A 72,089-nucleotide genomic window follows, 5' to 3' on the forward strand; every position below is an offset into this window, starting at 1 on the left:
GCTGATGTACACCCAGGATTTTTCTTAGAGAATGTTTCAGGCAGCAGCTGGATCAGAAAGACGACCTCTTTTTGTCCACCATGTATGTAATCTGATTCAATAACGGGGATTTTACTGCATAATAAACCCCTCTGTTTCAGGTATTTTCTTACTTTTCTGCTTTTATAACATAAGTGAAGGACTACAAAAAACCATTTTCAGGCTGAAGCTGAATTAGGTAAATAGTTTTTGCCCCTTATGTTTACTACCTTTGCTTTTGTACATAGAAGTTATAAATATCAAACATTGATCCATTTTACAAAAAAAAAAAATATAATGCTTTGTTCTATTTCCCTTTAGAAAGAAACTTTTTTGGGTTTTTGTCACTGAATAAAAAGGAAGTCAATATTAACAATAGTAAAATAATTTTATTTCAAGGTCAACTGTTTGCCTCTGCGCCACCTTAAAAGTAGTGGTCAATCATGTGCACTGACATTCATGCTAGAATTTGGAGGATAGTAGCAAAATCTCAGACAGGAAAACTTCTTGTCTTCCATTAAATGAAACAGTAGTACAGGACACTGCATAACAAACTGGGCACTTCAGGGCTTTTTTCTCTCTCCTCTCTTGCTGCCATCCCTCCTTCTGGTCATATCTTTGTTCATACCCAGCTCTTTCAAGATAGGCAGTTGGTGAAAAAATCTTCCACATTTCACATGAAAACATGAGAAGTTATGCTGTCATGTTAAATAACATACACTCTTAAAAAAAGAAAAGGCAAGATGAAGACTAATTTATCTGTGTTACTGAGATGTAACTTAATGGGACACATGCAAAATGTTATTTTAAAACAAGATACATCAAATCCCAAAACTGTGAGTACATATGTTTGCCACTTCACATGCCAGTATTGCATTCTTGAGGACAATGAATATATTATTTAAAACCATTTTTTCCTTAGAGTTTTTTGTATATATTTCTGTGCTGTACATATATTCCTATGCATAAGCTGTCTCTTCTACAGGGGTAAAAAAATCATACTGACAAAATCAGTCAGCAACAGTCATAAAAGAAAAAAAAAAAAACAAAGAAAAAAAAGGTATAGGATTGCTTTTGCCTTAAAACTAATTGCAAGTGTAAAAAGAGTAATCACACTTAGAGATGCAAACACTCTGCTGTGTAGCTGAGTCGATGGGGTGCTTGCAATCAGAAAACAAATCAGAAATCTTTGTGTGTCAGCTGGTTTTTCATAGGCAGAGGGAATCGTCTGCAATTTTTCTGCAGCAGTGACAGTCTGTGGGGTCCTACACAGCACTGCCAGGGAGGAAGGCAAAGCCTGCTCTCATATCTTTGGTATTTCAGAGTAGTACAGGAAAGTGAATAACAAACTGGGAATTTCAGGACAGTTTTCTCTGTCCTTTCTTGCTGCCACTTCTTCTCCTGGTTATGTCTTTGTTCATACCCAGATAACTCCAAAAAACAAGGGAAAAGAAAGAAAAAAAGCCCCAAACCCCACTTATCCAATCTATGCTTGCATTCAACATTTTATAAAACTCTATCCACATGGCTCAGTATCTGATTGAGCTTGTGTTTCAGATGGTGCCTCCTATTGTTTCAGATATCTTACTCCAAAAGGGGCTTAATTGCTTCTTCTGTTTATTTGAACAAAAATAGCATCCCATCTGCATACCAGATGCAACAGGACTGAACCCAACTTTTCAACAGTATTTTAAATGAAGTGCTTGTTTGCTGGTAGCTGACAGCCTGAGCAGCAGACTCAGATTCAGGGAAGATAAATGAAATAACTCAATTGCCCCCTGCCAATTACCCTCTGCAAAAGGGCACACAAAAAGGAGAACTAGCCCAATCCATCCTTAAACTGCATGCAAATTCAAGATCTAATTAAGTGCATCAGTTTCCTGGTGTGGGTGTTTCCTTCATGTTCTTAGTTTGATTCTAAGCTAAACAACATTTCTAAATAGTCATTGCAACTCCATTGGTTTGTTATTGCAGAAGATCATTTTGGAATAGCTATTCTTAGGAAAGTTGTCTGTGTTTTCCTCTATATTTGTGTGCAAAGATTGTTTCATTACATAGACTGGCCAGTCTTTTGGGAGTGAATCTGAGCAGAAGAAATATCTCCCTCCTGCAGCTTGATCATAAAGTATGCATTTTCTGTGTCAATTTATAATCAAAAACAAATACATTAGTGAAATGTACCCAGTCACCTTGGCACATGAGGCTTTTCCCTGTGAAAAACTCAAATCTGAAAACAGGATTCTAGTGGAGCAACTGATTCTTATCTAGCAGAGAAAAATCCAGAGTCTTCCAGATTAAAAATATAATAAACCCCAGGAGGTTATGATGCCATTTTCAATCATAGACAGTTGTTTTCTATAGAAAATTTCATCTTAACACTTTCTATTTGAGGTTTCATGGCTCTTACAGCTCAAACTACAAGGTTACTTGCTATGAAACTGAACTCACAATGTATACTCAGAAATGTGTGGGGAGAGGATGTTCCATGAATATAATCACTCTGATGGCTATAAATAATAAGAACATTAGGGGTTGACCTTTCTTCCAAAACAAGAAAAAAACCCCACCCTAACTCTCCCAATAGATAGACTTGTGTATCATTTAGAATACTATTTCAGGACTCAGTTACAACAAATAACATTAGTATATGCTTTGTAAAGCAATTTCTGTTTTAATAAGCTAACCAGACCAACCTCTCCTAAGAGGCATGAAAGTCAAGGTTTTGAGTAGTCCAGGATACTAATGGAAACACACATTGAAATCTTTTTATGCTTTGACAACAAAAAAGAATATTAAAGAAAAGGAAATATGAATGAAGCTTCATCTCAAACACTCAGGACAACTACAGCAAGCCAAAATCACATTAGTCTTGCCACATGAATAAAATCTACCCCAATTCCACATTAGTGCTGCTAGGTAAACTCTGCAGGGTTTGTACATACCTTCTAAATGCAAGTCCTGCTACTCAGGTGGTAGGAATGTTTTTAATCAAATTTAACTCTTTAATTAGAATGTGCAGAAGTGACCATTTTTTGAGGAAGAATTCTGCCCCATTCAGGAACACTTCAGGAGGAAGATGTAAGCAATTCAGTTAGGGGCAGAAGATGGTCAAAAGGCCCCATCTCCCAACTCCCTCACAATCTCATGGAAGAGATCTATTCTTTAATTGGTTGCTCCAGAACCCACAGCCTCACCCAAGGTACACTTTGACTCATGTTCTATGCCAGCAGTTTCAAGGCTGCTGCAAATATGCCACAGCACTGTCCCCGAAGTTTCAGCCCAGAATTTTCAGCCCTGCTTTCCCACACACTGAACACCATAACCATTGTGGTGTTTGCTGTTTTAACAGCACAAAATAAAATAAGAATCAGTAGGAATTTCTCATGCTAGCAAGAAGTCAGCGGTCTGTCTGCATTTTACTTACTTTCCAGCTTCAGGTCTGATGCTTTCAAGGAACAGAGATACACAGGAAAGTTGTGTTGTCTGAAATACTAGGGACTCTCTGAAGCTTGGTTTTGAGCCAGTATCCTCATTGCCTTTACAAAATATGGACTTGCTTATTGCCACAGCACACATCAGAGTTCTTGTTTCAATTTTAGGGAAGCAAATTTCCTCCACTCCAATCCTGAAGGATACCAAAAGCAGCAGAAAGGTAGGATATTCAGTCTAGCAGTGACTGTTACTCACTGAATGCTGACACATACTCTTAAAGAAGTGCTCACAGTGATGGGAAAAGGCTGTGTGAGGAGGACCTCATCACTGCTCCTGGACACAATGTTCTTTCTCCTCTTCCCACCCCAATTAAGACTCCTTTCCAAACAGCAGGTGCTCAGGCCCATTGCTGGTTTTAAAATATGAATGCTTCCAAGGCCACAGAGGTGCAAAATATTTGGAAAAGGAGGCAAATGGAGATTAGATTAACACCTGTATGTAAATTAAGGGACAGGCTTGCGACATGAAGCAACATCTGCTGGGTGAACTATTTATTTTTGCTGTGTAACAGCATTAGATCTGTCTTTACAAGCACAGAACCTCTCTTGTCACTGTGACCAGATTGCACTGTTGGTTGTACCCAAACTGGAAAAATAATTGTTAATTAAATTACAGAGAACACATGGCATCAGATAATGTGGTGCACTCATTCATCATGCAAACTCTGGACAAAGGTGCTCCAAATTGTCACAAAACTTTTTGTAAACCAGTGATTCTCCCATGTCAGGACCTTAGGAGAGGTTTCCTGAACACCTGATCCTGAGGCAGCAGCAATCATCTGTTGGAGGTTTAAATCCTGTCCTGAGCCTCCCTGGAAGGTGTATTAAAATTTTATTTCTAAAATAAAGAATATTTCGTTATTATTTACTTAAAAAAAAAAAAAAAAAAGAAAAAGAAAACCCAAACAAACCATAAATCTACATGCAGCAGTATGGGTTACTGCTTTGTTTGCCAGCAGTGTTCAGCAGGGCTCTGCAAGTTTCATTACATGTTCTGAACAGTCATATTTCGCTATCTGATTGCATGCTCTGAATAAGTAATGGCTACAAAGTAATTTTTCACTGAAATACTAAATTCATCAAGAACTCAATCACCAGCTAGATGGGATGTCTTAGGCACATAGAGAGGAAAATGCAGATTTGCAACTTCATTTAAGAAGTGTTAACAGAGAAAGTACAAAAAAACCATGTAGTGACCTCTATGCTAGCAGTAATTAGTCAGTGAAAAATACCAGGGACGTAGAAGACATTCCATTTCCATATGACTTTATCACCTTGTAAATCTCATTTTGCAGTGCCAGGACAGAGGCAGCTTGTAGCTTGCTTTTGTACAACAGCTCCAATACTTCTTTATTAAGGTTCCATCATTTTGAATACAATTATAGAAGAAGGGAAACAGACATAGAAGCTCCATTAATTCTTCTCCCACTTCTCTGAGCTCAGATGTATTTTGCTTTTTATTTGCCCTTCCCCACTTAACGTTGGCTTCAAAGACAACCCCCACAAACCTTCATGGTGGGAAAAAAAAAAACAACTAAAAAATTGGTATTTTTTTCCTTTAACTGATACACTTTCTGTTACAAGTGTCCCGAACACAGTGCCTGAATTACAATAAAATCATATCATGGTAAATGATAGCTAAATGCTGCCTGTTATTAATAATAAAATTTATCAAGCTCTTCTGAAGACACATATTCTGAAGATGTGGAACAAGGAAAAGTAAAGACTTCACTGAGTATCTTGAATATATTTACTAAATCTAACAGGATTTAGCTAAATGACCTCAAATATACAATCACAACAAAAATACAGCAACTAGATAAAGTTTTAAAAGTAGAAAATACTACACAGCAATAAAATATTAGTATTTATATTGTGAGCCGTTGATGGACACAATAATAAGAAATAAAAGACTGATTTCTTAACCATCAAGTTAATTCTGAAGAAAGTTCTAATCCATAGTCTCATATTTGGGTTACTAACAGGACTTTATAAAATGCATGTAAGTGCCAAAGTTTATTTAAATTTCTCTGTGTGAAAATATTTTAAAACTTCAGGTTATGTTATTACACTTTTTTTTTTTACAGCCCAAAAATTATACTAATTTACAGACCAACTTTTAAATCCAACTGAATAAACATATGTGCAATGCACCATTAAAGTATACTCCATCACATAATAGCATAATCCAGTTTTTGAAATGGATCTGTAGAAAAGATTCATTAAGATAAAGTCCCAGCATTCCACCTGAGGCCAATAAAAATTCTGTGCAAACCTCTTCAAATTAAATTTTCTTCTTGAACATATCCTGTCTAATTATGTTTAGTATTATCCTCCTTTAGGAATTCTGATTCATCAGTGCCATTAAGAGAGGGAAAAGGAAAACCAGATGCTGTGGACCGGATACCCAGCTGGTAAGAAATCACTATAGTTCCACAGAAGCCAAAAGAGCTACAGTGATTTATATCAGCTATGGGTTTGGTGTATACATAGGAACACACATATGGATAGATGCACAGAGAATTATATTTATAGCTGAAGTTACACCAGCAGAAAGTAAGTCTGTGGAGTTGCACCACCAGAGGATCTGACCCAGAAGCTCTAATAAGCTGAAGTTTATAAAAGAGCCACAGCTGTGTTGAGATTTCTTGTCTTTCACTCTCTAGAACTGAAAATAAATGTAAGAAACAGAAGTGCTCTAATTAGACATTTGGCTTTAGAAATCAGGAAGATAGCCAGCTAATGTCTAAGCACTTTTTTGTTCTGGGGACTTAGACTAACAAAGATATCATAATTACAATCATACTACATACAGATGAAGTGCACAGAATATATTGGTAAACCAAGTTGAAGGACTGAATTAGATTCCAGCTAAGTTGCTTCAGTTTTAGTCATTAATGAATACCATTTTTGTTGTTCTTGTAGTCCATACAGTAAGCACAAATTTAGAGCGAGCTTTCCAAGTGCATCTAAGCATGCTGCAACCTGAAAAAACAAAATTTCTGGCTAGCACCTGTGTTCTTCTATTCCACAGACATTTCTACATTGTTATCACCCATCTACAGCTCCAGACCTGCCTGCACCATGGACCAAAAAGGTACTGCTTAAGGACACTTAGTGCCTGCCTCAGTTTCCATGAGCCACACAAGTCATCCTGCCAGCTCTTGCTATACCTGTGGCTTTCCTCACCCTGATATTTGCACCCCAAACACCCCTGCACCCCCTCATTTGTGAGAACCTTCTGACTTAAAAGCTGGAAGAGTAGAAAGAGAAGTGCCCACTTTTTTGCTTTTACCAAATAATGTTATATGTGAAAGTCTAGCATAAAATTTACTTTACACCTATTCTGTGTTTGAAGAGGGCTTCATCCTTCTCCAGACTTTTAATCTGGGACTACAGTCAGCCTTTGAAAGATGAACAGATAATCTTCAAGGAGTAATTCTTGGACATCATAGCCTGAGCTCTACTCTGTTGGAGGGCACCTTAAAAGCAAACTCAGTCAGAACAGGGTTGTTTCCTCTTTCAGTTTTCCTATATTTTATCCAGCAGCCCAGTACTGGATGACACAGACTTGGGAGACAGCAAATCCAGTCTGTATTTGCATCCCTTGGAGGGAAAGCATTTAGCTGTCCCAGTGCTGTCTCTGTGCTGCTGACTGTGACTCCCCTGCACAGAGCATCCCAAGGCTTGCTAGGCTTGTGGAGAGAAACAGCCCCAAGCCAGCACAACCACTTTACCAGGAGGCACATGCCTGCACTTCCATTCCTCTCCAGGATTGCTTTCCTTACAGGAATCAATCCTTGAGTGAAAGAGCTAATTAAGCCTCAGGACAAGGACCTCAGGCTGCTCAAATCTTTCACACTTAGAAGCACATAACAGCAGGAATGGCAACTCTCTCTATTTCACTGAACTTTTTAGCCAAAAAATTGTGCCATTTATTACAAGATATACAGATTTGACCTTCTGCTGCACAAGTGCCAAAACTTAGTTCCCATGTTCTGGATATGTGCTCGAAATACTGTATTTTCAGATAGGCAGAGAAGGCAGCAACATCAGCTCCTATAATCAGGGTTTGAAATGAGACAGATAGATGCCAAAACTCTGAGAGCTCACTACAGTGGAAGCATCCAGAAATCATTCATTACACTGAACTGATCCCACAAAACAGCCCATTTTGTGGATTCCTGCAGTGCCTAATGCTGAATTATATTTATGCCTCCCAGAAGCAGGAAACTTCCTTGGTGACTGAAAGAGAATGTAATGTACCTCAAATTTCTGTTGACACAATCTTCCTTCTGATCCAGCTCATTGTAGAGTTAAATGTCAGCTGAGAAAATTTTGAGGTTTCAATTTCAGATGCCTGACTCCTCCTCATTCCAGCTGCTTTCACATCTTATGCTGCACCTTCACATGTACTATTATTTTCTAGGTGCATTTCACATGTGCAATAGAAATTTGAACCTATAAATGACTTCACATTCAGATCCAAATTCCCCTCAAGAGTTCTAATTGCTCTGCAGATAGCTTTTAACCTCCAATATACTTATAATTATTATCATAAAAGTAAAAATAATTTGAAAAGAAAGGCCCAAAGCAAATAGTGCTCACTTTCCAAGAAACATAATTTTACTTGGAGGTAGCAATTGGAATGATTTGATAAAGGCATTAAAACATAACTATAATTCTTCTCCTTGGCTCTGAGAGACTCCCATAGCTACTACTAAAGCTTTATTGGCAGGTCACAGACAGCATCTTTAGAGATCTCATAGGATTTACTCTTGAAGGATAATTTATGCTCCCTTTCTGGTGGCAAAAGCATTTATTTGCATTGTAGGATGTACGACTTTCTATTTAAGTCCACTACACTAATATTCTAGAAATATGTCTCCAAATACAGGTGTAATTTGCTGTAACATGTCTACAGGGACGATGCATGCCATACCTTACAATAAATTACATTGATTGAGGTACAAAAACATATTAGGTCTCTTTCAGTTGTTCATTCATCCTTAAAATAAGTCCATCCACAACTGTGTCCCTGGATCATGCTGAAAACACAGGGTATGTCTGAAGGATAATAGCAGCAGTCTTAATGAACATTAAAGTGGAGATGTTCTTGGGTATTTTGGAGGAAGATAATACTGCAGTGCCTTCAAAGGGAAAGCATACAGCAGGAGACCCAGGGAGTCAAATGTGAACACTTTATAAAGCAATTCTGCCACCTCTATGTTTTCCTTTGCCCTCATATGTTTCCTCACCAGACTGGAAAACTGCTCCCAACAGGACTTGTCCTTTTCTCTAACACCCTGGAGTGTTTAACTTTGGGCATTAAAGGTTTAGGGATCAGATGGTCTTTTCTCACCCCTGCCCCCATAGCCATGGATGCCTGAAATGGAGCACTCATGGCAGGACCCATACAACTGATGCCTCACATGCCCCTGGCAGAGAAGATTTAATTTAAGAGTTTTTTCCAGAACAGCTTGTACAACAAATAGCTTTTAGCATATACAATTTGCAAAGTTGCCAGTTTATCATGAATAGAGCTATTTGTAGTCTAGTCATATCATAAAATCTTGTTAAAAGAAACAACACAAAGAGGCTGCTCACTTTTCAGTTATGGCGCTTTTGAATTAATTTGAATCCAGATTGCCTCATGAGTATTGTTTGTTCCAATATGAAACAGTTTATGGTGATAAATTGCAGCAGCATCACTTGAGAGCTGCCTGGTACAGTGTACTGCAGAACAAGTTGAGTCAGCTTTCTTACTGAGTATACACTGTAGCTACAGCACACTCAGATTTTGTGGTTTGGAGGAAACCTAACTGAGAAAGTCAGCAAAACCAGAGTATTTTATGGCATGTGCTACACTGGGCAAGGGCAGGGGTTGTAGGGGCACAACCAACCAAAGCAAGCAGTGAAAACTAGTGACTTACCTTTCATCTGAGCCCTCCTGTCCCACTCAACCAGGTATGAACCCAACACTCAGAAGTAACATCTAAAGAAACTGACACTGGGCTTTTTTTAGCCATACTTTCAGTGCTAAGCCATTTAATGCATATGAATTTTTCATCTCACTCTAAATTTATTATTACAGCAGATGTTAGAGTCAAATCTCATTAGCTAAGATTTCAGTAATCTGCAGAGTAATGACAAAACATTTCTGCATCCTCTCACTTATAATTAATTAAGACTAGGCAGGGTGTGTTGTGTGACATACTGCCCTATGAGCGCACATTCTCATGTAAGCCATCAGAGGGAGCAAGTATTGTCCTTCCCACCAAAATCATCATTGATTCAAGAACTCTGTGCTCTTCCATTGGACCAGCTCCTTACTACTGCGTGATTCAGTATCCGAAAGATTTTCTGCAGCCACTGAGAGGAAGAGACAGCAGTTCCCTAACTCAGCCAAACATACTGGTATCTATAGCCTTCATACTGATATCTATAGACTTATGACAAGTATTTAAGGTCTTGTGCAGTGCTGCTAGATCCTGTCATAGGGCAGAAGAGTCACAGCTGTCACCTCACACTTCAAATATTTTTTCACATTTAATGAAATTAATGAATTTGATGAGGCAGTATGCCAAATTAATCTCTAGTGCCCTTCCATCACATGCAACTGAGTTAAACAGGGATTAATTGAAGCCCATGCAATTACCTCTTAATTAACCCTGAAGGGTTGGGATTAACCCTGCTGTTCAGGGTTAGATATGAGTGTGTTTGTCATGGGAACTCCTACACCATGGGTATCACAAAGTTAACAACATTGACCAAAATGACTGTGCCAGAACACATTTGGGGAATGAAGCAGATTGTTCTTGCTCTCCTGCCCTCAGCATGTTGCAGGATTCTGGGGGCTGCTCCTACTAGAAGAAAAAAATCAAGCGTGCAACCAGTTCCTCCAAACTCATCTATTAACATAAAACCCTGAATACATGCACAGCAGGAAGGCAGACAGCAGGAAATAGTCCCTTTTCTTCCACTTTGCAGCATTTTTTCAAACACTGTCCTACTCAGAATCTTGCTGTAGGCTTTTCTTAAAAGTTTCAAAAATGTTTTTTACTCCTGAGCTTGGTTTCCTTGCTGCATTTTCTCTGTTATTTTAGTATGCCTACATTGCAATCTGGAGTGGGAAGCAGAAGAGCTGGAATTAGCTAGGATAGTGAGCTGAAGCAGCATTCAGCAGACCCTACTTGCATTTCCTCCTGCCTGCAGGAGTCACTATTTGCAAAGATCAAAACGATCAACTGCTGCCATGCAATTTAGTGCCATGCCAATCTTGGAGATCTGCAGGGACTCCGAACACATGCACATTTCGACTGCTCTTCCCTCCTTCTACATACATAAAGAAATTATTTGTTCATTCACCTATTTGATGTGTATTCAGGGACTCAAGGAAAAGCCTGCAGCCTTACTAGACCACTCATATGTTACACAAAGTCAGATCTTCAAGTGCTGTCTTTCTCTTGGGTTGCAGATCATCAAACTGGAAGGTATGTGCCCATCATATTGATCTGAGTGAAAAGAGCTCTTGCAGTAAAGAATTTCAATAAAGCAACAGGATCAGCCAGTGTCCAGCATAACTCTGTGCAAAGATTGCAGCCGAGTACTGTATATGTCATTCCTACGTTTCATACTAATTATGACTACAGTAGTGATTTACAAACATCTAATGAAACACAAGTTTAAACCAAGACTGCTGTGCCAAACAAGTATGTATCATGGCTATCCTGCAATTGGTACTTTAAGGATCTGCAAATAAAAAAACCACAAAAATGTTTTGTACACATGAAGAAGAAACAAGAAAATTGAATGTCTCACCCTCTCCTTTTGTGGAGATCTCATCTTTCAACTAGCATCTTGAAACAAGTAAGAAAGCAGAAAGCAGAATCTGGAGTGCAAAAGCATCTTTTTAGACATCCCAGACTGAGAAGTCAAAACCAAATGAGCACTCCAACAAAAGCTTATCCAACAATCAACTCTTTCATCAAACACCACTCCCTTTCAAACCATCAACCCAGGCTAAAATAGTCTGTTTATTTATGTGAAAACACCTAGTGGGACCCCTGGCATGGTGGAGCCAGAGGAACATATCTACCTGGCAGAGAACTACTGTTTTGCACCTGTCTTTAAATTACAAAGATACCCAGGAAAATGGAATTTGTGTTAAATTCTGTTCAAAGAGACCAAGAAAAATCTTGGTAAGGATTTGACTCCATAGACAAGGCGAAGGAAGCGGGATACAAACCAGTCCTTGAAGGCTGCACTGTATCTATTTTAACTTTTAAAGTTATAGCAATATCGAATTAACATATTTCCATCTTTTCCCAGGACAAAGACAAGTAGTTACAGCAGTCTTCTCATTGAATTACAACATTCAACACACAGGAACACACTTTAACTCAAAGGTTTGCTACAGCACCCTGCAACAGTTGGTGAAATTGCTCAATTTAGAGTTGACAACCCAAATTCAATACTAATTTAAGAGCAACAATTTGAACTCTCATTGCCAAATATATTAACACCTATAGAAATGAACACAACTTGACAAAATGCTTTGATGCAGCTGAACTGTTATCAGCATGTAAAGGATATCAAGAATATATTATCATAGTGATGCTGGGTCATGCCAGACTCATTTCAAACCTCAATGGAAATAGTTGTGTGTGATACAAAGGCACTGCAATATGATTAAAATGCACTACACATCTCACTGCCTTAGAGATCGATGCGTACACGAAGTCTGAAATATGCTAAGGAGGTTTTTCCTCAACAATTTTAATCATCCATAGTAACTACTGATATGTGGTAATTCCAAATCATAGTGACAAACGTTTAAAAACCCTTCACTTACAATGAATGCAAAGCATCACATGGAAAAATAAAGCGTTTTATGCACTTGCTTGCAGAAACAACTTATAAACCATATTCATATGAGCAGTAAATAATATTTCTTTTGCCAACACAAATTTTGTACCTTCCACCCACAATTCAGTTAGCAGGATTTTTGCTGATGAAACAAGTAAAAACCATATACCAAATAGCAGGGAGCTGAAAATTTGCAATGTCTTTTTACTACAGTATTTTCTAGCTTCAGTGTCTTATACTAGAGAAGTGTTGATAATAAAGCTGTTATATTTTATTTTAGACTAAGAAACAGCATGAAAAAAGCAATGGATTTTTTTCCCTGAAAATGGCAGATTTGGGGGACAACAGACATATATATATATATAAATATATATATATATATACACACACATGCATACACACACAGAGACAAGCTTCATATCCTTCATTCAGTGTAGAGTACTACAGCTTATTTTTAGAAACTTCTTTTAGGAAGAAAGGAATTGATTCACCTCATGAAGGATTTAAAGATGTAGGTGAACACCAATGGTCCTTGCACTCTTGAAATAGTTTATTAGGTTTTCTAATGCTCTTTAAGTGCTAATATATACTTTTTTTCTTCCAAAGTAAAACCCAAACATCTTATCCCAGCAAACATGAATTATACAGACCACAGATTAAACACTCTTTTATTGCTCCAACCCTTCCTTTGGCAATAATGCCTCAGCCATTTCTAAGCCCTCAACGTAGCTCTGCACATCTCTGCCAATGCATTCATTCCTTCTGGCAAAAGATACTGAAGAGCAATGAAACATTAAAAACAAAGTGCAAATAAAAATCACTATATGTAATTTCCTGTAGTCACACCTGCCCATTTTCCCCCATGAAATGTCATTTCTAAGACAGGTCCACTAAGGAAGTGATGAGGAACTAAAGCTTTAGACCTAGAACTTTATCAGCTTCCTTCACTGGTGAATGGAAACACAGGGATTGTCTTACTCAAGAAATAGCAAAAGCTTCAAAATAATGCAGACAATATGCTTCTTAGAATTACCAGGTTACACTGTAAGGTGAGGAAATCTTGATCAGTGTCATGGTTTGACACTGGCGCAAAACAACACTCACGAGGGTCATTCGCTCATCCTCCCCTGACACAGCTGGGCAGAGGAGGGAAAAGGGAAAAAAAAGTTAACAAAGGCTTCATGAGTGAAATAAGAACTGGGAGAAATATTTCAAGGGCAAAACAGGCTCAGCTCTAGAGGCAAAGTGGGTGGATCTCTGCATCCCCCACGGATCCCCGTGGGCTGTGGGTGGATCTCTGCATCCCCTCCCCTGTGGATCCCCATGGGCTGTGGGTGGATCTCTGCATCCCCCATGGATCCCCATGGGCTCTGAGTGGATCCCCATGGGCTGCAGGGGCACAGCTGCTTCACCATGGTCTCACCACAGCCTGCAGAGGAATCTCAGCTCTGGCACCTGGGGCACCTCCTGCCTCTCCTTCTCCACTCACCTTGCTGTCTCCACATTGTTTCCCTCACATGTTCTCACCTCTTCACTGGCTAGAAGAAAAACTTTGTGCCCTTTGTTTTGATTTTCTTCTTAAATATGTTATCCCAGAGGCATTACCATCATCTCCAATTGGCCCAACCTGGCCAGCAGCATGTCCATCTCAGAGCCATCAGGGACTGGCTCTGCTGGACATGGTGGAAGCTTCCAGCAGCTTCCCACAGGAGCCATGTCTGTGATCCCCACCCCACTGCCAAAAACCAGGCTGTGCAAAACCAATGGAATCAGGAACACCTAAGCGCTGTTTACAGTATTGTAATTGAAATAAGAAGGAAAAGAAACCACAATCCCAGAAGAACAAACCCAAGTAATTAAACTGCTAAGCTCTATCAGTCCATCAGTCTATCTGGTTTGGTAAACCATTCCCAGATTATATTGGTCAAGAAGAGTGGTCTGTCAGAAAATAACATGCTTACACAGTTAAAGAAGTGATATGATATATAGCCAAATACAAAATAGCTACTTTGGGGCAGCGTTATGTAGTCTTATAAAATGGAAAGAATTAGACCAGAAAAAGTATAATAGAATGAAAAAAAAAATCCACTATAAACCAAAATCAGGTATTAAAATTATTTTCTCTGACTTGAGCCAGCCCTTCCTATTGCACTGTTACCCTATTCACCATTCAACCAAGATTATTGAGTGAGGAGTAGTGTCTAGAACAGAACTATGAACACAGAATTTAGTAGAAGTAGTGGACCATGCTGCCTAAGTAGATGTCATGGTCACAGCATCAGTCAAAGCAGGGGCCTTGGGACCAACCTTCCATTGCTTTTCACCAGCCCAGGTAGAGATAAAAACAAGAAATGTTTAGGCTACACCATGTACTTCCCAGCACAAGTGTTAGAGAGACACAACCTTGAATGAAAAGCTGGCTTTGTTTTGTTGCCCCCAAGCCATTTACAATCACTTTCTTCTAAACTGTTCTTTGCTCAAAACCATCCTTTTGATTTTTAGTTTCTCTGCCATCCTGTTCACCCACAATACCCACATAATTACCAGCAGCCAAATCACCATCATGCTGTAACATGGACACTCAATAAGTTGCATACAATACTAACACATAAATGAGGAGGAAATCCAGACTAAATGGGTAGGGGGAAGAAGGGAGAAGCTAGTAGCTCTGAGGTAAGAAACAAATTTAGTCATGTAAATCCCATATTCATTTATTAAGTTTCTCATTTGAGTCCTGTGGCAAAAGCATATAGCCATCATCACTCAAATTAAAATGCACAAATTATATTACTCTGCAATAATAAAAATAATAAAGCAAGATCATAAACTACCATATCCAGGGGCTTTGGATTACATTTTATTGCAATTGTTACTAAGCACAACCCATTTGATAAATGATTGAACAATTCTCATACTCAAACCTTTAGCAAGCACACAGACCACAAGAGAGGAGCTTTTAAAAACCTTACCCTGCTTTCAGGCAAAAAATTTTGCAATAGAATTTCAAATGTTTTGTATGGTCCTTGCAACCCAGCTGTCCAAACTGAGGGCAGTCAGGAGAGCATCTATCCAGGCTCACCATCCTGAAACTTTCCCTCCAGCTTTGCCACTAGAGAAGCAAACAAAGGGTCTAAAGCTGCACTGCTAAGAACTAGAGCTTGAAAGCAAGTAGTGGTCCCAAGTACATTTCCAAGTCACTTGGTTCTCTCACTGCATGTTGGGTAACCTTGGGGAAGATCTATTTGATTGACAAACACATATAGAAGACACAGGCAAAGAAATCACTTTGGCTCCTCACCCTCCTTGTGAAGACACTGAACTGCTTAGTCCTGATCTGGACTGAGGTAATTCACTGCCTTTGGAGAGGCACAGCTCCATCAGGAGCCTCTGTACATCAAAGTGAAATAAGTCAATGGTAGCTACACAAGAGAGCAGTAGCTAAGTAGGAGCTGTCAGAAACACTGTTTTGGGATTCAGGCAGTGAGAAGTGCTTCTCCAGAGGAAAAAATCACATTGGAAAGCACATGTATAATCAAACTACTAAGAAAATACTTCTGCATTTGGTCAAGGCATAAGAATATCCTCACAAGCCTACTGGGTCTATCAAGTGTAAGTGGAAAAGGTTGGCTGTGCATGCATTTAATGCCTCTCTTGAACTGCATTGGGCTGGTGGTAATTGTGTGGGAAATCACAGAAGAGAAAGCAGGAAAACAGAAAAGGTATCAGACACTTAGGGCTATGGTGGAATAAGGAGGGAGAAACTACTTTAAAAATGCCTCCTGCAGAATGAAAAAAATATTGTTAATGTTGCATATGCATCTTCTCAGGTATTTCAAAACACATGAAAAGTTGTACAAATGCCAACAGGTTTGTGAAGGAATCTGAAAGGGAGGAAAACATTATTTTCCCTTGCAAACAGTTATCAGGGAACAGAGCAAAAGCCAACAGACAGACTGGCCAAGGTACTATGATTTTTGAAGTGGGAAGGGAGGAGTTTGGACTGGTCAAGAGTCTTGCATTTCTTAATTGAAAAGCAGAGATCATGGGGAAAAAGCAGAACAATAAATTAGTAGCTATTTTATTCTCATTGTTGGATTTTACTGTTTTAAAGTCAGACTGGGCAAATAAAGTCCATTTAAAAATAATCAGCGACATTTCTTGATGCTAAGCCTAGTTAAACTGTCCCTCCCATAGCTCAGGGAGGAAAACAACCTGTTTACACTTGAAGTTCTCCAACAGTCAAGCCCTTTAGTGTATCTGCAGCTCATCAACATCATACCACTTTTCTAATGTCCCTCACAATTTAACAGCATAAACCCATCTCTTATTCTGGCACCTGCATGACAAACCAGAGGCTGCAGTGCCTTCTTGCCCCCCTGCTCTGGGCTCTCCCCCTCTCCCCTCCTCCATCTGAGGTAGATCCTGTGCAGTCATTCAATTCCAGCCTTATCTGTTCCCAATTACACATGGATTAAACTCAATGTAGCAGGTTTATTACATGTGCAAATCCATTGCTGTTTAATCTTGCCAGTGCTGTTTTTGGTTTTTATATATTCTGACTGGCTTGCCTCTCAGCAGCAGGCTGAAGAATATTAAACAGCTCGATGCACAGTTACTCACACACACTTTCATGTGTGTTATTTATTTGTGCTGTGTGACTTCTATTAAATCAATCATTTCCAAATCACACAGCATGGACAAAGCCACAGCAAGGTGCTTCAAGGAAGGCAAGAAAAATGCTTCAGAAATATGAGGTGATTCAGGTTTGCAATGTTGGGAGACACAGCCCAAGGAGATGTTAGACCACAGGAAAACAAGCAAGAAAATCTCCAGACTGCCACGTTTCAAGCTGTTTGCTCAAACACTGCTGCAACTCTCAGCAGTGCTACCCACTGACACCCAAGCATGGATGCAGTGCATGCAACAAAGCAGAACAATGACAGCAGAGATCCAGAGATTTTTTGCAATACTCTGTTATGCCACGGGGGCTGCAATCCCACCTAATTAGCTACTCAGTGAAGAGCACCTTGCTAACATCCTGACTGCCCACAATCAGAGGATGACCTGACTCTTCTTCTGCCTTATGGCAGTGGTGAGGGCATAAATCTGTGCTCACATGCTGGGCCAGACCTACCTCCCTTCTAGTTCCTGTAGCTTTTCCCAGGTCAATATCAAATTCAACAGTTCATGGCTCTTGTCTTCTGCCAGAGGAGAGTCAAGTACCCTTTGGAAATTTATGCTAAGAGCAGAAGGGAATCTCTCCTTCAACCAGTCTCATCTCTGCAAAAGAAAAGTCATCCTAGGAGTCAACATTATTTCCTCAGGCCAGGTTTTAAAATACACAATAAAATCTGATGTAAAATTTGATCTCTCACCTTCCTCACTTCCCTGCAAAGGAGTTCTTCTCCTGCTGATGTCAGGCTCTGATTCTCCAAATATATATTCTGCATATGCAGAGTTCTACTGGCATTTCTGGCCTTACCTAGAGGCATGCACTAAAATAATATAAACAACAACAAGCAGAGGCCATTGGGATAATCCTAGCAAGAGAAGTGTCTACTGAAAAGTATCTCTTCTTCAAGATAAGTAGGACATGCTAGTGGTCTTTAGCTTACACTTTTTTCTTATAGTTCTTGTATTAAAACATTGTTTTAAACTTTTTTAATAGTTGAGGGTGGAGGAATAGCTGACATTTATGTTTTCAAGACCTACAGATTCCTACTTCACTGTAAGACCAACAAAATACTTTTGCTGGCCTCCAGCAGCTGCCTAAGGTGCTGAATGAACACATTTCTTCACGTTTAAGAGAGGGACATACAAAAGTAAACATATTTATCGTTGTTTATAATTAGTCTGTAACTTTGTGGGGGCAGAGACTCCATTTTGCTCTGGGCTGGTCCATAACCAAGCAGAAGATGACAATGGGGAACACAGAGGGTGGATTTTGGCATCAAATAATTATAAGTAATGAGGTAATTGAGAAAATAATAAACCTGGATATTTCCTGGGAGAATATGCTTCATTAAGTTATGAAACTACAAGAACAACTTCATGATAAAGTTGGTAAGTTTTGTGACACTGCCCATTCTTTGTTTACTAAGGTTTCCCCCAAAACTATTAGCTTCCCTGTGAGCTGGCTAAGTGTCATTTGCAGATCTACCCATCCTCTCTGAGATGTTTCATATCTGTTAAAACCCACTGAAAGTGTTTTCTTTCCTCAGTATCACACACACACATACATATATATATATGTTGCATGTGTGTGCAATATATATGTATATAAAAACACATGTATAACCCTTCAGAATCCCAAATGGGCAAGGGAACTGGAAAGGACCACCCAGTCACTCATACAACTCCTTGCAACTACATAATAAACACTTTTCTCAGGAAAACCCACAAACATGCACTTCACACATGCCCTCACATAAAGCAAGCTGGGCTGAGTTCAAAAATTCCAGCTGCTCTGTCATCTTCCCAGTTCCAGGGCTCTAGCCTAGGGCACTGTGGCCACAAACCACTAAGCAAAAGCACTTTCCACCAACAGCTCCATCTTCTCTCAGCACAGTCCGCTACCACACCTCAGCATCAGCTTGCCTGCATTTCCACTTGTCTCTTTGCTCACTAGATCTCATTTAGAGAGTTGAGAAGTTAAGGCAGGCTTTTATCTCTCTGGCTTCAGCTTCTGGGCTTTATCCAAGTTCCCATCCCTGTTCAGAGAAGTCAGCTGATGAATACCCTAGCTCCTTTTCCCAGCATCAGCCAGGGGGCAAAACACCTCTGTCATTACTCTGGACCTCCCCCAGCCCTCCCAGCAGGTTCTCCAGCTGCCTCTTCCTTCATTGCTTTCATACTCTGCCCTACCCTGTTGATTTGACTCATCTGGGATGAGTTGAACTTTCCTCACCTGGTACTCCCAGAACCACATACACAATTCCACACACCAACACATTTTCTGCAAGGCCTGTGTGTTTGCTGTTCTGCAGTTTCACAGTTGATGCCAGCACAGCAAGGGAGTGCCTATGGTCAGATGTCTGTGAACCAAATCAGACAGAAATGTTGCAAACCTATCTGGAAAAAGCTTGTGAGGAAAAAAAGTCAGTGGTGGAGAATCTCATTATAACAGCACAAAACTACTTCTGTTTGCTATATCTCTTCCACCTTTTCTCCTTTTCTTTTTTTTTTCATATTTATTTTTCTATATTACTATTTTTTCATTCACTGATTACCTACTTTTTCTATGTAAAACCCTTCATAAATCAGTGGTCCAGGTTTTCAACTGGCATGGCTGCTCCTCATCTTTCTGGAACTGTAGCTGTGTACATAAACTGACTAACTGGTGATTCATCTCCCAAAGCTTTTTTAAGATCATAAACAAGTGTCCTCACTGGACTGCTCAGAAATATAGTTCTTGTTGTAGCAAAGCCTAAACTCTCTCTTCTGAGATGTGGGTTATTAACAACAAGAGGGAAGCCAGAAAGCAAAGGACTAGTTTAAATCTTTCCAGGTTTTACTACTTATAAAATTTCTTTCCTCAAGTTTTCTTGCTCCAAGCTCCTTAGACAGTTTCTCCTACCACACTTATAATCATTTGGATACTGAGTCCCCGGTATTACTTTAAGTATAGAATCTCCACAGTATTTTCCTGGAATAACTGATACCTGCCCATAGGATGGAAAGATCCATTATTGTCTTTAAAATAGACTTTATGTTTCTCCCAGAAACATTGTATTATGAATTACTGAAGGCAACCTGTTTATCTGAGAATGATCTGTGGAAGTGACTGACTCCTTAATTAAGATGCTGGAAGGAAGAGGAAATGCTTCTCAGACCCCACTGACATTCCCTTTCCAAGGAAGGTGCGAGTGAGACTATTCCAATAATACCGTGAGGTGGGCTAGGTAGAGTGCTGCAACCACACTGTTTTCCCTTTGCTTTGACATTACCTAATAATACTTGGCCAAAAACTGCTGCCTTCTGCACAGAAAAATCACCATTCCAGTCACTGGGTACACTAATTATTAACCTATAGCAGAATTTGAGCCTGGGCTTATATATTCATCATTAGCAGGCCCTGGGCCAATTTGCCTGTGTGTGTAAAATAATTTTTTTAAAAGCCCACACACAATGCAATTTTGGCTGCTAGAGAGAATTCCATAGTTTGGTGGGATTTTTTTTTCCTGGACTTTATTTTGCTCATTGTTGTATTTCTTATTAAATATATCAAAAGTTCCAGAGGACGTTTGAACAATAAAAGAGCTTTGCAAACTAAGCTTCATTTCAACATTGATCAGGCCAAGGACATAACCTGGCATAAGTATGAAATCTTGGCCTTAGAGGAATTCAATGGGAGCTTTGAAGTGGATTTTTTCTGTAGTATTTCATTTCACCTTGAATTCCCCTAATACCCTTTTAGAAGTTTGTTACTAAAGAAGCCATTGCATTTCCTTACCTTGTAGGTCTACATTGAGAGGTCTTTGCATGGCATCCACACAAACAGCTAAAGACAGATCTGCTGAAGAAAAAGGAAATAAAAACCACCCAAGATAATTCTTTCACTTTTAAGAAGGAAGAAAGTTGAATGGAAAAGAAAACACTTAAATCCACAGTGCACTAAAAGATGCCTGGAGATATTAATTACTTTTGTAAAGAACTGCCTTGAAAATATGAAATGTTGATTTAGCATGAACCATTTTTAATTAAAAGGACCTGATTTTCTTTATTATAGTCCACGAATTTTAAATATTGAATAGAACTAAAATACCCAAATAGACTAACTGAATATATTCTGTGATATGGAAGATCAGATAATACTTTATGGTGTTTCAGTACAGTGGAGTGTTGAAATATTACTGTGGCCTTTCTCTCAGCATGATTTCATTTGGTTTTGTTTGAAATTGATTTTGAATTGGAACAAGAACCTGGAGGTCTGATGTAACTTAAGCTGACCTTTATTCTATCACACTGTTTTCATCATGTAATTCTGAAACAATTTTTCCCTGCTCTTTAATAATTCATTTGCATATATCTTCACTTCTCCATAGTACATTTTTTTATATATTTTGGTATGTATTGCAAGCTGGCAGCACTCATAGCATAAATTTCAAGGTGAATTCTTTAGAGCAATTTTGTTATAAAGAAAATGAAGGCATGTGGACTTCCGTTTGTCTTTCCATTAAAAATTCTCTTAATATTTGAATAGTGACTCTCTTTGAACTATGGCTTTCATATTTAAGAAATTTCAACTTAGTTTGCACTAAGACTAGCTAGCCCCTGTAGACAACTACTACAGAGAAATAGTCTTCTCTGAACAGTACTTCAGAGTAGAAGCTTAACCTGAAGGAAAAAAGCTGTCTTTAAGGAGCCTTTCCCACTCCTTATCAACTATAACATGAACACAAAAACAATTAACCTCACAAGTAAGGCTTATAAATTGCATGCCTGGCACATCCTCTCCACCTCCTGGAAAACATATGAATATATAAATATACTGTAGGGTTTGCAACTGAAAATTGAGTTAATTTTACACAAGGTATTGTTCTATAAGCTAAAGGAAAGCTGGATGAGGCTTTAATAATAGCTCAGGTAGGTCAGCATCTATGAGGGAAAAAAATAAGTACCAAATTAGAAGCATTTATAGTCATAAAAAATATACTGGTAAAACTACAACACTTGAAACTTAAGGGGAATGTTAATGTTTTTCACCTACACCTAAAGCTGAAGAAATAACATTTTAGCTAAAATCAGCCAGCTGCTGAAGGTAGGAGACACTGCATCTCCATGGCCTGAAGAGATCTTGAAGGCAATGGTTATCACTGAGCCATTGGGAAGGTGGCCCCTCTGAACTGCCTTCAAGAGATGGTCTCATTTAAATCCAGTACTTGCCTATGTAGCATCTAATTTTCACATGTTCTTTAGCACATCCTGCATTCCACATTAAAGAATGAGAGCAGAATCCACCACATAAAATACTATAGAATAGTTTCCCAGACTCTTCAAATTTCCCCTTCACTTGTAGTTATTTTTCTTTTTTTGCTTGTTTGTTTGTTTTGTTCCTCTCAAACTCGTGTAAAGAGGATCCCATCACAGCCTCCTGTCTTAAGTCTGGTCTTTGCCTTCTAAAGTGACTTCTGTCACATCATTCTTAATTGCCACTGTGATGATAAGTTGTGTCCAGGATCTTGGTGGCCCTCTAATTCATGGCCTAATTTATCTGCTTCTGGCAGGGAGTATTTCCAATGAAGAGGAAGAGTTGAATCAGGCATTGATTTCTCTGCCCTCAGTTTCAAGGAAGAAATCTCTGTATTTACCCAGAACAAGTGTTTAGAGACCTAAAAGAAAAGGGGACCTTTTTCCTACACACATGATGTAAGGGGACTAAAATCATAAATCAAACAATCTGTTTTGAACAACAACCTATAGTTTATTACGGTTTATCAAAGGGTTTATCAAATCACACAGAGCTCCTACATAAGTGAATTCACATCAGGTCTGTTACTCTGAGCAAAAACTCTGCCTGGTCTAATATTACAGAGGTCATTAATTGAATAATGAATTCAGTCACATCAAAATGTGTCAATATAGTAAATGGACAGTATTCAATCAGCTCCAGTAAACACCAGTTAAAATACTCTGGGAAATTAAGAACTCTTTGCTAGAATGCTATTTAACTGAAAATTATTCACAGACAATTTGACTGGCCCCATACAGATGAATTCTTTTATGCTCAGCTAGGAATTAGAGGGAAAAAAATACTGGACACTGTAAGATTCTCTACTGCTTGGTAATCTAAATCAGAAATTATGTTCTAAATCACAAAAATAATTAGGACATGCTATCAGAAGTCAGAAAATATTGAAAGATATTTATTATAAATATGTATGTGATTGAAAATAGGATACCATTTTGCATATTCTCACATTCTTCTTCATCCTGACCATTAGCATGCAAATAAAGAATCCTTAAGTGCATTTTAATTTCTACATTACCTTCAAAAATAGAGAATTTTAAAGACATATTTATTATTCTGTAGGAAAAGTAATGATAATATGAACTGAATAATTACTCTGTTTGAATAGTGATAAGATTTATTTGTAACAAAATCCTCTTATAAATATAAAAAAGGAACACTGAACACTATGGAGCTTGACAAGCAAAATAACAGAAAATGTCATCAAGAAAAGGTTCATTCATAGGTGAAAGGCATTCAGTGCATTACTTTTCAATATATCTCTAATACTAATGTCAGAGTAACAGGTCAAGGCATATTCAGCATATGCCATGTTTATCAGGTAGAAATAAAATGTAGATTGAAAAAAGAAAAGAAGTCAGAAGTGTCTGAACTTCTTGCACTTTGAAGGATTTTCTTATGAAAGCAGGTTTTTTAAAGCTGCTGAACCAATGTTTTAATTTAGCAAAGATAAATATAATTTCCTGTGTGTGACCTTGAATTTTAAGTCTTAGCCCAGAGAGAATATTTACAACTTGTAAACAGACTCTGATAATGGAAATTCAGACAAATCTCACCATTATAATGCTAGTTACATTTATCCTCCTTTTTTTTTTTTTACTTTCTCCCCCTCTTTCTAAAACATAAATATCCACAGTTGATAAAATCCATGTCTTAGGTGTCTATCATAACATGTCAGACCTTTGTAGCATAAAATCCACTGGATCACTTCTCATTTACTTTGACTTGGCTCTGCTCTAGTGTGTATGAAGTCAGTTTTCATTCAGGCCTGTATTCCATTTTGGAGCCTTTCACAAAGTAACTCATATTGGCAAAATGTAAGTACACGACTGTCTTCATTTTCACAAAGGCTCTAGCAATGAAAATGTCCTTTTTTTATGTTCTGACTGGCTTTCCTGTCTCCTACTGCCACTTTAAAGCAGGAGGTTTCTGTCCCACAGCCTTTCAGAGCCCACCCATCCCCTGCCTAGTGCAACACTGACAATATGGGCAATATGGGCACTTTTTGGAGGTGCTTTCTCTCTGTATCATGAGTGTTCTGTCTCTAGCCCAACAGTCAAAGCCTTTTGCTCCAGTCCTTCCCATCATCACGTGGCACACACCAGGTACAAATCTCCTGATCAGGTCATGCAAACCAGACCTGCTTTGACCACATCAGCTGCTCCATGGGCCTTATTCCAGTGGTAAATTTGGCTTTGTTATTGGTAAGCAGTGGTCACATAAGTCCTTTTCTGCTCCTCACCCTGCCCACCATGAGTAGGCAGAGAGTGCACAAGAATCTTGGAGGGGCCAGGGCCAGGACAGCTGACCCCAGCTGACCAAAGAGTCAGCTCAATATTCAATTGCCAGATTTGTTTACAGCAGTAAATGTGGTAAAAAGTCTTAGCTGAAAACCATAAAACAACATTGCTAGAAGAGTTAAAAAGATTGTTGCTTACCTTATCGTTCTATCCACTCATTCGTTTGTTGGTTCTTTGATCAGTTGTTATGTTCTTTTCCCCAGTTAAATGTGTAGTCCCTATGTAATTCAAACCCCGGTTTATTGTATTTCCCCTATCCCAGTTACTTCCTCCTTCCGCCCTTTCCCTTACCTCATTTCCGGCCTTACCATTTCCGCCCTTTCCCTTACCTCATTTCCGGCCTGCTGCTGCCTGCCTATCAAGTTAGCCACACCCTATATGTAAATCTCCAGAAGTTTCCCAGTACCACCATTACCGGAAGTTGTTGTTGAAGAAAAGATTCACAAAAATAGTCAACCAACACCGAACCCAAGTTCACAGATCATCTCAACTAACAAGCCAAGTCACCTGCAATATGTCCTTTGTAACTGTTTAATCACCGCAACCTAAAGGGCAGTTGAGAAGAATGACACCCCCAGACCAATGAGCCACTATTGAGATCTCGGGCGTGTCCGTGAGGCTGAGACACCCATCCCTACGTTCGTCGGGATCGACAGGACCTCCTCCCGGCGTTGCCTGGCAGCAGCAGCAGGCGTAGGGCCTACTCCCTGTGACCCCCCCACTAATAAAGAGCTGTTTAATAAAGGCCTTGGCCCTGCTACATTCACTACAACTTGGGGGCTCGTCCGGGATAGGCCACGCCCAGAAGAGGACGTCGGAGGGGGAGGCGCCACCCCGAAGAGGCCCTCTGGGACAGCTGGCCACCCCGGACCTGGAGCTGCGCGGGACCAGGTCAACGCCTGGAGCGCCGGTAAGTAGACCGGTGGCGGGCACGGGAGGCGAGCGAGTGTGGTGTGGATGAGACGGGGGCTGGCAGCTCAGACCCCCGAAGCGAGTGTGGACCCCTGAGTACCGCGGTTCCGGACTCCCGCGAGGGAGCCGGCCGGGAAAAGGGGGAAGCGAGGGAGGCCTACCAAGGCCTAGAGCGTGAAAGAGGCGCCTCCTTGGGGCCTAGGCCCAAGCTTGGGGAAGAAGGAGAACCTTCGCTAGGACCCAGCTTTCTGTCGGTTGGGGAAGGAGGGGAACCTTCGCTAGGACCCAGCTTTCTCTTGCTTGGGGAAGAAGGAGAACCTTCGCTAGGACCCAGCTTTATGTCGGTTGGGAAAGAGGAGAGAACCTCGCTAGGACCCACCACTGTGTTTATTTTCAAAGAAGGGGGGGTGCAGGAAGGGGCAGCCGGCGCCCCGCTGGGACCGAGCCCCCCAGGGACGAGGGTTTAGGAAGGGGTATCCAGGCCCCGCTGGGACCTTACCTGACTCCCACCGGTGGAACTGAGAAGAGTAGAGGGAGGGGGCGACCGGGGCCCCGTTAGAGACCGGCTCTATCTCAGTTTAACTGTGGGCCAGGAAGGAGCATAGGGAGGGGGATATAGGTAAACCCCAGTAGTGACCAGCTCTTTCCTTTGCCCTGTTTTAGTTGCCCGTCATTAAATTTGCTTTGAAGTAGGGGCACCGTATATTTTTTTTAAAGAATGAAATTATACGATAAGTTAGAAAGGGCCAGATTTTTTGTTGAGTGTGTCTTTAGTTGCCTGTCAGTTGTTTCCTTTCGAGTAGAGGCACAGTGAGTTTCTGTTAGGCCTGCTTGAGAGATCACTATGGGGTCTTGTATGAGTCAAAAGAGTAGAGCGAAAGAGAACAAAAATGTAAAGAACATCCCTCCTGATAGCCCTTTGGCGATAATGTTAAATAAGTGGGATACTTGTGAAGCTACTATAAAGTTAGATAAAATAAAAATGATCCATTATTGTGTTGAAGTATGGCCAAAGTTAGATCTACCAGGAGTATGGCCATGGTTCGGTACCCAAGATCCATGGATGTGTACAATGCTGAATCAATATTTAAAGACTTGGGGAGGATCAAATGTGGAACAACTTGAATACGCAGCTTGTTGGAGAGGGAGTAGAGCAAAAGAAGAACCAATAAAGATATGTAAAGTAGTAGAGAAAAAGGGACAAAGGAACGAGGAAGAGAAAAATAAAAGTAAATGGGACCCCCTTGATTATCTTCCCCCTCTTCCCCCACCTGTCATTACCCCCGATTACCCACTTCCTCCTCCTCCTCCTCCGACCATCACTCCCCTTCAACCTCCTCTTCCTCCTCTTCCGTCCATTACTTCCTTCGAACCCCCTGCTGTTTCTCTACCCACCAATGCTTCCAATAACCTTCCTTCTGCTCCATCTGTCAATTCTCCTCCTACCTCCTCTCCACCCACCAACACCCCCACTTACTTTCCTTCTTCTGTTCCACTTGTCAATTCTCCTCCTCCTCCTCCTCAAGCATCTAGCATAACTCCCCTGTCACCACCTTCCCTTAGTACCCCTATTCCAAATCAGCCTTTTTTACCTATGTGCCCACTTCCCAACCTGCCTTCACCCCTAGTATCTCCACAAACCCCAATTCCTCCTGCCTTGGTTCAGGCCCCTCCACCAATAGGTGTCCCTTCACCTCCTTCCAATTGGGAACTGAGTCTATCTCCATCCAACAGTAGCTCTTCCTCCAGTAATCAACAGAACCCTGTACCGGCACAAGCAGAGGGACCATATTATAATACGAGGTCAAGGGCAGCAAAAGCAGAAAGGATGTTTCCACTCAGGGAAGTCCCTATGGGAGGAATAGAGGGCAGACTTGGGTTTGTAGATGCACCGTTGACGGCCTCAGAAGTGAGAGGATTTAAAAAAGAAATTGGGAATTTAGTGGAAGATCCCATAGGCATTGCAGAACAGGTAGATCAGTTCTTAGGACCTAGCATTTATACTTGGAGAGAAATGAATTCAGTTATAAATATACTATTCAACCCAGAGGAAGTTAGGATGATTAGAGAAGCCGGCCTACGCATATGGGAGAGAGAAAATCGGCAAGGACCACCGGGTGACTATAAACTACCTCTCACAGACCCAGGATGGAACCCAAACCAAGAAGAGGGGAGGCGGAATATGATTGACTATCGAGCTTTAATAGTTAGGGGAATAAGAGAGTCTGTTCCTCGCCAAAGTAACACCAAATTGGCCTTTGGAGCAGTACAAGAAAAAGATGAAACCCCATCCGCATGGTTAAATCGGTTAAGGAAGAACTTTCAGCTGTACTCTAGTATAGATCCTGATAGTCCGGATGGCCAAGCAGTATTAAGAGTACATTTTGTCACCAAATCTTGGCCTGACATCCGAAGGAAATTAGAAAAGATGGAAGACTGGCAGGAAAAAGGGATAAATGAACTACTTAAAGAGGCTCTAAGGGTGTATCTGAGAAGGGAAGAGGAGAAAGCGAAATCGAACGCCCGAGTGATGGTAGCGATAGCTAGAGAATGTATAAATGCAACTGAAAATAAGCTAGAGAAGCCATGTGGATCTAGAGAAGGAGAACCTAAGATTGCACCAGGCGCAGGAGGTTCTAATGCCAACTCTTGGCAGAAGGTCGGAAAATTTCAGGGCACATGTTATTATTGTGGTGAAGTGGGTCATCTCAAAAGGTACTGTAAAAAGATTGCCATCGATGAAGCAATTGAAAAAGAACAGGAAAATTTAGAAAAGATTCTGAGAGGGGAAGATTAGGGGTGTCAGGGGCTCTTCCCTTTAGGGGACCCAATGAAACATCTAGATGAGCCCTTGATAAACCTCAATGTTGGTCCCCAGAATTTAAGTTTTGAGTTCTTAGTTGACACGGGAGCTGATCGGTCCAGTTTGAAAGATCTTCCAGTAGGAGTCCATATTAGTAATCGAATGTGCGAAGTAATAAGAGCTGAAGGGACACCCTTCAAAGCACCAATAATTGAAAGAGTAGAGTTAAAAGGAAACTTTAAACAGTGTGTGGCAGAGATGATTTATTTACCACATTTAGAAAAGAATTTGTTAGGGAGAGATTTACAAGTTAAGTTAGGAATAGCAGTTATTCCAGAAAATGAAAGGATGGTTGTGCGTATTATGAAATTGACCGAAAGAGATATAAGTGAAATCAATCCCCAAGTATGGGCAGAAGGAGGGAAAACTGGCTTTTTAGACATCACGCCAATAAAAGTGCAAATGCAAGAAGGAACTACCCCAGTCAAGGTAAAACAGTACCCAATATCAGAAAAGGGTAGAGAAGGACTAGCTCCAATTATAGACCACCTTCTGGCGGAAGGTGTGTTAGAACCATGCATGTCCCCCCATAACACCCCAATTTTAGCAGTCAAAAAGGCAGAGGGAAAATATAGATTAGTCCAGGATTTGAGAGAAATTAATAAAAAAATCATCGCTAGACATCCTGTGGTGTCTAACCCTTACACTCTGTTGAGTAAAATTCCCAGGGAACATGCACGGTTCACCACCATAGATTTAAAAGATGCCTTTTGGGCGTGTCCACTAGCAGAAGAATGCCGTGACTGGTTTGCATTCGAGTGGGAGTACCCAGGAGGGAAGAGAAAACAACAATTAAGGTGGACCCGTCTACCTCAAGGATTTACTGAGTCCCCCAATCTTTTCGGACAGGCTCTAGAAGAACTATTAGACCAGTTCACCCCTGAAAATGAGACACGAATCCTCCAATATGTAGATGATTTGTTAATATCTGGAAAAGAACAACAGCTAGTTAGAACAACTAGTATAAAACTCCTTAACTTTCTGGGAGAAAAGGGTCCAAAAGTATCCCGAAACAAATTGCAGTTTGTTGAACCAGAAGTGACATACCTTGGTCATATAATTGGAAATGGATACAAAAAGTTAAGCCCCGAAAGAATTTCGGGCATACTAGCCATTTCGACCCCAAAAACTAAACATGACATTCGAAAACTTTTAGGCCTGTTTGGATACTGTAAATTATGGTTAGACAAATATACTCAAAGTGTAAAATTTCTTTATGAAAAATTAGTAAACCCTGAACCCATAAATTGGACTGCACAGGACGAAAAACAATTAGAAGAATTAAAAGAGAAATTATCTTCGGCCCCAGTCTTAAGTTTACCAGATCTCACAAAGGAGTTTGAACTATTCACGAACACTGAAGGGGGAGTAGCTTACGGTGTACTAACTCAGGAATGGGGGGGTTGTCGAAAGCCAATAGCTTACCTCTCTAAATTATTAGACCCAGTAGCAAAAGGATGGCCACTATGTCTCCAAGCAATTGCGGCTGCAGTAATTTTGATAGAGGACGCACAAAAACTGACATTGCAGGGAAAACTTAAAGTATATACTCCACATGATATTAAGACTATCCTCAGCCAAGTGGCCCAGCAATGGCTAACAGAAGCCAGAATACTAAAATATGAAATAATATTAATGAATGCAAGTAATTTAGAATTGGCCACCTCTAAAAGTATTAATCCGGCTCAATTTCTCTCAGGGGAACCCTTGCCAGAGCTAGAGCACAATTGCCTGGAGCTTATAAATTTCCAAACCAAAGTAAGGGAAGATCTACAAAGTACACCGTTGCCATATGGAGAAGTATTGTTTACCGATGGTTCATCTAGAGTAGTAGATGGGAAAAGGGTATCTGGGTATGCAGTAGTAAAAAGAGCAGAAGGAAAAGAGCTAGAAGTGATAGAAAAGGGGAAGCTACCATCCAATTGGTCTGCACAATGTTGTGAGATCTATGCGTTAAAAAGAGGTCTAGACTCATTAGAAGGAAAACCAGGAACCATTTATACTGATTCAAAATATGCATTCGGAATCGTCCACACATTTGGAAAAATCTGGGCAGAACGCGGGTATTTGAACTCGAAAGGGAAAGATTTAGTACATAAAAACTTAATAAAATCAGTATTAGAATCTTTGCTCAAACCAACAGAAATTGCAGTTGTGCACACAAGAGGGCACCAAAAGGGAAATACCTTAGAAGAAAGAGGAAATTGGTATGCTGACAAAATAGCCAAAGAAGTCTCATTAAGTTCCAAAGGGCCTATAGAAGTCTTTAAATTAAATGAGATACCAGAGAAATCAGAAATTACAAAGCCCATTTTTAGTGAAGAAGAGTTAAAGATGATAAAAAAGTTAGCAATACATCAAGGAGATCAAGGAGAGTGGGTAATGAAAGATGGGCGCAAGTTTTTAAATAAAGCTCTAGCCAGAAAATTATTAGCAGAAATCCATGAATTGACACACTGGGGTGTTCAGGGATTATGTGATCACTTCCTCAGAGAAAATTTTTGTATTGGGGTATATAATCTAGCTAAATCAATAACTAAAGGGTGTCTAATTTGCCAAAAAGCTAATCAAAAATTATGCGAAAAATCGAATATGGAGGAAGAGAGTTAGCTTTAAGACCATTCCAAAGTGTTCAAATTGATTTTACAGAAATGCCCCCAGTGCAAAAATATAAACATTTATTAGTTATTGTGGACCATCTTACCCATTGGGTGGAGGCCTTCCCCACTATTAAAGAAACCTCAGAAGTGGTCATAAAAATAATCCTTGAACAAATTATTCCTAGATATGGATTAATTAACCACATCGATTCTGATAAGAGGCCCACATTTTACGTCACATATATTACATCGAGTCATCGAAGCACTGGGAATGAAATGGAGGTTGCATACTCCATGGCATCCCCAAAGTTCCGGCCGAGTAGAAAGAATGAACAAAACCTTGAAAAATGTATTAACAAAATTAATTGAAGAGACCCAAATGAATTGGCTCAAATGCCTACCTCTTGCCCTATTACGCATTAGGACCAGACCGCCTGCAGACATAGGAGTTTCACCCTATTAAATGATGTTTGGGCTTCCCTTTTTAATTACCCCTTTTAGCTCTGCAAACTATTTAGAAGGAGAAGCTGCCACCCAAGAGTATTTAAGAATCATTGGAAGAACAATAGAGCAACTAAAGAAAAAAGGATACCTGCCCCAAACCTCTCCCTTAGATTCAAATGCTCATCAGATCAACCCTGCGGACTGGGTTCTTGTTAAATCCTTAAGTCACACATCTCTATCTCCTAGGTATGAAGGCCCCTTCCTAGTCCTCCTAACTACACACACTGCTGTAAGAACAAAAGAAAAAGGTTGGACTCACATATCACAAGTTAAAGGACCAATTCCACCTCCCCCTGGTGAATCGGACTCCACAGTATTTCAGCCAAAGGCACCTAAATGGACCATTACAAAAGGAGCTACAGACCTCCAACTTAAGTTTAAGCGAAAAGAAAAAGACAGCTGAAAAGACTTAGACAGTTCCAATTTGAAAGCAAAGTGTTACTGTAACACAGTTTATGTCAACTCTAGTTGTTGTTATAACGTTGTTGTTGCATACTTGAAGTAGTCTTTCAAGTTCCCAGTAGTTCACTAAAGTTCTTGTTGTTACAAAATTGTTGTATTATACATCCTTCTCCGATTGTAAGTATCATTCAATCCTCTGTCGAAATCCTCAAACTAGAAGTTTGCCAAACCATAAAGACCGATTCCCCTACAGAACACTTTCTAAAAAACACCTAAATTAGTATACAAAGGGGATGAGAGAACTCTGGGAAAGTAAAATCTTACCTAAGGGGACCCCCACCTCCAAGAGGCAAGCCCGGGTGAGACTGAAAGCAGTTCATACCGGACTCTTGAGAGGAGTGTTGCTGGCCTTGCTAACAAATAACCTGATAAGCAGCGAAGAGGTTAAATGCAGCAAGTGTTACCATCCGATATATGATGGGGAGACCCAAGAGTCCCTAATAAGAATTCACACCAACGTGAATCCCAGCTGTTTCAATCATTCCCAGATCTCCACTTGTCAAGAAAGTGGAAAAACGTATTGGATTGCTAAGAATACTGCCACTTTTCGGCAGCGGTTGCTCGGAGAATGTCCTATAGGGGAAGCCTGGTTTTGCTTTGAACATGAGAATAATCAAGGAGAATTAATAGATTTGATCAAAGAAAAACAATTAGTAATAAATACCAAAAAGGAAAACGAATTGGAAATACCTTTAGGGAAAAATTTATTCATAGATTTAGTTGAAAGAATTAGTAAAGAATTAAATATAACCAATTGCTGGGTATGCGGTAATACACAAATGTCTGAGATTTGGCCATGGGAAGGGATCAGTTTAAGCCCATTGGAAATTCTAAAATGGAAGCAAACTAACCAAACATCTCAATTACCTAAGCAAAAACGAAAGAAAGAACAATGGAATTTAAAATATAAACCTATTGGAGAAGAATGTATTAAAAGAGTTGGAAACCCATATAGAACATTTGTAGGAACTATGCCCTGCAAAAGGTACCTAACTATAAAAAAGTCAATTATAAGGTGGATACCTAAGGAGCCAAACAAATATTGGACAATACACCAAAAGGAAAAAGGATGTGTTTATCACGAAGGATATGATTTACATGAATGTGCTGGAAAGAAAATAAATCCCTTTTGGGGATTAGAGGAATTATCCAAATATTGGTCATGTCCCACCGAAACCAACCAAACCTTTTGGACAGCACCCGAGTATCTATTCTGGATATGCGGAGACACTGCATATACCAATCTTCCAGGAGATTGGGCCGGGAGCTGTACAATTTGGATTATAAAACCTTCATTCTTCCTACTTCCCAAAAATTCGGGGTCTAAATTAGGAATTCCCTTGTACGATGATTTGAAAAAGGCTAACCGAAAGAAAAGGAGTATGATTAATTTAGGAAGTACTCAAAAATGGAAGGGACAAGTGTGGACACCTGAACGCATCATGGAAGTATATGGGCCAGCTACGTGGGCACAGGACGGGTCGTGGGGATACCATACTCCCATTCATATGCTAAACCGAATCATCAGACTCCAAGCAGTATTAGAAATAATATCTAATCAAACAGCCCTCGCATTAGACCACATTACCGAACAGTTAACTCAGACCCGAGCAGTGGTCTATCAAATTCGGCTTGCAGTAGATTATTTATTGGCTGATGAAGGAGGTATTTGTGGAAAATTTAATACATCTGAATGCTGCCTGGAAATTGATGATAAAAGCGAAGTAATACGAAACATATCTAAAGAAATTCGAAAAATAGCATATGTAGGAAACCAACAATGGACCCCACTAATGGACACTAGCTGGTGGGATGACTTCTGGTCCCTAAAAAATAAATGGTGGAAAAAAGTAGTCTTTTTAGTTGCAAGTGCAGTCATAAGCTTTTTATTTTTACCATGCCTACTCCCATGCCTAATTAGGCTTATAAATACCACTATACAAACCAGTATAAGGAATATGACTGATCAAACAAGAGCTAAAATTTTGATGATCGGAACCCAAAACCCAGAACATGATTCAGCTAAAGAAATCTTAAACCAATTTCTAGAACTACAAAAATTATACCCCCAAGAAACCGAAAATTGTGATTTGATGCAGGTCAAAGAGCAGATAAAAGAGAAAGAGGGGGGATTGTGGTAAAAAGTCTTAGCTGAAAACCATAAAACAACATTGCTAGAAGAGTTAAAAAGATTGTTGCTTACCTTATCGTTCTATCCACTCATTCGTTTGTTGGTTCTTTGATCAAGTTGTTATGTTCTTTTCCCCAGTTAAATGTGTAGTCCCTATGTAATTCAAACCCCGGTTTATTGTATTTCCCCTATCCCAGTTACTTCCTCCTTCCGCCCTTTCCCTTACCTCATTTCCGGCCTTACCATTTCCGCCCTTTCCCTTACCTCATTTCCGGCCTGCTGCTGCCTGCCTATCAAGTTAGCCACACCCTATATGTAAATCTCCAGAAGTTTCCCAGTACCACCATTACCGGAAGTTGTTGTTGAAGAAAAGATTCACAAAAATAGTCAACCAACACCGAACCCAAGTTCACAGATCATCTCAACTAACAAGCCAAGTCACCTGCAATATGTCCTTTGTAACTGTTTAATCACCGCAACCTAAAGGGCAGTTGAGAAGAATGACACCCCCAGACCAATGAGCCACTATTGAGATCTCGGGCGTGTCCGTGAGGCTGAGACTCCCATCCCTACGTTCGTCGGGATCGACAGGACCTCCTCCCGGCGTTGCCTGGCAGCAGCAGCAGGCGTAGGGCCTACTCCCTGTGACCCCCCCCACTAATAAAGAGCTGTTTAATAAAGGCCTTGGCCCTGCTACATTCACTACACTGGGTGTAACCCAGCTAGCTCCATTGGATTGATAGTGGGAAAAATTCTTTAAATTGACACAGTAACAGAAAAACACTCAACCCCCAACATTATCCACCCCGAATTTTTTCCATGCCAACATGCTACATCATATTGAAACTTTTAAATTATATACATTGTCCTGGTTTGAAAGGACAGGTGTCTGCCAGTAGGGGCAGAAGTTTCCCTTTTTGAAATAGAGACTTTGGTCCTACTCCCCTCCCCCAAGTATTACGATTGTTTGAATCAAGGACTCTGAGGCAGAGATAAGGGGGGGTGGGAATAACAGCTCTTTTACTAATATATCTAACTATACAAACAGAAAACAATAACAGTTAAAATTGCTAACAGAACGAAATAGATAACTCGGTGTCAGTCCCTTTAGATGCAAGCACGCTGTCTCTGTACTTAGTCCAGAGCCCGGATTTGCCAGAGGGCAGACGGGAACGAACGCAGGAGGGAGGGGGGAGGGGCAGCAGCAGCCACGCCGGTCTCAGGCGGGAACGGGCTCACCCTCACCGAGGGCGGCGGCTCCTCGCTCACTGTGTGTGTCCGGGGGATCAGCTGTGTCCACAGAGGCAGGAGGCTGGAACGGGGCAGATGCAGGGCAGGTGATTGCAGAGGGTCTGGCTCTGCTGTGCTCGGCCGCGTGGCTGAACGATCCCAGGCGTCCTCCTCTCGGCTCGCCGGAAACGCGAGTGCCCTCCTGAAAGCCTAAGAGGCCCCTCCGGGGGCCGTCCCCACCCACCCCCTTTTGTCTGGACCCATCAGGGACCCTGGGTGTGACCCGGCCAGCTCCATTGGCATGATAATGGGAAAAATTCTTTCAATTGACACAGTAACAGAAAAGCACTCAACCCCCAACAACATACATGCAGCTACAGGCACAGTATCATAGATAGTTAACCCTAGGACAAGGTCCCCATGGGGTATGCATCAAGTCTTTCCATTCTTTTGCATCACCCACCCAGTGCAACCTGGTCCTTGAGCGAAAACCACCCCACGAACAGGATTGTCTTTGCTGGAAGCAGAGTTCACCCAGACAGTTTTCCCTAACATGCCTCTCAGGTGTACCACTGAGGACTTATCTCCATCTGGTGCTCACAAGGGCTCTGATTGGGTAGGGCCTGCTCAGTTAGTGGAACCTCGGGTATTCACTAACCATGTGGCCTTTGGTAGATTGATCTCCCAGTTCTTGAAAGTCCCTCCACCAAGTGCCTTTAAGGTGGTTTTAAGTAGAGCATTGCACCGTTCGACTTTCCCAGCGGCTGGTGCATGGTAGAGAATATGGTACACCCACTTGATGCCATGTTCTTTAGCCCAGGTGTTTATAAGGCTATTTTTGAAATGAGTCCCATTGTCTGACTCAATTCTTTCAGGGGTACCATGCCTCCAGAGGACTTGCTTTTCTAGGCCCAGGATGGTGTTCCGAGCAGTGGCGTGGGGCAAAGGGTAGGTCTCCAACCATTCGGTGGTGGCTTCCTCCATGATCAGCACGTAGCACTTGCCTTGGCGGGTCTGAGGCAGTGTGATATAGTCAATCTGCCAGGCCTCTCCATACTTATATTTGGACCATTGCGCCCCATACCAGAGGGGCTTCACCCGCTTGGCCTGCTTGATGGCAGCGCACGTGTTACAGTCATGAATAACCTGAGAGATGCTGTCCATGGTTAGATCCACCCCCCGGGCTCGTGCCCACTTATAGGTGGTGTCTCTGCCTTGGTGGCCTGAGGCATCGTGGGCCCATCGAGCCAGGAAAACTTCTCCCTTGTGTTCCCAATCTAAGTCTATCTTTGAGACCTCTATCTGTGCAGCCTGACCTACCTGCTTGTTGTGCCTATGTTCTTCATTAGCCCGACTCTTGGGAACATGGGCATCCACATGACGGACTTTCACGGGGAGCTTCTCTACCCGAGTGGCAATGTCTTTCCACTCATCAGCAGCCCAGACTGGTTTTCCTCTACGTTGCCAGTCAGCCTTTTTCCTCCTTTGAAGCCAACCCCACAGAGCATTGGCTACCATCCACGAATCAGTGTAAAGGTAGAGCTTTGGCCATTTCTCTCTCTCAGCAATGTCCAAGGCCAGCTGAACAGCTTTGAGTTCAGCAAGTTGACTCGATCCACTTTCTCCTTTGGTAGCTTGTGCAACCTGTCGTGTGGGGCTCCATACGGCAGCTTTCCACTTCCGGTTCATCCCCACAATGCGGCAGGAACCGTCAGGGAAAAGGGCGTAGCGTGTTTGATCTGCTGGCAGCTGGTTGTACGGTGGAGCTTCTTCAGCCGGGGTCACTTGCTTCTGCTCATCTTCATCAGCGAGACCAAAATCTTCTGGCCTGTTTGTAATTATCTCCAAAATCCCAGGGCGATTCGGGCTGCCAATACATGCGCGCTGCGTGATGAGGGCAATCCACTTGCTCCATGTGGAGTCAGTGGTGTGGTGAGTAGAGGGAACCTTTCCTTTGAACATCCACCCCAGCACTGGCAGTCGGGGTGCCAGGAGAAGCTGTACTTCTGTGCCAATCAGCTCTGAGGCAGCTTGAACTCCCTCATGGGCAGCCAAGATCTCCTTCTCTGTGGGAGTGTAATTGGCTTCAGACCCTTTGTAACTTCTGCTTCAGAATCCCAGGGGTCAGCCTCGGGTCTCACCAGGTACCTTCTGCCAAAGGCTCCCGAACAGACCATGGTTCCCAGCTGCAGAGTAAAGTACATTCTTTACTTGCGGTCCTGTCCTGACTGGGCCAAGGGCCACTGCATGAGCAATTTCCTGTTTGATCTGGGCAAAGGCTTGCTGTTGTTCAAGGCCCCAGTGGAAATTATTCTTCTTGCGAGTGACCAGGTAGAGAGGGCTCACAATCTGGCTGTACTCAGGGATGTGCATTCTCCAAAGCCGATAGCACCTAGGAAAGCTTGTGTTTCCTTCTTGCTTGTTGGTGGAGACATTGCAGTGATCGTAATGATGACCTCAGTGGGGATCTGGCGCCGTCCATCCTGCCACTTCACTCCCAGGAACTGGATCTCTCGGGCAGGTACTTTGACTTTGCCCTTTTTAATGGCGAAACCGGCTCCCAGCAAAATCTGGATGGTCATCTCTCCTTTCTCAAATAGGTCCATTGCTGTGTTCCCCCACACAATGATGTCATCGATGTACTGCAAATGTTCTGGAGCCTCACCCTTCTCCAGGGAAGCCTGGATCAGTCCGTGCCAGATGGTGGGGCTGTGCTTCCACCCCTGGGGCAGTCGGTTCCAGGTGTACTGCACGCCTCTCCAGGTGAAAGCAAACTGAGGCCTGCACTCTGCTGCCAAAGGAATGAAGAAGAATGCATTTGCAATGTCAATGGTGGCATACCACCTTGCTGCCTTGGACTCCAGCTCGTACTGGAGTTCCAGCATGTCAGGCACGGCAGCGCTCAGCGGTGGAGTCACTTCATGCAATGCACCATAGTCCACAGTCAGTCTCCATTCTCCATCAGATTTCTGCACAGGCCAGATAGGACTGTTGAAGGGTGAGTGGCTCTTGCTGACCACCCCTTGGCTCTCGAGATCACGGATCATCTTGTGGATGGGGATCACAGCATCTCGATTTGTCCGGTAGTGCCGGCGGTTCACTGTCATTGTGGCAATTGGCACCTGTTGCTCTGTCACTTTCAAAAGTCCTACTGCAGAGGGGTTTTCTGACAGTCCAGGCAAGGTGTTCAACTGCTTAATGCTCTCTGTCTCTACAGCAGCTATTCCAAAAGCCCACCTGAACCCCTTTAGGTCTTTGTAGTAGCCGTTCATAAGGAAGTCTATGCCTAGATTGCGCGGCGCCCCTGGGCCAGTTACAATTGGATGTTTCTGCCACCCCTTCCCTGTCAGGCTAATCTCAGCTTCCAGTAAAGTGAATTCCTGCGATCCCCCCGTCACCCCAACAATGGAAACTGGTACCTTTCCCACGTGTTCTGATGGTATCAGGGTGCATTGTGAACCAGTAACAATTAGCACTTTATGTTTCTGTGGCTTTGATGTGCCAGGCCATCGCACCCACACTATCCAATAGATCCTGTCATCCCATGCCTCTCCCTGGCTAGAGGCAGGGCCCGTCTAGCGCTGGTTATTATTTCTTTCCTGGGCATACATAGTGGAGGTTCCTTCCTGGCGATCTGACAGAACATCCTCCTTGCTGTAATACCCTGCACCTTGCTTGTGGGAGGTTGAGGCTACCTTCATTTTAGTGCGGCTCCCTCGGTTAGCATTTCCCTCCCTGAGCTGACGCACCCGTGCTGCCAGGACAGAAGTGGGTTTCCCACCCCATTTTCTTATGTCTTCCCCATGTTCTCGCAGGAAAAACCACAGGTCAGCTCGTGAGGTGTAGCCTCTGTCCCTAGCTGGGGGGCGTGAAGCTCTGACTTGGGGGCCTGTGAGTCGTACTGGTGCTATGCTGATCTTCCTCACCTCCTCAATTCTCTCTATCATCTCCTCCTTCATATCCCTCATCCTATCTTCGACTTGTTGGAGATCCCTGGCCACGGCAGAGACATTAGCCTGCATTGGGCCATTCATCATGCTCTCAAAATTTCTGAGTTTTTTGGCAACAGAACACACTGTCTCTGGGTGGTTATTTGCATTAATCATTGCTATGTAGGTGGTATATTGAGATGGACCCAAGGTTGCCAGATTCCATAACATCTGCCCTGTGCACTTGACCTTGTCAGGGTCATTGTCATGCTTTCCATCCCTCCCAAAGAGTACCTCTAATACTGCTGTCTCTCTCAGCTGCTGGATCCCTTCCTCAAGGGTCTTCCAGAGCATCTTACGGTGGTGCTCCTGCATTCTCTCTCTGTGTACAAACTTCTCTCTCACACTCATTAAAAGCCAGTCCCAAAGGGAAAGGAGTCCTTGCTCCCTTACGAATATCTGGTCCACACCTGAATCCTGGGCCAAGAATCCCAAATTCCTGGCCTCAGTTCGATCCAGTTGTACATCTGTTTCTGTAAGGTCCCAGACCCGGAGTAACTAAGTTGTAAAGGGCTCACGGCCCTGCTGAGCAATGTCTTTACACAGGTTACGGGGACTATCATATGAGAGGGACTCAGGGATGATCTCAACCTCTTGCTGCCTTGCTGGTTGTGAGGACCCTCCTTGCTGATCCCCATTATCTAGGTGCCTCGTTTTAATCTTAGATGTCCTAGTTTCCACAGGAGCAACTGCTGCTGGCTGTGGCTGCTCCTGTGATCCAGCTGGAACCTGGAGAGATACAACATCTATGGGTTCCACTACAGCACCATCTGACTCTCCCTCTTTAGGGCAGGGTTTCTCACCAGCTGGAGAAAAATACTTCTTCATCATCTGGCTATGCTCCTTCAACATCTGACTCTGCTCTTTCAGCATTTGGCCTATATCCTTCACTAGAGCCTCCACTCACTCTGGGTGGCTCATTTCTGCGCTGGGCTGTGGGGCAGGGTTAGTTTCTGGGGCAGCATCCCTAAACCCTGGGGCAGAGGCAGATTCTGGGGCAACATCCCTAGTCCCAGGGGCAGGCTCTGGGGCAACATCCCTAGTCCCTGTGGCAGAGGCAGGTTCTGGGGCAACATCCCTAGTCCCTGGGGAGGTATCAGAGTTGTTGTCCAAGCCAATATTCCCTTGTTTCTGAATGCTAAGTAAAACAGGACTATCAGCAACACCCGCCACTGTCTAATAACAGTGGCAATTAAAGCAGATCTGAAATCCTTGAGAACCAGTGGGGTAGCCTCAAAAAACTGGGTGATGGGTTGGGAGAAAATTTCCCTTGCACTCATTACCTCACAGTAAGTACCATTACTGAAATAATCCCAGAGAAACACAGTTAGTGTACGATAGCTCCGGATCCATGCAATCGCTTCCTAGAAAAAATAAAAACCCATGAATTCCTGACATAATCAATCCACCAAACGAATCAGATAATAGCTACAGTAACTTTGGTGAGGGGGCCAATATTCAAATAAGGGCTTGCAAATGGGAGGGAGATGGCTGTGACCACATGGAACACAAACCAGATTAAACCAGACAGCATATTGCCAGTTAAGAGAGCTGTTATTCCTGTCTTAACTCTCAACTCATTGCCCTCTGTCACCCGTCTGGGTGCCAAAATTTGGCCTGATTTGAAAGGACAGGTGTCTGCCAGTAAGGGCAGAAGTTTCCCTTTGAAATAGAGACTTTGGTTCCACTCCCCCCAAGTATTATAATTTTTTGATTTAAGGACTCTGAGGCAATGATAAGGGGGTGGGAATAACAGGTCTTTTACTAATATATCTAACTGTACAAGCAGAAAACAACATCAGTTGTTAAAATTGCTAACAGAACAGAATAGATAACTCGGTGTCAGTCCCTTTAGATGCAAGCACGCTGTCTCTGTGCTTAGTCCACAGCCCGGAGCTGCCGAGGGGCAGGCGGGGGGCGCAGGCAGGAGGAGGGGGCAGCAGCGGCCACGCCGGTCTCGGGTGGGAACGGGCTGGAGCGGGTGGCTTTTCGCTCACAGTGTGTGTCCGGATGATCAGCTGTGTCCGCAGAGGCAGGAGGCTGGAACGGGGCAGATGCAGGGCAGGTGATCACAGAGGGTCTGGCTCTCCTGTGCTCGCCCGTGTGGGCTGAAGATCCGAGCGTCCTCCTCCGAGCTCACTGGAAACACGAGTGCCCTCCTGGAAGCCTCAGATGCCCCTCCGGGAGCCGTTCCCACCTACCCCTTTTGTCTGGAGTCATCAGAGATCCTGGGTGTAACCCGGCCAGCTCCATTGGCATGATAATGGGAAAAATTCTTTCAATTGACACAGTAACAGAAAAACACTCAACCCCCAACAACTTCAAACACCCATCTTCTCAAAAATCTTTTAATAGCCTCATTATTCTAAATTAATGTGTCCTGGTTGAACCCTAACTGGCAATTAAGTACTACACAGCTTCTTTACTTTCCCCACACAGACTGGTGAGATGGGGCTGAGAATCAGAAAAAAAGAAAGTAAAACTCATTGGTTGAGATAAGAAAAATTTATTTGTTGAAAAAAAGTAAAATCTAATAATAATAATAAAGTGAGAGAAAACCCAAGTAAAACAAGTGATGCACAATGCAATTGCTCACCACCCTCTTACTGATACCAAACCCAAAAACCTATTCCCGAGCTCTGATCACCTTCTGGGTGACTCCCTCAGTTTATATACTGGGCATGATGTTTTATGGTATGGAATATCTCTTTGGCCAGTTCGGATGAGTTGTCCAGGCTATGGTCCCTCCCAGCATCTTGTGCAGCTCCTCACTGACCGAGCATGAGACACTGAAAAGCCCTTGTCTCAGGGTAAGCAGTGCTCAGCAACAACCAAAACATTGTTGCATTATCAACATTATTCTCAAATTAAATCCAAAACACAGCACTGTACCAGCTACTCAGAAGAAAATAAGCTCTGTCCCAGCTGAAACCAGGGCAAAATCTTAATTCATAATCTGAAACTGAACTGGCTGATCCAATCCAATTATTCTAAAACTAACATTAATTAGAGTTAGGAACATGTTGTGAAACTCTCACTCTTTGCAGCTTCACATTGAAACATTTTCCTAGCAACAGTAAATATGTATAACATGCATGGTTCAAAATTAACTCCTTAGCACATAAAATCATGTAAGGTAAAAAAAAAAATACCATACTTTAGAATTTGCAACTTATTTGTCCACATGATCACTACCGTGTGTATTGGTTTGGCACTGCCTGGTTTTTGGTACCAGGGCAACCACCAAGATGGCTCCTGAGGGAAGCTGCTGCAAGCTTCCCACCATGTCCGACAGAGCCAATGGCTGATGACAGTGAAGATGGACATGCTGCTGGCCAAAACTGGACCAATGAGAGAGGCTAGTAATGTCTCTGGGATAACATATTTAAGAAAATAATCAAAACAAAGTCAAGGGGGTTTTGCTTCTAGTCAGAGAAGAGGTGGAGGTGAGAACATGTGAGGGAAAACAACATGGAGACATCAAAGTCAGTGGAGAAGGAAGGGAACTAGGTGCTCCAGGCGCAGGAGCCAAGATTGCTCTGCAGGTCATGGTGAAGACCATGGTGAAGCAGGCTGTCTCCCTGCAGTCCATGGGTCCAGAGGGAATGCAGACATCCACTTGCAGACCCGTGGGGGAGGTGCCCATGCCAGAGCAGGTGAATGCCTGGAGGAGGCTGTGATCTAGTGGGAGGCACAGTGGAGATAGAGGGTCACTGCTTCCAGGATGGAGCAGCCTGTCCTGGGAGGACTGCACCCCGTGGAAAGAGAGACCCATATCACAGAAGTTTTGAGAGGACTGTTTGCATGTAGGGGAGTTCACATTGCAGCAGGTGCAGTAGGGCTGCTGCTCCTGAGAATGAACCCATGCTGGAGAATTTAATGGAGAACTGTCTCCAGTGGGAGGGACCCTATGGTCTCACAGAAGAAGGACCCCTCTCCCAGAGCAGCGGAAGAAAATCTCCGTGATGCACTGACCAAAACCCCCATGCCTTGCCTTCCCGTGCTGTCTGGGGGAAGGGAGGAGGGGATCTAAGGGAAATGCTGTTTTAAGGGCTTATTTTGCTTCTCATTATCCTCCTCTGATTCTGTTAGTAATAAATGTCACTTTGTGACTCTAAGTTGGGTCTGTTTTGCCCTTGAAGTGCTTTCTCCTGGTCCTTATTTCACTCATGAAATTTTAGTTAATTCCCTCCCCCCCCCCCCCCGTTATCCCTTGTCTGCCCAGCTATAGAGAGGAAGGGGAGGGGTGAGCAAGCGACTCTCGTGGGTGCCTTGCATTGGGCCAGTGTCAAACCATGACACCAAGAGATACAGGATTGCATACAAATCTAAAAATATTTACATATCACTAAGATGGCTGTCAGTTTAAATTTAGCTACATTTTACTGACAAATAGATTGCTATATTCTTCAGGGAATGCTGCCATCATCAAATACGAAAGATATTAAGTACCAGAATTTGAAGTTGTGTTTAACTTTGTAGGTTTTTTAACTCTTTTTTTCCTTCCCCTTTCCAGATGTGAAGAAACATCCTTTGCCCCAGCCTTCATCTCCCTTTAAGTAAGAAGTAAATTCTTAATACATTTTTCTGCCTAAAATAAAAGCAAAGGAAAAAAATAGGATTTTTGGTACTCTCAGTCAAAGGGGTTCAATCTAGCCTCATTACAAAGGGGTACATGTGAGCTCTCAGAAACATGCTTGGCAGTGAGCAGTCACAACCACTTGATTTCAACAGCAGAATTGTATTATTCAGCTAGCAGTTAAGGGTTGTTGAAGCCCATATATCAGAAGAAGTTATGTTCTCCTGTGTTGGATATTATATGCAATAGAGAACAGACTAATGAGAGCACTGTTTCAGTGAAAGTTAAAGGCGGAAGAAAGTAGGCCAGGGGAATCAATGGACATGTTAATCCTTCATATGAATGTCACTGTACCCTCAGCATGAACTCATCTCCTTCTAAATCACCAAGCTATAGGGGGTTGGGTAGCTGTTTTCCTGATTCAAATCCCTCACTCAAACACAGAGGTTATGGAAAGGTGACCTTTATAGCCCTTTTGTTTAACATAACACATTAATTTTTATCACTCTTCTGAGTCTCTACAATCATTTATTTGGTCACACCTAAACTTTACTTATTGTCTCCAGTATTAGAAACATTTTCCATTTACATCCTAATTAAGCATACCCAAATGTAATTTGAGGCGTATTACCACAGCATAACCAGTTCATTAAGTCTGGAGAGTTATAGGGCCAATGTTGGCGACTGAGTGTTTATTACTGTGTCAATTTAAAGAATTTTTCCCATTATCATGCCAATGGAGCTGGCCGGGTTACACCCAGGATCTTTGACGACTCTAGGCAAAAGGAGTCCGTGGGAGCGGGTTCCAGAGGGGCCTCTCGTGCTTCCAGCGAGGTCAGAGCAGGACGCCCTGTCTGCAGCCACGTGGACAAATGCAGGAGAGCCAGACCCTCTGTGATCACCTGCCCTGCATCTGCCCCATTCCAGCCTCCTGCCTCTGTGGACACAGCTGATCACCCGGACACAAACGGTGAGTGAGGAGCAGCCCGCTCCAGCCCGTTCCCACGTGAGACCGGCGTGGCCGCTGCCGCACCCTCCCACTTCCACTTCTGCCTGCTTCTCTGCAGCTGCCGGGCTTTGCCCATCTGCAGCACTGGGACCGAATGCAAGAGAGAGTGCACCTGCAGCTAAAGAAAGGACTGCAGACGAATTATCTGTTCTGTTTTGTTGGTAATTTTAACAACTGCTGTTGTTTCTGCTTGTATGGTTAGATATATTAGTAAAAGAGCTGTTATTCCTACCCCCTTATGTCTGCCTCAGAGTCCTTGATTCAAACAATTATAATACTTGGGGGGAGTGGAATTAAAGTCTCTATTTCAAAGGAAAACTTCTGCCTTTATCATCAGACACCTGTCCTTCAAACCAGGACAGCCCATCAAAACAAAAGTCATAGAAGCCTGACTATTATTTGAAGGAAGATTGACATTGGAAGGAGAAAATAAAGGCTCTGAACACATTAACTAAAAAGACAAAAACTGGATTCAAATCACAGATGTATGGTTAATGAATACACATTTGACCAAAAATGCTATTCAGTTCTGTCACAGTACAATGTTACACAACTGAGGCTTTGAACATATCAGAGGTAAGATGCATTTTGTCTGGTATAGAGTTAATGTTCTTCATAGTAACTAGTATGGGACTATGTTTTGGATTTGTCCTGAAAGTAGTGCTGATGATGATGCCTAAAGATTTTTGTTTTTTCATATATTTGTGGCTTTGTAGATTTTTAATACATAGTTTTATGGCTTTTAGCACCTGCTTACCCTTTTTCACACTTTAGAACAGTAGCTATGTTGCATTCTTACAATTCTGTTAAGTCTTATTTTCAAGAAAATAATTTCTAACAAGGACACTGTTTTGCACCATAAGTTAAGAGACATAACAAGAAATAGGGCAAAGAAGCCCCTAGAGAGTCTCTAAGGGGCAGACCCAGGGATGGGTTACCAGGGCAACTGTTCTCCTGTTGGATGTACTTGCAAGATATACTAATTAATTAATCTTATAAAAATTGTAGAAATCCCGTACCATATGTGTGCATAGCTATATTTTGTGCACCTAAAAGCTTTCATTAAAGAACTACTTTTTATATTACTACTTTAATATTGTTTGAAAAAGTTTTTCATCTGATTCCAGGAAGCAATGATACAAGAATGTTTTCGCTATTGCTGAGCAGTGCTCATACAGTCAAGGCCTTTTCTGCTTCTCACACCACCAGTGAGTAGGCTCGGGTGCACAACAAGTTGGAAGGGGACACATCCAGGGCAATTGACCCCAAAGGGATATTCCATACCATATGACATTATAATCAGTATATAAAGCTAGGGGGAGGAGAAAGGGGGAGATATTCAGAGTAATGGTGTTTGTCTTCCCAAATAACTGTTAAAATATGATAGAGCCCTGCTGAACATGATAGAGATGGCTGAACACTCGCCTGCCAATCGGAAGTACTGAATGTCTTCCTTGTTTTGCATTGCTTGCATGTACTGCATTTGCTTTACCTCTTGAATTGTCTTTATCTCAACTCATGAGTTTTCTCACTTTAACTCTTTGGATTCTCTCCTCCATAGGACCCAAGGGGGAGAGAAAAAGCAGTTGTGTGGTACTTAGTTGCCAGTTGGGGCTAAACCACAATGGGTTGATTTTTAAATGTAAAAGGTAGACAAAAACTATACAACTAAAGCAAGCATGAGTGTCAGTAGAAATCCAATTGTTCAGCCTTGAATTGCTACTCTCCTTCACTGTCAATACAACAATCTTATATAGCCCCAGCTAAAATAGCCTCAATTTGTTTGATGAGATGGTCTGCATATTTCTGCTGATTGTTCAGCAGTGTTTCACAAAGATTTTTGCAGGGTATACACATCTCTGGCATAGACATTACATTTAGATACGGAACAGCATTAATTAAGCTTACCTGCATATTTTTGTCATTTCTGATAAACCAGTTAGTCTTTTCTTGTCGTGTTTTAACTGAAGCTACATCTTTGCTGAATAACAAGTTGTCTATTCTCTGGCAAAAAACCCCCAAGAAACAACATAGCCCTCTTCGTTGAACTAGTTGGAGATATCATTTTCCCTAATTCCTGGGGTAATTAGGAGTTATTTCCCAATAACAATTCTAAACTTCCGATGGCTATTGAATTAAACCAACTAGAATATATTTTGACATCTCATGATGAATGTTTATATTGATTATTTCTTCAAATGGAAGTTACACACCTTATGTCTACAGGATGAAATGTGTTATAGAATCAGTCACTGATTTGCTATTAAAGTCCTTCAAAGTTGCTATACAATTAAGCAATCTGTACTTTTCTGTGACAACACATTATAGAGCTACATAAATTTTTGATTTAGTAAAACATTCAGAAACAAGCAAAAATCAATATGAAAAACATATACACGATTTACAACTTCAGTTAAACAATCTTTATGAGACTTTTTTTTTCATATCCACCCAGGACATGATCCCCTCCCAGTCTGGAAGTTTTGGTTAACTCAGTTGAAGTAGTATTAGTTATATTAAATAGGAGACATTTCCTTTTTCCCTTGCTGAGAATATAAATGCACTTATGCCTATATAGACCTGAGAGAGAAAGAAGAAAAAAACAACTTTAAATTAGAAAAAACAATCCTGTAAAAAGCAACTCTCAGTTCCTTATTCATCTTTCTCCTCTTACAGCTTTCAGTTACTATTCCTTCACTACCATGAAATATTTAGTATTTATTAAAAACAATAATAGGATAGGAACTGAGACCAGAACTCATCACTTATTACGAGAAGTAATTCCTTTTTCCAGACATATCCTGATGCTGAACAAAAAGACAAAAAAACTAACAATCCCATAGTAACACAGTCCATTAGAAATGTCTGCTCAAGCATGGCAGAAACAATAAAGCTAGTATGCTGTTGTTCTTAATTCACCTGGATCATTGTAATGTTGCAGTCTAATGTAGACTATAAAGATATAAGTGGTAAGTCCTCCATGACTTAAGTGGGAATGTGAGTATTAAACAAGCATGAGAAGTACCACTTAAGGAGGTAGAGTCACATCAGTTTTTATCATTGATACAGAAATCCATCCATTGATACATAATCAGTCCTAGGTTAGGCTTAGCAGAAATGCCTGTGTGCTAACAGCTGAATGAAGTGTTTTCAGCTCCTCTTTCCGCTTTGACATATTAACACATTCTTTTTTAAAAAATGCAGACTATTGAACATAATAACCTAAGTGTTCCTTTCTCTACATGTGAGCCTAAAGATTTCATAAAAGCAGCTTACATTAGTACAGAAGGTTAGAAAGAACTTTCCTAGCTAATCCATAATTCACATTTGCTTTTAAAAAAATTATTATTCTTTGATGTGTCTCATACATCCAGATCATGCCAACACTAGTGCTCAAGACATCCTTCTTACTTCTTTCCCAACATGGCTTACCATGATTCCAAAGTAATTTTCATTGACATAATAGCTACAATTTCTCAAGGCAGGGATTCTGTTGTCTTAGTTATTGCAAAAAGACTAAGGCTACTGAAAAGAAGGTACAAACGTTTATAGTATTAGTTGATGCCCTACTTGCTTCCCCTTTTGGTGTGTTAATGATGCTAAATAAATAAATAAATTACACACACACATATTGGAATAAATTGACAAGCTTTTGGTAGTGGGGGTGCTGCACTGTGTGGGCGAAAGTCAGATGGCCTTATGAAGATACAAGAACAGAGCAGGGCTGGGGCTAGAAAAAAAAAAATACATAGGTTGGAGCAAAGAGCTGCCTGAGCAGAAGCAGACATGGCAGCAGGTCCCACTGAGGGGACTGTGGCCTGCAGTGTAGTTGTGCTAAAAAAAAAGACACCAGGCACTGAGCACCATCTCTTAATTGTCGCCCGTGGCAAGGAGATGGGAGATCAGGTTGAGCACAGCAGACCCTGCCATGTGGTAGCCTGCACAGTCAACACATGCACTTTGGCAGTCCCAAGGACTACAAACTCTCTCAGTTGGTATCACACAATCACATGCATGCTTTTGCAGGTAGTAGTTATGCACAATGAGTTCTGAGCCTCTATAACATCTGTCATTCAAGTTGATTTCTCCCTTTATGAGACAACATGAATCCACTGCGTGATCTCTTAGGCATTTGGTGATTTTCCTCAGATTTGGGACAGGAGAAAGACCTTTTTGCTTTTTCAAAATGACAACATACCTAGACTACAGCTTTCTCCCAATGCCCAGCTACAGTCTTAAAAAAATACTCTCCCTAACTTGTTTTTAAAGCTTTAGCAAACTTTTGTTACTCTATGCAGCTTCATTAGGGATCTCTGAAAAGAAATAAGGAGAGTGAATAAAAAATGCAGCTATGGCCAAAACTAATTTGTTGACTATGGCATTCAAATATGATCAATGGTTTCACAGCAGTCTGAGTCAACAAACTCTGTAAACACAATTCAAAGCAATAGAAAAAATACAGAATTTTCCTTATTCCTAAAAATGCTTTGAAGTCTGATAAATACTGTATGCAGTAGCTTGTGGGAGAGTATTGCAGAATATTGGCTTCTTGTATGGAAACTGCTCTGAAATAAAAATATTTTTCTGGACACAAAGTGACTGACAACACAAACAAAACATACTCAGCATTCTTGTGAAATGAATACCTATTAAGAATTTACTTTCTATACTACATGCATGTAATAAAAACTTTGATGTCTTAAAACAATAGAGTAACCAGATCAAAATCCTTTCCCTACCATCACCAGTTTATCTAGTTTTACACTTACATTCTTAGACTTGCTTTTTCTGTTGTTTTGGGTTTCAGTCAGGTTTACTCATGGTCAGTAAAAGCTTAGGAAGTGTTTCCTAAAAAGCTTGGAAAGTTTTTTGTATTCAATTAGAAGTTAATACATATATACATATATTTACATATAAAGTTCAATTCCTTAGTTTCTAGAATATGGATTATAGCTACATAGTACTGCACAGAGCAATGCCTTCAAGCTGTTTCCTAAACTGTTTTGTTCTCATTTAACAATCAGTATTTAGCATTAGGTACCATCACAAATAATATCAGCAATTTTTCAGGAGCTGAGGGGAGAAAAATGGGCTAGAATCTTTCATAAAATCTGTAAGGTTAAGAAAAAATACATTTATCTTTGTTAGTGTCTTGGTTTGAAAGACAGGAATCTTCCTTAGAATGGAGAATATGACCCCCTTCCCTCTGAATTATTATAACTTTGAAATTAAGAGGCTTTCAGGCAAAGATATGGATGAGAGGAATGTTGGATTTGTCTTTACAAACGAGCTGTAGATCTGCTGGTAGATAAGGCTAACATTGAGAGATAAAGGAAACAGTGGGATGGATTCCACTGATTGATGAATGGAAAAAGATATTTGCCTTTACAAACAAACTGTAGGTTTGTTGATAAATGAAATTGGTTATTGGAAGATGAAAGAAGCAATGGGCAAAAACTATGAATTCCATAAGAACTAAAAATTAAAAGAGAGGGTTATACATTAGAGTGGAATCTCAGGTATCAGGCGTTCCGGGAAGTCTGTACCTCTCAAGTACCTCAGCCAATGGGGAAAGAGAGAGGGAAATACAGGCAGGAAAATAGAATAAAAAAGGAGGCTGTGTCCTCCAGGGGAATGCCCCTCTCCTTTTATTCAAATAAAGCAAAAAGGACTCCTCTGTCTCCTTTTTGGACATAAAGCTCTGGTGTTTGTGGATTAATTTTCCTGACATGGGAAAAGGAATAACAGATCTTTACTAGTATGTATAACAAGGCAAAAAACCAACAGCAATGGGAGCAACAACAAACAAAACCAGAAAATCCAATAAACAGTCTATTCCCGTTCTTTAAGCACTTTCCTCTTTGGTGGTGTTATGATCACAGCCGGCAGGGGTGCTGGCAGGCTCCCGGTGGGCAGGGCGGATATGATGACTCTCCCTCGGCTTCAGGGGGCACTGTGGGGCGAATCTGGCAGTCTTTTTCTCCACGCAAATAGTGGTGGACGCAGCTGGCATAAGGGAGCGGCAGCAGATCCCATTGCCCACTCTGGATAGCAAAAGTAGCTGTAACAGGGACCTCGGAGTAGCAACGGTAGAAGACGGCAGAAGACAGCACCCGGCAGTAGTGGTGAATTTTTCTCACAGTGACTGCAACCTCCTTCCCTTCCAAATGCCAAGTGCAATAGAAATAGGAGCTGCATCCAACCCATTCCACCAGCCCAATTCTCATGGGGTGTCCACCCCACCACGAGAAAAATCCCAGATAAGAAAGAGAGTAGCGATCTATATCCCTCCCCAGAGCTGTGGCAGCTCTTTTGTCTCTCTTAAGTACCCGGTCGTTATTGTCTCCTAGCAGCACACATGGGACAAAATTCCAACAACAAAACAACAAAAGGACAAATCCTAAACCCCAACAGTCAGAAATATCATTACATACTGGATGTTAGATTTTCAGGGATCTGAAGTTTTGAGCAACTGAAGTGTGTCAGATTGAAATCAGATATCATGCAGTACTTTATGGACATAAGATACAGCAAGTCAAAATAAACTGATTTAGACATTTACTCATATTTTTATTTCTATGGAATTTATGTATTGTCATGGGGGATCAGAAAACAAGGCCTTGCTGATATGCCACAAGACAACTGCTAGGCCTGCTGGCTTGATCAGCTTTGGCCACCTCCAATACTTTGATTTTCTGAGGGTAAGTTGTAGTCTATGTTTTTACCATTTATTTTTATAATTTTAAAATAGGCATTATGAGAAACTACACTCACTTTTACAATTTCAAAGATTTATTGAGCCTTAAAAAAATACAACAAAAGACTGAATAAGGAAAAATTACAGCACTGGGAGTTTTGTGACTGGCAGCCAGGTGCTCATCTAAAACATGTCTGCTCCACCTTTTATACCCCTGGGGGTTGTGCCAGCCAACCCTGGCCCCTCCCAAAGTCTGTTAGTCAACTTTTCTTCACCGTCCATGGGTGGAGACTACTTTCTTGCAACTTCATTGCAGGTCAGGTGTTGTCATGCTGCGCCTCCTAGTAACAAGCCTGCCCTCCTCCCAAATGCCCAGACTACTAAGGCTGCCCTGGGGCAACAATAAAAGGGGGAGGGGAAAGGGGACTATGGGGAGAACAAATCACAACAACATAACTATACATCAATAAAACTGCACTTAACATACACATAATATTCATCCCTTAATTGTGAGAGCCAACCATCGAATTACCCATCTATAACAACATTTTGATGCTCAGTATTGCCTGGTTGTAGGAAGGAAAGGTTCAAAGCCCAGCCCATCAACTCTGTCCCTTCCCCTTGGCCCACACTAAGGCATCTATTCTTCATCTACATTTGTTCTTTGCTCATTGACTCTAGTCTTACATGTGAACAAGTGTTGGGTTTTTCCCTTTTCCTCTCTATGGAATTTTCCCCATTGACATGCTAAGGAAGTCCTGATGGCTTGGCATTAGCGCTGATGGCTAGTGACAGGAGGAAGGGGGGCAAATGGGGGCGGGGAGGAAAAGTGCAAGATCAGAAGCAAGAAAAGGAGAGGAGGAGGCACTGGCTCTCCCATTTGCTTGTGGAGTCGGAGGAGAACGACCGCCGCTGCTGCCCCCAGCCCGGCCATCCCAACACCGGGAGCCACTTTTTCTGCGGTCGGACCCCGCCCTGCTGCCTTCTTGCTTCAGCCTGCCATCTCCAAGCACCTTGCTGAGCACCGTGATCGACACCGTGAGCAAAAAGTCTCTCCTCCATCTCTTTCCCACCTGGGACACTGCCGTCATCACCCCCAGCGTCCCTGCAGCTGCACGGGACCTGCCCCACCACCGGTAACTGAAGCACAGGGAAGGCTGCCTGCGGCCAAAAAGGACTGGAACTGGGTTACTGTTCTGTTTGTTGTTAATTTCATAGTTGTTGTTTTGTTTCTCTTGTTAGATATACTAGTAAATAACTGTTATTCCTACCCCCATATCTTTTCCTGAGAGCTCCTTAATTTCAAAATTATACTAATTCAGAGGGAGGGGTTTATTAGCTCCACTTCGAGCGAAGGCCCTGCTCTTCCCTAAAGCACCTGTCTTTTCAAACCAGGACAACAAGGAAACTTCAAAGAAAACAGAAATACAAAGCATGGCCTGAAATAATACAAATCCAATGAAATTACAGATGGGACTTCAAAAATATCAAATAATTATTCAAAAATTATATTTTTAAAGTTCCTTTACTGACAAATAACTTTAGAAGACAATGAGGGTAAATGAATAACAAAAAGCATGCCTGGACTCTCCTCTACGTCAACCTGAACTGCACAATGCTGACAGTAATGTTAAATTGACTGAGTCATAGCTGGTTTTAGAATTCAAATTTACTTAGTAGTTTTAGTCTAGTGAATGGGAAAACCAGAAATGCTCTAAATTACTGTCCAAATTGTAAAAGTTGCTTACTATTGGAAATTATTCTGTGACTGGTTCATATAGAAGTCCCTGGGAAATATCTGTCCTGGTTTTGGCTGGGATATAGTCAATTTTCTTCCTAGTAGCTGGTACAGTGCTGTGGTTTTGATTTAGTATGAGAATAATATCAATTTCAATAACTCAAACATCACTGCTCAGTCAGCAGGTGGTGAGCAATTGTATTATGCATCACTTGTTTGGCTTGGGTCTTATTTCTCTCTCTTTTTTCTTTTCATTTTTATTATTATTATTATTGCTATACTGTACTTCAATTATTAAACTGTTCTTATCTCAACCCATGGGTTTTATCTTTTTCTGATTTTCCTCCTCATCACATCAAAGTGGGGGGCAGTGAGTGAGCCGCTGCGTGATGCTTAGTTGCCAGCTGGGATTAAATAATGTCAATATCTTACAGGAAAATACTCCAGAGCAGTGGCATTACTTCTACTGAAGGCAAACAATTATGCATTTGTTTTTGGCCATGACAACCTTAAATTACCATATGGTTAAGTGGAAAACAGAACAAGAAGAGAGAATAAAGATGTAACAGAAATACCACAAGTAGCCATTCCAATGGAAATGTGTCAGAGAACTTCATATTCATCCAATTTTATATCTGCATCATTTTCCATCATCCTAAAGAGGCAAGTCTCTTCACAGTTTCACACTATTAATTTAATGAGGAGTTTTTGGTGATGCTGGCAACCTCTTTTGCTTTTCTTTACCAAGCTTTTGTTTTGTTTTGTTTTTTTAAACAAAATTGCACAAATATCATAATTAATAAAGAATTCATTTATGTGTGCACAGGTAGCACAGCAAGAAGGAACCAAGATCTGAGGGCTGGCACTAGGACTAGTGCTTTATTTCACAGGTATATGGCAACCGTGGCAAAGATTTAGCAAAAGACAGCTGAGGATTTTGGAACCTAAAAAATAATAGAAGGCAGACAAAATCATAGAATCAATGATGAAGTATTTCCAGTGAGATGAATCAACAACTATATGGTAAACAGTGATAATGTTTTTAAAACAGTATTTTTCGATGAAGTTTAGCTGATGTTTTTCAGATCATGTCTGAAATAAAACACTCAACTAATACTAGTCAATTTTGCTATTCTAAAGACTAGATCTGTCAGCAATTTGTTCACAACAGAAGAAACCCTCGAGTAAAAATCCTCAAGGAATACAAATCTTCCTTGTTTGTTATACAATACTTGGGATTTGTCTCTAAGATATTTCTGTAGCAAAATATGGTTTCCTCATTTGGCACCACAATCTTGAGTAAACTTACCTTGTAATGCTTCTTACTACCTTGCTCTCATTGTCTTCTTTATTGGCTTTAAACTTCCATTTACTTTCTTTCAGATCTTCACACCAAAATGATCACAGCCTCTTACTACTTCTCACTCCATAAACCAAGTTAACCTCATCTTTTTCTGCATATCCAAGTTACTAATTTTGACATGCCTTCTACATGTGAAAATGCTTTTTATTTTAGTGGGCCTGGCACTTTTGTAATTCCTTTAATTTCCAGTTTAAAACCCACAAACCCCTTATTCAACATTAAGAAGTTGTCAGCTAGCAGTCAGTTTTGAGAGCTTTTGCACTTCACCCTCAAAAATAAACACTTTTAAATAAATGATTAGCATAAACTGCACTTTGACTACAGACAGCACAAAGCTGAAGTCATACCTTCACCAGCACCAGTGAAAGTATCAGAATTTATATATAGAGCAAGTGGAATGAACCATGCTGAATAAACATGCATTTTATCACTATTATATCAACTGATTTTTAGACAAATCTCAATCCCTTCAAGACTGCTACAACTGCATGACAAATTTCAAACAGAATCATTAGTCCACCTCACAAGATGAGAATTTAATTATTTCATTTGTAGCAAATAACTGAATTAGATTCCTAGAAAGGTAAACAAAATAACTTTATATTCATAAGCAACAAATCAATTTGAAACATCCCATTGATCACTGCAGGAACTATAAAGTCAGAGCAATATTGAATGGCCTTGGTCCAAAGCCTTTATTCGGTACACTGGCTACATGGGAAACTATCCTGATGTAAAAGATTTAAACCTATCACCTGTGGTCATGCATGGAAATCAAGTATATGAAAAGCATGGATGGCAGTAGACAGGAATGAGATGGTGAGTAGGGTGGTCACTCCAAGAAACTATAGGAGAGATAATCAAAATAGGATGCCGGCTGATTAATGGCAGTACCCATAAGAAAGCAGCCCAAATTTGTGTTTCAAATACTCCTATAGAAGGACAGGAGACATGCAGTTGCCCAAGTAAATTGGACTGTTGGTATAACTTTACACGGACACAGTCTGTTGAAGCAGTGTGACTTTGGTGTTGGGATCCTATTGGACTCTCATTTAAATTTAGAATAAAAGCCATACCTACCACAACAACAACTACTGAATCTATTATAGCAACTAAATTAGCTGTAAGAACTCAAGCAGCCCAACCCCAGACCAAACTTGGACCTAAAATTTATGAAGTTGGTCCATATGTAATAAGAAATATGGGCCAATGACAACTATTATTTAACCCAAAGTGGTCTCTCAAGCATGTTGAATTACTAATGCAAACTAACATCTCTGAAATTCAGCCAGCCTGCTCCTCTTTCCTAAAGACATCCTTTGAGGGCTGGGCAACATGGGTACAAAAGGAAGTACACTTTAGGGGCAGAATGTGAAGAGATTTAACTGGAATATTAGGAACAGGATCGGGAGTCTTAAATGGAATAGATTCAGAAATAGCAATGAATAAGCTAACCACTGCAACAAGTGATTTGACAAAACTAAAACAGCCCCTACAATCCTCTTTATTTGCACTAGGAACTAGCCAATGGCAAATTTCCAAAGTATTACCAAGGTGGGAAAAGACTGAAGACCAAGACCACAAGCTAATAATGAACGCACTTTATATGGCCCGGGACAATGTGTCATTAGCCTTTAGCTACATACAGGCACAACTAAGGATGCAATCAATAGTTGCTTTAGTAATAAGGGAAGGAAGCGAAGGAGCTTTTCCAATTTAAATTCGAAAAACTGTCTGGGACAATGCAAACAATTTAGAAAGAAAACTTCAATCCTGGTGGACTCTGGTAAATTTTACCTATGACCCTACCACAGATATGGCTACTGCCTTCATGCTTACTATACACAATGCCATGATTTACAATATCCACCCTCTTATTGCATTAGGATTATATCATGAGAGGGCAGTGCTCTACCCCTCAGAGCATAGAGCATGGGCCGAATGATGAATGGGAGATGGCAACCTGTAAATTTAGAATCTTGTGCTACCCAGGAACAACAAGGGTTTATCTATGAAAGTAATACGATTGACACAGAAGATATATGTCTGGACACTGAGCAAAGCATTCGCCACTTTGAGGTTCATCCAGATACTAGTCAAAAGACTGTGCCTGTATATCTTGGCCTAGGCTGTGTATGTTTAAGAACTGCTTGTGCTTCTGTAGAAATAGATAATAACAATGTAACCTTACCTACTAAGAACCATTTGAATTTTTGTATTTGTAATTTTGTTAAGATTGTCAAGTGTTATTTTTGGTATTTGTCACAAATTGCATCCCACCAACTGCTAAGGTTTAACTATACAATGTATCATAAATTACCACCTACACCCATTGGAATGAACCTTACAAGGCAACTAATGAAACACCAGGAGTTGACAAAAATTCTGAAAAAGATTCAGGAAAATGGGCAAAAGACTGGTTACTGTCTATCATAATATTAAAGAGAAAAGCAGAGTGTTGCAAAGAGTAAAACAGGAAACAAATCATCGCTGATGGGATGCACTCTTTGGATGGTCGCCAACTGCAACTGGGATTTTGAACACGCTTTGCCACCCTATTATTGTCATACTGACATTAGTAGGTGTGAGTCTGGTGCTATCTATTGCAATACTTGTTTGGAATTCGAGAATGTTAAAACAGATAGCAGTACTGACTTCCCTAGCGGCAGTGCATGGTAATGCAATGAGCGATACATACCGAGAAGGGCGAGCTGTGTAGGTACACTGGAAAGGGGAAAGGTATCGATATTACTAAGTAAAAGAATTTACTGATTTTCTAGAGAAGGGGGGACTGAGTCAGAGAAATTAAGAATCAAACATCAATAAATGCTTTGACTAAAAGGGGGCTGACAAAACAGTATGTGTTGGGGGTTGAGTGTTTTTTTTATTACTGTGTCAATTGAAAGAATTTTTCCCATTATCATGCCAATGGAGCTGGCCGGGTTACACCCAGGATCTCTGATGACTCTAGACAAAAAGGGTAGGTAGGAACGGCTCCTGGAGGGGTGTCTAAGGCTTCCGGGGGGGGTGGGAAGGGGGACGGGGGACGGGGGACGGGACTTGTGTTTTCCAGCTAGTGGGGGAGGAGGACACCCAGATCTTCAGCCCACACGGCTGGAACACAGGAGAGCCAGTCCCTCTGTGATCATCTGCCCTGCATCTGCCCCATTCCAGCCTCCAGCCTCTGCGGACACAGCTGATCACCCGGACACAAACGGTGAGCAAGGAGCCGCCCGCTCCAGCCTGTTCCCACCCGAGACCAGCGTGGCCGGTGCCGCCCCCTCCTGCCTGCGCCCCCTGCCTGCCCTCGGCAGCTCGGGGCTGGGACTAAGCATAGAGACAGCGTGCTTGCATCTAAAGGGACTGACACCGAGTTATCTATTCTGTTCTGTTAGCAATTTTAGCAACTGCTGTTGTTTCCTGCTTGTACGGTTATATATATTAATAAAAGAGTGGTTATTCCCACCCCCTTATCTCTGCCTCAGAGTCCTTAATTCAAACAATTATAATACTGGGGGGGGGGGGGGGGGGGGACCAAAGTCTCTATTTCAAAGGGAAACTTCTGCCCTTACTGGCAGACACCTGTCCTTTCAAATCAGGCCAAATTTTGGCACCCAGACGGGTGACAGAGGGCACTGAGTTGAGAGTTAAGACAGGAATAACAGCTCTCTTAACTGGCAATATGTTGTCTGGTTTAATCTGGTTTGTGTTCCATGTGGTCACAGCCATCTCCCTCCCATTTGCAAGCCCTTATTTGAATTTGGGCCCCCTCACCAAAGTTACTGTAGCTATTATCCGATTCATTTGGTGGATTGATTATGCCAGGAATTCATGGGGTTTTAATTTTTTCTGGGAAGCGGTTGCATGGATCCGGAGCTATCGTACTCTAACTGCGTGTTTCTGAGGCTATTTCAGTAATGGTACTTACTGTGAGGTAACGAGTGCAAGGGAAATTTTCTCCCAACCCATCACCCAGTTTTTTGAGGCTACCCCACCGGTTCTCAAGGATTTCAGATCTGCTTTAATTGCTAGTGTTATTATACAGTGGCTGGTGTTGCTGATAGGCCTGTTCTACTTAGCATTCAGAAACATGGGAATATTGGCTTGGACAACAACTCTGATACCTGCCCCAGGGACTAGGGATATACCCCCAGAGCCTGCCCCTGAGACTAGGGATGTTGCCCCAGAACCTGCCACTGCCACAGGGACTAGGGATGTTGCCCCAGAGCCTGTGCCTGGGACTAGGGATGTTGCCCCAGAACCTGCCTCTGCCCCAGGGGCTAGGAATGCTGCCCCAGAGCCTAACCCTGCCCCAGAGCCCACCGCAGAAATGAGCCACCCAGAGTGAGTGGAGGCTCTAGTGAAGGATATAGGCCAAATGCTGAAAGAGCAGAGTCAGATGATAAAGGAGTACTTTTCTCCAGCTGGTGAGAAACCCTCCCCCTGCCCTAAAGAGGGAGAGTCAGATGGTGCTGCAGTGGAACCCGTAGATGTTGTATCTCTCCAGGTTCCAGCCGGATCACAGGAGCAGCCACAGCCAGCAGCAGTTGCTCCTGTGGAAACTAGGAAATCTAAGATTAAAATGAGGCACTTAGATAATGGGGATCAGCAAGGAGGGTCCTCACAACCAGCAAGGGAGCCAGAGGTTGAGATTGTCACCGAGTCCCTCTCATACGATAGTCCCCGTAACCTGCGTAAAGACATTGCACAGAGGGGCCGTGAGCCTTTTACAACTTGGTTACTTCAGGTCTGGGACCTTACGGGAACAGGTGTACAACTGGATGGAACTGAGGCCAGGAATTTGGGATCCTTGGCCCAGGATTCAGGTGTGGACCAGATATTCGTAAGGGAGCAAGGCCTCCTTTCCCTCTGGGACTGGCTTTTAATGAGTGTGAGAGAGAAGTTTGTACACAGAGAGAGAATGCAGGTGCACCACCATAGAATGCTCTGGAAGACCCTTGAGGAAGGGATCCAGCAGCTGAGAGAGACAGCAGTATTAGAGGTACTCTTTGGGAGGGATGGAGAGCATGACAATGACCCTGACAAGGTCAAGTGCGCAGGGCAGATGTTATGGAATTTGGCAACCTTGGGTCCATCTCAATATACCACTTACATAGCAATGATTAATGCTAATAAACACCCAGAGACAGTGTGTTATGTTGCCAAAAAACTCAGAAATTTTGAGAGCATGATGAATGGCCCAATGCAGGCCAATGTCTCTGCCGTGGCCAGGAACCTCCAACAGTTCCAAGATGATATGAGGGATATGAGGGAGGAGACGATGGAGGAGATGAGGGAGGCGAGGGAGGAGGTGAGGAAGATCAGCGTAGCATCAATACAAGTCACAGGCTCCCAAGCCAGAGCTTCACGTCCCCCAGCTAGGGAGAGAGGGTACACCTCACGAGCTGACCTGTGGTTTTTCCTGCGAGACCATGGGGAAGACATGGGAAAATGGGATAGGAAACCCACTTCTGTCCTGGCAGCTCGGGTGCGTCAGCTCAGGTAGGGAAATGCTAACCGAGGGAACCGCACTAAAATGAAGGTAGCCTCAACCTCTCACAAGTAAGGTGCAGGGTATTACAGCAAGGAGGATGATCTGTCAGATCACCAGGAAGGAACCTCCCCTATGTATGCCCAGGAAAGAAATAATAACCAGGGCTAGACGGGCCCTGCCTCTAGCCAGGGAGAGGCATGGGATGACAGGATTTATTGGATAGTGTGGGTGCGATGTCCTGGCACATCAAAGCCACAGAAACATAAAGTGCTTGTTGATACTGGTTCAAAATGCACCCTAATACCATCAGAACACGTGGGGAAGGTGCCGGTTTCCATTGTTGGAGGGACGGGGAGATCACAGGAATTCACTTTGCTGGAAGCTGAGATTAGCCTGACAGGGAAGGGGTGGCAAAAACATCCAATTGTAACTGGCCCAGGGGCACCGTGTATTCTAGGCATAGACTTCCTCAGGAACGGCTACTACAAAGACCCAAAGGGGTTCAGGTGGGCTTTTGCAATAGCTACTGTAGAGACAGAGAGCATTAAGCAGTTGAACACCTTGACTGGACTGTCAGAAAACCCCTCTGCAGTAGGACTCCTGAAAGTGACTGAGCAACAGGTGCCAATTGCCACCATGACAGTGCACCGCCGGCAGTACCGGACAAATCGAGATGCTGTGATCCCCATCCACAAGATGATCTGTGATCTAGAAAGCCAAGGGGTGGTCAGCAAGAGCCACTCACCCTTCAACAGTCCTATCTGGCCTGTGCAGAAATCTGATGGAGAATGGAGACTGACTGTGGACTATCGGGCATTGAATGAAGTGACTCCACCGCTGAGCACTGCTGTGCCGGACATGCTGGATCTCCATTACGAGCTGGAGTCCAAGGCAGCAAGGTGGTATGCCACCATTGACATTGCAAATGCATTCTTCTCCATTCCTTTGGCAGCAGAGTGCAGGCCTCAGTTTGCTTTCACCTGGAGAGGCGTGCAGTACACCTGGAACCGACTGCCCCAGGGGTGGAAGCACAGCCCCACCATCTGGCACGGACTGATCCAGGTTGCACTGGACAAGGGTGAGGCTCCAGAACATTTGCAGTACATCGATGACATCATTGTGTGGGGGAATACAGCAATGGAGGTATTTGAGAAAGGAGAAAAGATCATCCAGATTTTGCTGGGAGCTGGTTTCGCCATTAAAAAGAGCAAAGTCAAATGACCTGTCCGAGAGATCAAGTTCCTGAGAATGAAGTGGCAGGATGGACGGCGCCAGATCCCCACTGAGGTCATCATTACGATCACTGCAATGTCTCCACCAACAAGCAAGAAGGAAACACAAGCTTTCCTCGGTGCTATAGGCTTTTGGAGAATGCATATCCCCGAGTACAGTCAGATTGTGAGCCCTCTCTGCCTGGTCACTTGCAAGAAGAACGATTTCCACTGGGGCCCTGAACACCAGCAAGCCTTTGCCCAGATCAAACAGGAAATCACTCATGCAGTGGCCCTTGGCCCAGTCAGGACAGGACCAGAGGTAAAGAAAGTGCTTTACTTTGCAGCTGGGAACCATGGTCTGTTCTGGAGCCTTTGGCAGAAGGTACCTGCTGAGACCCAAGGCTGACCCCTGGGATTCTGAAGCAGAAGTTACAAAGGGTCTGAATCCAATTCCACTCCCACAGACAAGGAAATCTTGGCTGCCTATGAGGGAGTTCAAGCTGCCTCAGAGCTGATTGGCACAGAAGCACAGCTTCTCCTGGCACCCCGACTGCCAGTGCTGGGGTGGATGTTCAAAAGAAAGGTTCCCTCTACTCACCACGCCACCGACGTCACATAGAGCAAGTGGATTGCCCTCATCACGCAGCGCTCCCGTATTGGTAACCCGAATCGCCCTGGCATTTTGGAGATAATTACAAACTGGCCTAAAGGTGAAGATTTTGGTCTCGCTGGTGAAGAGGAGCAGAAGCAAGTGACCCAGGCTGAAGAAGTTCCACCTTACAACCAGCTGCCAGCAGATGGAACACGCTACGCCCTTTTCACCGACGGTTCCTGCCGCATTGTGGGGATGAACTGGAAGTGGAAAGTTGCCATAAGGAGCCCCACACGACAGGTTGCACAAGCTACCAAAGGAGAAGGTGGATCGAGTCAACTTTCTGAACTCAAAGCTGTTCAGCTGGCCTTGGACATTGCTGAGAGAGAGAAATGGACAAAGCTCTACCGTAATGTAGCTGGTTTTTTTAGATTTGGGTGTTTTCCAACCCTGGGGTCTTCAGCCCTGAGTCCAGGTACTTCTGAACCCTGGATGCAGAGCCCTCAGCTACTCACTAGCGAAGAACAAAAGGCCTGAGATCGTGCTGCAAAGTTCCAAGGATTGCTTTATTGTCCTCAAAGGGTATGCTAGCAACGGTCTAATTATATCAGATAGCAAAACACTTTATATAGGTTTCCTGAGGATTGAGTTTCTAACCAATGAAAACTACGACTTACAAACTAACCAATTATCTTAAAACTCTAAGTGAGAAAAGAACCAATTAACTTGTAACTTTAAGAGCCAATAGAAATCCTAAGAGATAACGGGGTTTTCAGTAGGGGAGGGGGTCACGGTACGCCCAATTCAAGAGCAAGTCACGACTGGTTCTTTTATGGATCTCAGAGCGCAAAAGACACATCAGGGGACAAAACCAGTTTACTTCTACAGAAATGCACTTTATTTAGTGCCAACCAAAATGTGATAGTGGGACAGAGAGAGAGAGAGAGAGAGAGAAATGAGGGTCAGGATTATAGCTACCAAGACGGGCAGACGAATCCTCGTGGAGTCAGCCAGTAGATGTCTGTTGCCGTCTGGGGAGATCTCAGGGGTCTCCTCTGAGAAAGTCACTTTTGTAGTCCTTTCCCAAAGCGAGTGGCTTCTGGCCAAAAGGTGGGAAGATTTATGGACTATTGTATGTGGAGCTCGTTACGCTGGGGAAAAGGTGAAAACAGGATGCTTCAAGGCACATCAAACCATCTTTGTCGTCATGAACACACGCAGGGCAGCCCATACTGACCAGTCCATTGTTCTTCCATCTGTGGGAGCTTGTTGAGTAAGCGCCCTGTGACTAGTTGTCATGAGAAACCAGTCCTGGTAGGCATCACCTGCGGAACAGTAAGTTGGCGTTCCTCCCATCCCTGGCCAGCGCAGGCCTCAGACGAGGCTCATTGGGCAGAAACAGGCGAGAGGTTCGTACGGACTCTCACATCACCCCGTGACCAATGAGGATCGCATGGACAGCATCTCTCAGGTTATTCATGACTGTAACACGTGCGCTGCCATCAAACAGGCCAAGCAGGTAAAGCCCCTGTGGTATGTGGCGCGATGGTCCAAATATAAGTATGGAGAGGCTTGGCAGATTGACTATATCACACTGCCTCAGACCCGCCAAGGCAAGCGCTACCTGCTGACCATGGTGGAAGCCACCACCGGATGGTTGGAGACCTACCCTGTGCCCCACGCCACTGCTCGGAACACCATCCTGGGCCTGGAAAAGCAAGTCCTCTAGAGGCATGTTACCCCTGAGAGAATTGAGTCAGACAATGGGACTCATTTCAAAAATAGCCTTATAAACACCTGGGCTAAAGAACATGGCATCAAGTGGGTGTACCATATTCCCTACCATGCACCAGCAGCTGGGAAAGTCAAACAGTGCAATGGTCTGCTTAAAACCACCTTAAAGGCACTTAGTGGGGGAACCTTCAAGAACTGGGGGATCAATCTACCAAAGGCCACATGGTTAGTGAATACCCGAGGTTCCACTAACCGAGCAGGCCCTACCCAATCAGAGCCCTTGGGAGCGCCAAATAGAAATAAAGTCCTCGTGGTACACCTGAGAGGCATGTTAGGGAAAACTGTCTGGGTGAACTCTGCTTCCAGCAAAGACAATCCTGTTCGTGGGGTGGTTTTCGCTCAAGGACCAGGTTGCACTTGGTGGGTGATGCAAAAGGATGGAGAGACCCGATGCATACCCCAAGGGGACCTTGTTCTAGGGTGAACTATCTATGATACTGTGCCTGTAACTGCATGTATGTATATAATTTAAAGGTTTCAATATGCTGTAACATGTCGGCATGGAAAAAATTTGGGATGGATAATGTTGGGGGTTGAGTGTTTTTCTATTACTGTGTCAATTTAAAGAATTTTTCCCATTATCATGCCAATGGAGCTGGCCGGGTTTTACCCAGGTTCTCTGATGACTCTAGACAAAAGGGGTAGGTGGGAATGGCTCCTGGAGGGGCGTCTAAGGCTTCCGGGGGCGGTGCGGGGGGCGGGGGGGACTCGTGTTTTTTGGCTAGTGGGGGAGGAGGACGCCCGGATCTTCAGCCCACGCGGCCGGAGCACAGGAGAGCCAGTCCCTCTGTGATCACCTGCCCTGCATCTGCCCCGTTCCAGCCTCCTGTCTCTGCGGACACAGCTGATCACCCAGACACTAATGGTGAGCGAGGAGCCGCCCACTCCAGCCTGTTCCCACCCGAGACCAGCGTGGCCGGTGCCGCCCCCTCCTGCCTGCACCCCCTGCCTGCCCTCGGCAGCTCGGGGCTGGGACTAAGCACAGAGACAGCGTGCTTGCATCTAAAGGGACTGACACCGAGTTATCTATTCTCTTCTGTTAGCAATTTTAGCAACTGCTGTTGTTTCCTGCTTGTACGGTTAGATATATTAGTAAAAGAGCTGTTATTCCCACCCCCTTGTTTCTGCCTCAGAGTCCTTAATTCAAGCAATTATAATACTTGGCGGGGAGTGGAACCAAAGTCTATTTTAAAGGGAAACTTCTGCCCTTACTGGCAGACACCTTCCTTTTAAACCAGGACAGTATGGAATGCTTTAACATTTACTGTGCTTACAAGAACAAGAGGAGAGCAAGGCTACAAGATAAGATAAGGAGCTAGAATGTGCAAACAGGATGGAAGGAGAAAGGCACCACAGGATAAGGGGGATTCTCCAGATGCCTGAGCCAGGAAAACTGGTATCAAAGTCCAGAAGATGACCAAAGGACTGAAAAGAGTATGTGCAAGTGTAAGGGTCTGTCCGAAGTTTCCCTTATCTGCCTCACAACCGTCCAAGATCAGAGACTGAGAGCCCGGGATCCCACCACTCACTCTGGACCTGAGTTCTGGCCTGGCCAAGGTGGTTGCTTGCCAAGGAACTGTTCTGCAGGTGCATGCTGTACTGTCACGGTACACTGCCTTCGAGCAGGTAGGGGCTGGGGGAGCTGCACTTTCTGCACCTGATTCTCAGAGCAATGGGCCTCTGCACACAGTAGTCCATAAATCTTCATACCTTTTGGCCAGAGGCCACTCGCTTTGGAGAAGGACTATAAAAAGTCACTTTCCTTAAGAGACTTTGAGATCTCTTTCTCCCCACGGACAGAAGACACGTCTATTGGCTGAAGACCAGGAGGTTGTCGTCCCATCTGTTGGTAGCTATTTCCCCATCCTTCTGTTATTCTCCCTCCCCTTTTATTTTGTTTCCTTTATCTCTCTCTATTGCAAAACTGAGTTGTTGGCACTCAATAAAGTGCATTGCTGCTTGCAGCTGAATAAAACTTGAGTTCCTTGCTGTTTGTGTTTTGCACCCTGGGGTCAAATGAACCATCACAACTCCCATCCAGGTTGAGTGGATGGTGACAGCAAGGAGACAAGGTGAAAAGTTCAGCTGAGAGGAAGACTGTTTACTTCATCCCAAAGACCCCCAGATGATCACCAGAGCAACCAACAAGGACCAGTGCGCAGTCGCAGAGGTCCCAAGCTGATTTTAATACGAAGCAGGGACAGGCAGCATTAGGAAATTATTATGTATTAGGCGTATTGTGTAGTCCTAGGTTGTAGAGAATAAAAAGAGAGGTGCAAGTCACCAAAGGTGTGCATGTTTTTGGAGGAGCTATTGCCCATGCACTTCAGCTCTGAATAAATGCATACCTACTCTTATAACTTACTTTGTGGATTATAGTTTTTCTGCTCTTCAAGTATGGCCTCTTTTTATGAAGAGGAACTATTTTCCTTGCATGGTACCTGAATGAACTGGTGTGACACTGTATCCTCACCTCCCCCCAGCAACCTTACCTTTATTTTCTGTAACTGCTCAAGTGATAACTATCAGTGGAGGTTGAGTCATGTTGGGAGAAATGGATTAAAAGGGTGTCCTGGTTCTGGCTAGAACAGGGTTAACTTTCGTAATAGCCAGGAGGGAGCATGGCCAGGATCCAGAGGTTATTCTATACCACCTTAAGCCATGGGAGGAGAATGGGACTCTCTCTTCTGGGGAAAAGGGGTTCCTGCCAGTCGAGTAAATATGACAGACGGAAGCTGTCTGGTAATGTTTATTGTTGCAGGCTCTGCAGTGAGTACTTTTGCATGGGAATCACTTTCTCATTTGTAACTGCTGGGGCTAGGGATTCCCTGTCCAAGGCTGCCACAGCAAGTCCAGATAGGCATTCCGAAGAGTACTTCTGGCTGCTTCTAGGCAGAAGGTCAGCTACAAGGTCTGTAGGTGCAAGCAATGCCTAAAACTTAGGCAGTCAGCACTTTTGTGAGATTAATCTTCTCTTGCAAGACCTTCTTAGCCAGCTAGGAAAGAAATCTAAGAACACTGCACAGAGATTTCGCAAACATCTTTATTTCTACGAAGGGGTTCGTCAGCAAATCCAAATACATAGAATATCACGAGGGTTTTATAGGGTTGAGGTGAGTCAAAAACTGACCAGTAACATTATAAGTTGAAAACTATCCGATTACTTTGCGGTTTTAGGTAAAGAAGTGACCAATCACCTAGTAAAAATAACGACGAATAGAAACTCTAAAAGATAACAGAGGATAACCAGGAGGGTAAACATTCCTCCAACATGAGTCATTCTAAGGAAGGATTTCTTATCTCAGGGGAGAAGGTTCCAAGGGGGCCCTAAAAGGCTATCTGAACCATACACACTCATTTGTATAATTTTGTTATTAATATTGGTACTGTTACTCTTGGTTGTCAAAGAGGTGTCAATGATAGACTTAGATTGGCAAAACAAATGAGAGTTGTTCCTAGCTCAATGGGCCCATGATGCCTCAGGACATTAGGGCAGAGATGCCACCTATAAGTGGGCAAGAGACCAAGGGATGAATCTAACCATGGACAGTATTTCTCAGGTTATCCATGACTGAGATGTGTGCTGCCATCAAGCAAGCCAAGTGGGGCAAGCCTCTCTGGTATGGGGGGTGATGGTCCAAATATAAGTACAGGAAGGCCTGGCAGATTGACTATATCACACTGCCTCAAACCCACCAAGGCAAGCGCTACATGTTGACCATGGTGGAAGCTACGACCGGATGGTTGAAGACCTACCCTGTGCCTCATGCCACTGCTCAGAACACCATCCTGGGCCTGGAAAAGCAAGTCCTTTGGAGGGATGGCACCCCTGAGAGAATTGAGTCAGACAATGGGACCCATTTCAAGAACGGCCTTATCAACACCTGGGCCAGAAAACATGGCATTGAATGGATATATCATATCCCTTACCATGCACCAGCTGCCGGTCAAACAGTGCAACGGCCTACTCAAGACTACCCTGAAGGCACTTGGAGGGGGAACCTCCAAGAATTGGGAAATGAACTTAGCAAAGGCCACCTGGATGGTCAATACCCAAGGGTCCATCAATTGAGCTCATCCTGCCCAATCTGGACCCTTACACACAGTGGATGGAGACAAAGTCCCTGTGGTACACATGAAAGTTATTTTAGGAAAGACTGTTTGGATTAGTCCCACCTCAGGCAAGGACAAACCCATCCATGGGATTGTCTTTGCTCCAGGACCTGGTTACACTTGGTGGGTAATGCAGAAAGATAGAAAAACCCATTGTGTACCGCAGAAAACCTAATCTTAATTGAGAACTGTGTGTAAGGTTTTCATTATGCAGATGGCAATAGAATAAGGGGTGGATAATGTCTTAGGTTGCAATACAGGATGGGACCAGAATGTGTATTCTATCACCATCTGTTGAAATCAGGTGGGGTAGTGATTTCCTTATCTCCGTGCCACATATTATTTGCTAATAAGCCATCCTTAAAAACAGGTAGGGCAATCATCTTTATCTTTTCCACAATCCATCCTCCCTCCAGGAAGATATCATCTGCTAATGAGCCCATTAAGTCCCACTGTATGACTGATAAAATTACATCATCCCGTTGGGAGATGCTCCAGCCAGGGGGAGGAGCCAAGTCTTTCCTACCTAGATAAAAAGCTGAGATTTTTGACAGGAAGTTACCTTCTTTCCACTGGATTTCAGAGGAAAGCCGGACTTTTCCACATCATCCCTGGACCTTCAGAGGAAAACTGCACCCTTCTACAGGAGCACTGCTTCAGCTGAACCACATCCGTCACTGCAGGAGGACTGTAACCACCATTTAATGGGACTGCTATCAACACCCTGACTGACAGGGTGTCAGGTTGTATTCTGACTCTGTCAGTGTTTTGGGATTGTTCTTTGTTATACTGTATTTCTATTTTAGTTTTCCTTGTAAAGAATTGTTATTCCTAATTCCCATATCTTTGCCCGAAAGCCCCTTAATTTCAAAATTATAATAATTTGGAAGGGAGGGGGTTTGCATTCTCCATTTCAAAGAGAAGCTCCTGCCTTTATTGGCAGACACCTGTTTTTCATACCAGGACAGAAGACTAAATTGGAGAATGCGGTTCCTAAACCACGACAAAGGGGAAGACTGTCGAGGAGGTCTGTAAATGCATTCAAGTGACCTTGCAGCTGGGAATAATCCTTGACAAGCTTGTGTGAACAGCAGCCAGTGATCCTCTAGCATGGACTGAGTTCAACAGTGCCTGCATCTCCACTTATGTGCCTCTGACTGAGTGTTGCCTCAGGAATCCCCTGGTTATTGAAGTAACAGAAATAAATTTACTCTGTGGTTTAGGCATGGGTTTGTGACAAGAGTAACAAGACAAGGAAGAAGCTGAAACAGAAGGCAATCTTTAAAAGATCTAAACATGGATCCTATCTGCAATAGCTGAGTTAGTGCAAGTGATTTGAAGATTACCGTGAGCACTCAAAAACAGTTGTATTCTTTAAATACAGGATTTAAGAATGTTACTGAGGAGCAAAGAAGGACTCTAAATTTATTTTCATGCTAAGTAAATACAGTGCTTTGTAAGACAAATTGGGGAAGTAGCATATTATCTTCTTTTGTCTAAGAACTTAGCTCCAAAATTACATTAATTCTCAAATCCTGCCAGTGAAAAAATAGTCAAAAACTTTATAGAAAAGGTCCCTATAATGCCATTCAATCCATTCCAGTAATAAAAATATTCTAGCCTTTGTTCCAACCTGATTTTAAAAAGTTATAATTATTGTTCACAAAAAGGGACAATCTTTGTTTTAAAGCTGTATTTCACATTTAAGGTCAGTAAATAATTATCAGTAAAAATTCTCTCAGATCTTGGATGGCCCATTAAGATCTGTTGTAAGAGGCATGGATAGCATTTGCATTCAGTTGTAACTAGGGAATCTAGAGTTTAACACTCACCTTTCACAGACATCTCATCAAAATCGATCGTTACCTAACCATGTGCTTGAGAACCTGTGTCTTTTTCCAGAAAACTTCACAAAGATCCTGGATGTTTTAACATTGTGCATAATCAGACATGCTGCAGAACAAGGCTTCAAATCAGCAAGACACTACCTTTTCCTGAGCACAACCAACCATTTCCTGGTAGGAACCCAATTTCTATGTCTAGATGCAGAGAGTTCTGGATGTAATTGCCAATTAATTCTTTTAGCCACATACAAGTCCATGAAAAATACAGCTAGTGCAAAAGCACAGGTTTCCCAGTTTCAAAGTCAATTAGCCAAGTAGCTGCTTAGGGCCCTAGTTACTGTAGGCAATTATTTGACAACAGAACTACATAGCATACATTATTCCATATGCTTATTTTTGTTGTAGTGAAAAACACTTCATACCCTATAAAGTCGCTTCTCCAATATCACGCAGTACATGCTTTTAGGTTTTTGTATAGACAAACCAAGGCTAGAAGACTACTGGAAATGAACAGGCACAAAAAGTAGGTAATGTAAAAACACGTGAGAAATGTTATTTATTTCATCAACACTTAACAGTAAAGTGCTGACCATTAAAATATTATTATTTAGTTTTCAAAACTCACAGAAGATCTCATTATATATCCTGTTACAATAATAGCTTCAAGATAAAGTATGGATTCAAGATTATGGCATACTGTTTAGAGAATAAGTCATGCAAATCATTTTAAAAACCCAGACTCTAAATTCTGACAATATAACCTGTTATGGTTTATACTATGAGACACAACATGAAAAGGGGAAAAACACTATTTCTCAACAAGCTGAGACTCAACTTAGTTAATAGTCTCAAAAGGAACATTCTAGACTTCAGCTCCAAAACTGATCAGCAAGCTTGAACAAGGATGGTCATGAGACTGGATTATTTCTTTTTAAAACACTTTCTGCAAAGTTAAACAGGCACTGTTGTATTAAAAGGTAAATTTATCCCACTTGTAATGACACTTCCCTTGTGCCAATTCTGTATTTATGCAGCCATTCAGTCAGCTAGGTTACAGTACTGATGCAGCTCACTGCATAGTCAAATGTTTGTGCTGCAGTACAGACAAAAAGAAAAAGCAGCCCCCATCTTTTTTGTCAAGACTTTTCAGTGGCAAACTCAGTGAAAACTTAGTGATTAAGATGATAACAAAAATGCAGGCACAATGATGGACAAAACAGTGCCTGTGAATCATTTGCAAGTATATGAAAGAAGAACCTGAGACTAACTATATATTTCAAGTGCTTCCCTCTTTATTCAGGTAAAAGCCATTAGTCAAAAACAGTGATACTGACTGATTAAGTAAGAGAACTTCATATATGTAGCTGGGAAAAAAATCCTTACAAGGTACTGAAAATGTCAATATATGCTTGTACCTGGACACCCAGCATGATCTATTGCACGTTTAAACACAGTTTCCCTTGAAAATTTTTTAAATGATGACTGGCATTCACCACTATTTGCCACCAGAAAGTGTCAGAATGCAGTGTGTTGCCAGAAGCATATTTCTGATGCTGTTCTAGAAACTCAATACTGTACTCAAGCACAGTTCCATTACTTTGCAGAATGGAGTAGATTACATTAATACTACTACCGCAGCTCTGTGTAAATTCAACAAAGACCAACACTAAGTATGATTACTTAAGATCTATTTCTTAAGGATTTTTAATATAATCAAACCCCTGATCAAAGATAACCAATTGCACAATACTGACAGATGATGTGTTTCTCATTATTGGCAACACAAATGAGACACATTATGAACTATGGCAGAACATACTGAGAATCTCTTCTTTACATAAAAATCAGTGCTTTCCTATTGAAGAATGCTATATTCAGTGTGCTTTGCACAAAAAAAAAAAAAAAAAAAAAAAAAAGGGTATATTACTGAACAATGGCTATTAATAGCAACTTGTCTTTATGCAATAGGGATGAAGAACTAGGACATAGGGAGAGAGACTGGCAGGTAGACAATCAAGAGTAGACATCCTATGCTAGAGTGCCTGGCCTGTATAATCCCCAGGGCTTGATTTGTTTACCTTTGTCTGTGATATGAGGGACACCCACAGATATATGAGGGAAAGCATTTAGAAGAGTGGCTTCTAAACTGCTGAATACTATAGACCATTCTCAAGATTCTGAAAACAAATTCAGTAGCAGCACAGGCTCAGAGACCAGTCACACATGGCTTGGTATTCACAGCATAAGCAGTGCATAATTACTTGACTTACCTGATGGTATTTAATTGAGCTGAGCAGGCTGAACTACAGTGGCA

The sequence above is a fragment of the Erithacus rubecula genome (genome assembly GCF_903797595.1).
Source record: "Erithacus rubecula genome assembly, contig: scaffold_261_arrow_ctg1, whole genome shotgun sequence".
In the NCBI taxonomy this organism is placed as follows: Eukaryota; Metazoa; Chordata; class Aves; order Passeriformes; family Muscicapidae; genus Erithacus; species Erithacus rubecula.